This window comes from Gossypium hirsutum, chromosome A06 (assembly GCF_007990345.1).
Source record: "Gossypium hirsutum isolate 1008001.06 chromosome A06, Gossypium_hirsutum_v2.1, whole genome shotgun sequence".
In the NCBI taxonomy this organism is placed as follows: domain Eukaryota; kingdom Viridiplantae; phylum Streptophyta; class Magnoliopsida; order Malvales; family Malvaceae; genus Gossypium; species Gossypium hirsutum.
This window is the reverse complement of record NC_053429.1, coordinates 5,211,577-5,283,665: the sequence shown is the minus strand read 5'-3', so window position 1 is coordinate 5,283,665 and position 72,089 is coordinate 5,211,577. Positions and strand designations below refer to the sequence as shown.

At 33.5% G+C, this 72,089-nt stretch overlaps 2 protein-coding genes and 1 long non-coding RNA gene across 6 annotated transcripts; 2 read left to right on the top strand and 1 right to left on the bottom strand.

Moving 5' to 3' along the window:
• Nucleotides 1-13,156: 13,156 nt before the first annotated feature.
• On the top strand, nt 13,157-16,562 carry LOC107962433 (2,3-bisphosphoglycerate-dependent phosphoglycerate mutase 1). 2 transcript variants are annotated; one of them, XM_016898827.2, is made up of 9 exons: nt 13,157-13,346; nt 13,836-14,101; nt 14,322-14,545; nt 14,720-14,838; nt 14,980-15,136; nt 15,228-15,329; nt 15,430-15,549; nt 16,134-16,201; nt 16,281-16,562. In XM_016898827.2, the coding sequence occupies exons 2-8, from the start codon at nt 13,837-13,839 to the stop codon at nt 16,176-16,178; spliced, it is 1,032 nt and encodes a 343-aa protein (XP_016754316.1). In that variant the 5' UTR covers nt 13,157-13,346; nt 13,836; the 3' UTR covers nt 16,179-16,201; nt 16,281-16,562. The 2 variants fall into 2 exon arrangements, with proteins under 2 accessions (XP_016754316.1, XP_016754317.1); XM_016898828.2 differs by having other exon boundaries at nt 16,273-16,562.
• LOC107962435 (phosphatidylinositol transfer protein 3) lies at nt 15,698-20,323 on the bottom strand. Of its 3 annotated transcripts, none has more exons than XM_016898830.2 (7): nt 20,006-20,204; nt 19,164-19,256; nt 18,908-19,084; nt 18,378-18,476; nt 17,747-17,989; nt 16,901-17,355; nt 15,698-16,413 (listed from the first exon to the last, which is right to left on the bottom strand). In XM_016898830.2, exons 2-6 carry the CDS (start codon nt 19,236-19,238, stop codon nt 16,945-16,947), a joined length of 1,005 nt encoding a protein of 334 aa, XP_016754319.2. In that variant the 5' UTR covers nt 19,239-19,256; nt 20,006-20,204; the 3' UTR covers nt 15,698-16,413; nt 16,901-16,944. The 3 variants fall into 3 exon arrangements, with proteins under 3 accessions (XP_016754319.2, XP_016754320.2, XP_016754318.2); XM_016898831.2 differs by lacking the exon at nt 15,698-16,413 and adding an exon at nt 19,420-19,501 and having other exon boundaries at nt 16,672-17,355; nt 20,006-20,205; XM_016898829.2 differs by lacking the exon at nt 15,698-16,413 and having other exon boundaries at nt 16,672-17,355; nt 20,006-20,323.
• Nucleotides 20,324-49,392: 29,069 nt separating this feature from the next.
• On the top strand, nt 49,393-50,215 carry LOC107963512 (uncharacterized). The gene is made up of 2 exons (XR_001701953.2): nt 49,393-49,560; nt 49,824-50,215. It is a non-coding gene; the product is annotated as an uncharacterized lncRNA (long non-coding RNA).
• Nucleotides 50,216-72,089: the final 21,874 nt, after the last annotated feature.

The window sequence follows — 72,089 nt, the reverse complement described above, 5'->3', positions numbered from 1 at the left end:
AAGCAAATAGCATGTAAATGGCTATTTAAAGCCAAATCTAAAACCTTTGTACATTCGGCACAAAAGAGAAATGAAAAAGGAAACATTTTGATTTTAAAACAAAAAATCAGTGATTCAAAAAACACAAAGCAGCCAATCGAAGAAAAAAACTAAATCGGGAAACAAATACCAAGAATCGGATACCTAAAGAACTAAGGTGATTACATCCCATACATTTTTGATTCGTTTCTTTTTTCTTTTCCATTTTTCAAATTTTCTATTTGCATATACATATACCTATATTATATACACTTAAAACAAAGAAAAAATAACATAAAAAAGGGGGAGAAATTTTTACCATTTTCAAAATTCTGGCCACCGTGCACGGTGGCCGGCGACGGTGGCGCACGGCGTTCCGGCGACCGGCCGGTGATCGGCCCCCTGGCCGGGAATCGCCCCTCTCCCCTCTCTCTCTTTTTTTTCTCTCCTCAGCAGCTGAAATGAAGTTTTTTAGGAATTTTCAGGCTTTTATAGCCTACCAAAACGGCACCGTTTTGGTGCCCAGTTTAAAACGCAGAAACGACGCCATTTTAGGCAATGACCTGAGGACCCGACCCGCCTATGCCCAAGGTCCGCGTGTTTTTGGACTGAGGGGTTATTTGCGCCCTCAGTCCTTCCGCTTTTCCAAGGCTTCACAATTGAGTCTTATTTAATTTTAATTTGGCTTTTAAATTTTACTTCATTTTCAATTTGGTACCTTTGCGAACTGTATCGTTTTGGTAGATCGGGATATTTACTCCTTTGGTCCCTCCTGGTTGCTCGCGCGCTCAGATTAATCCCCTTCTCCTTCATTTATTTTAAATTTGCCACAAAATTCCATTTTTAATTCGATTTCGTCCTTTTTTTTTACTTTTCCTTATTATTCTAATTTAATTTTAATATTATTGTTGTATTTTTATTAACAGCTCACTATTATTATTTTATTTAATACTTGTATATATAAATATGTTATAAAATATTATTAATAGTTTCAATATTAGTATTCTTATTAACGCATATGTATGTTAATAATATATTTTGTCTATTTTTTTATATATAGGTATATATATGTATATTCCTCCCTTTTAATACTATGTATATATTACGTATGCCTTTAATATTATTAGGTATTTATTTATATATATTTATATAATATTACTAATAATTATTTTTTTATTACCATTTCTAATATATATATATCGTATATGCCTTTATATATAGTATGCATATATCGCTTGTGTTATTAGTTATACATGTATCTATTTCCAATATATGTTTATGTAATGTTTTTAGTATTATCATTATCCTTGTATTGTTACTATCGCTATTATATCTTTCGTTGTCGTTACTATTGCATTATCACTTTCATCATTATTATTATTACTAACATGTATATATACTATATATTTTATTATATTACGTATACATTTTTATATACGCCATGCATATGCATTTTTGAATGTTTATCATTATGTATATATATACTTTTTCTCATATATTTCTTATTACTTCTATTATTATGTATGTACCTTAATACATATATGTATGTACTACTGTCGTCATCATTTTCATTTTACTTTGCCATTTTTGTTACGTTTATCTATTTATTTGCTTGCGCATTCAATTACTTCATCTTCCTCACGTACGTGTTTACATTCACATATTTCTAAGCTTCAATATTATTTCGCCTTTTATACTTGCTCATATTATTATCTTCGACATAGCTACACCTATTATTCTGTTCTTATACGTGTGAATACCATATTATGCTTTTACATTTTACTATAAATCGCGTTATTTCTAGCTCAATATATTAAAACAATTCTTTCATAAAAGCAAAATCCGTTATTAGGTAATTTGAGATAATCGTGCCCTAACTTACTGGGTTTCGACTCTTCTCATTTAACCTAAATAACGGAATATTCTTTTTAAATCACGATACAAGTCTTAAAAATGCTTATTCTCGGAGATACGAAGCGTGGTGCCCTAACTTACTGGGTATGACACTTCGAAACTTCGAAACAAGATCCTTTACAAGTAAAGGCAATGTTCGGTGTTCGGGAATTCGAGGGAACGTGTGCCCTAACTTACTGGGTCTCGATCTTCCTCGTTCGCCCTAACTAACCGAATATCCTTTTAAAAGAGGTCAAAATATATTTATTTTAAATGGCAAGCTCATTCTCAAAAGTTCAAAATGCCGTATCCTAACTCACTGGATATAACATGTCGTTGCTTTGAGACGAGAATGTCTTTGACATTTCAATGTTCACTTTACAAAAAAAAGGATCGTATTTCAAAAGTTTTCCAAGTTTTCAATCTTCAACACTAAGACACTAATTAATCAACTAGGTACCAATTTTGGGCGTATCGAGGATGCTAATCCTTCCTCGTGCGTAACCGACTCCCGAACCTGTTTTCTTGATTTGCGTAGACCAAAATTGTTGTTTAAATAAATCAAGTTATTTATTAAAAACAACCACTTTAACGAGGTGACCCGATCACACCTAGTCAAAATGGATCGGTGGCGACTCCCTTTTTTTGTTCATTTTCAAAACCTAGGTCAATTCCCGTTTTTCAAAAAAATGGTTACGACAGCCATCTTCTCCATTACTCTCCACCACTCTTCATTATTATTAGAAAAAACATTCAAAAAGTAGAAAACAAAGAGAAAAAGAAGGTATTTATTCTCTGATCTCAATGGAACTCTATCAATCTTTTTCTTTTTTCTTTTTTTCCATTCTATGTTTTTGTTATTTTCCGTTTGTTTCTCGAGAAAAATGAAAAAAAAAAGTTCCATATGTTCTTTTGCCTTTTTATTTTAAATATAAGATTGCAGATCTGTTTACTTGACTGATATAATTGAAACCAACTAGAAAATCAAGTGAAAAATTGACTGTGCAATATCAAATTTTGTTTACAAAACCAGGGAGTATTACAGTTGAAAAACTGAACGATTATTTAAATTATTTTTATTTAATTACAGGTGAGAAACAAAAGTATATTGCTAACATATTTGATGCCGCTGGCATAGCGATTGTTATGTAAATTAAAGTCTTTTATCAGCATATGGAAATTGTTGGGATTTCGTTTCAAATATCTATCTTTCTATACCCTTTTTAAGTGTTGCAATGAACATTTTGTTTCATTATGTTGTACACTTATTTCATTTCACAATGCTTGGGAAACCAGCTTCATTTCTCATCTCGTGTGTGCTTTCAGTTAGAAGTCCTGATTTCGTCTCTATTAACTGTTTTGTTTGCCACTACCATGTAGTTCACATAAGAATTCTATTCGCTCAATGGCCTGAAAAATACTGAGCACTCAACAGTTCCGTTGGTGCGAAATGGAGATAATTTAAGTATAGGCTAAAGCGTCAGAACTATGTTCTAATAAAGGACAAACCACTCAAAGAAGAGATATTTAGGAAAGCTCCGAAAGGTGTTTATGAAGGTCAATGGAGACACGAAGATCAATTCAATCTTTGATTCCATGCAACGAATTAATGGAAGGAAGTATTATTTTATATAATGTTACATTTTAATTCATGCGGTTTCTGACATTCAATGTGATTACTACTATTTGATCACAGATTTTTATCTCATATGATGATCCTTTGATGAAATGCTTGGATGATATTGGAGCGTGGAGATAAGATGCGACACTTTACAACTACTATTGGTTAGTGAAGACAACATAAACTTCCTAGTATTTTTGGACATTCTTGAGTTGGAATGGAGCTAAAAAAATCACCTATTTTCTTTTTGTTGTTTTTGTTGTTATGATTCCCATTTTGTGGACATGTAATGTTAGATTTTGGTTTTCGACTTGCGTAACTCCTCTTACCCGGTTCGGTTATCAAACCCGAGTAATAAGACGCTACAAGTACATTATAATTTAAAATCTCAATTGATTATCAACAATTTATAATTAATCAAATTAGCATGTGATTCAATCAATTTTGAATTAATATTGAGCTTACGAAAGGTCAAAACTAAGCAGGAAAACTAATAGGGATTAAATTAAAACAAATTTAAAAAGGAAGGAAAAATTTGCATACAGAAGTCACACGACCATGTCTCTTGGTCGTGTGTGAAAGCTTAGCCTATGTGAGATAGGCAACATGGTCGTGTGAGCAAACCGTGTAACTCTCTATACCCGTGTGCACCAAAATCACTTAAATTTTTATAGACCACATAGTTATATCATGACCCGTGTATAAAACATGGTCGTGTGCCAAGCCGTGTGTACTAGAAAAATGTCTTTTGAGAAAAACCAAAAGAGCATTTATATATATATATATATATATCACTTCAATAGACCTTAAATGACCCTTTCACAATCATCTAATCAAATGCCAAATGATCATTCAAACAATCTCATGTTTAGTCACCAAGCTTACCAAATCGTCATTCCATAACCAAGTATCAATCAAAGCATACCATTCATCACTTTCAACTATATACCAATCAACCACATCACCTAATATATTATCAATCAATTTTTATACCATGAATCACATAAACCAAATTACTTTAGCAAGACATTAACAATATAACCTTTTTCATCACATACTTAGGTATTATATACGTAATCTTCAAATGCCACAAAGTACAAAATGATCAATATGGCCATAAGACATCCTAGGTACATGCCAACACAAAAATGAAAACATCACCAACACTTGAGTCCTGGATTTGCCATTGGAAGCTAAGTTGATGATCGAGTTGAAAAGTACCTAGCCTATGCACATGAAACAAGAATGTACGCTAAGTATAACTTAGTAATATTTCTATAATATGAACATTAAAACATAATATAATACATTTAAAATGCCTAAGTTAAAAAAATTAAATGATGTTATACAATTAACATGTCAAGTGTGCCAACTCATACACTCATTGTTTAAATTTAATACATTTTAGTGATGTTAACATATGGTAATTCTACTTCCTATATTAATTGATATCTCCATTCATATGATGGAACATTCCATCTCCATTTCTAAATCCATGATTTCAATGAACACTTCTATCAAATTCCAACTCATTTCACATTTGAATATTGCATTTCGAATTCCATTCCCATTTCTTATCCTTTTTTCATTTCAATAACAACAACTACATCTCATTTCCCATATATATTCATCAATAATTTATTTATTCATACTAATTATTGTTGAGAAATGTGCCCATTTTGTAATAAACATGTAATTGTTTTCTATTTATTTGAACAATGAATAAACAAATAAAGTTAATTTCACATTTCACTATTATGTCTTTTGTATTTCTGTCTTTTATATTTTGCATGCATAGTGAAATTGTGACAAGTAAATATTAGCATATTGATTGTCTAAGTTCAAACTAAAAATAAGTGGCATTGTAAGAACGTTTACATTGTGAGAAAGGCAACTTACTTAAGTAGATAATCTAAATGAGTCTATAATCCCATAAAAGAATCAAAGTGAGCATTTGATTCAAATACTGAGAAGGATTATTATGTCGTGTACAATTTCAATTGGGGAGATGGCTAGAGCAGTTGACTCCACGGGTAGAGACATAGGTGTATTCATTAGTAGAATGATACATTGGATTGGACACAAGATAAATTAATTCTAAGTCTATTTGTGAATTAATTCACTTGTGACATTCATGGTGTGATTTACCTAAATCATGAATTACTCACTAACCATACGTATGCAACTCATGTGTTTTGATGTAAGTGGAGGCTTAAGCTCTAAAAATGATATAGCCCATAGTTGGTATGTTGGGTACATGACTTGCATATGACATGGTTTTACTAGCCACAATAGAATTCATAGCTCAATTAAAGAGTTAATGATATCCTCTCATTGGCATTATGTGGATTGATAAATATGGAACATGATTACGGGTTGCTTGTTCTCGAATGAGCAATTTGTCATAGTCATTTGTTGACAGTTATCATATTAATCATTAAGAAGACATAATGGTGATAATGAGATAAAATATGATTGTATTGAGTGAACGAATTTAACTCAAAAGAATCAAGGATATCATATGAGGCTAACACACACATGACAAGGTCATTGGACAAAGCAGTTGAATGAATTGCTTTCGTAAAGAGTATATAATAAGGAGTTTTCAATTATAATACTTCTTGTGGACTGACTCCATGATTAAGTAATTGTGAATTATCAGAACCATACTTCTGGACATAATTGCAATTGCTAGAGCCTAATTGTATATGTACAATTGGTCCCTCCGCTAGCTCAACAAAAGCTCGATTGGACTGTATTTGAATCAGAAGAAAATTCTACGACTTTGGAAATAATTTAAATGAGTTGATTTATTTAATGTGGAATTAAATTAGGTGGTTGCAAGATTTGTTCAACTAGAGAATTTGATTAAAGAATTTTATTGAAAAATTAATTTGACTTTTGAAAAAATTATTTTGATAAAGTAAAATTAAATTAATCAAATTAATTAAAATTAATATGATATTTTTGGAAATTAATTTTCAAGTCAGACAATTGGCCCAATGTGTAATTGAACTTAAAAATTGGACTTGAGATTGTAAATTGGGCACGGGAGCCCGAATCGAAATCAAGACCCAAAAACTGATCGAACCAGACCTGGTATGTGAAACCGAGTTGACGGTCCAACCAGTGGCTAAAGCAAACTGATCGGGTTGTCATTGACTCGAATCGAACCAATGGCAACCGAATTGGCTCGGGGTGCCGTTAGGGTGTTGCACCTGCATAACTATACATGGCGGTGCCAACAACTGCGACGATAGTGTCCGGATGGCCAACGGCGGTTGGTATTTGGTGGTTAAGTAGTGAAAGAGTTACACTCCTATTAGGACTTTACTAGAGAATTTGATTTCAGATTAACTATTCCAAAAATAATAATATTTTAATAGTTTAATATTAAAATTTAATTTAATACTTATCTTAATAGTATTTTATTAATTTGATATTAAAGTGATTATCTTAATATTAAATTTAATTTAATTTAATTTAATTTAATATTAACTTAATATTTATATTATATTAATTTAATATTAAAGTGATTAAATTTAATCATAGTTGAACTCTCTAAACTCTCCCTATATAAAGAAAGTCTTAGGTCATTATTCGACACACACTTGAATTCAAGAGAAAGTTGTAAAGAGAAAATTTTTTGAAGAGATTATTTCGAAAAATTTTAGGAACAATGGTTTTCTCAATTTCTTCCTTTTCGGTTTTGATGGTAGAAGCAAAATGATGAACAACCTTTCTTTTCATATTCTTTTTTTTGTTTTTATCATTTTATACTTTCTAATTTTAATTAATGAAAATTTTATTCTTCTTTTATTTTAATATAATTAACAATCAAAAGCCCCACCACCCGTCGACTATGTCTTCTAATGGTTCAATTGCCATTTAAGTCTTTTAATAATTAAAATATTTAGTAATTCATTTTTTACGTCTTTTATGATTTTGTCTTTTTTCCTTAATTAACCATCTAATCATCATAATTTCTAGACCAAACTTCAATATACTTATATTAAAACTCCACAATTATTTAATAAATTTTTTTTACTAGCTCGGTTTATGAAAAAGAGGTCCCGATACTTTATTTTCTAAAACCAATAACTTTTGATACAAACCACTTATACTTTGACTAACTAACCAATTAACAAAATTTATAAAATTAAAATTCAGAGTAACACTACATTTATCTTGTAAATATTGTTAAATAATATTTACAAACTTAACCATCGAAGAACGGGGTTCCTAAAACCACCGTTTTCGGCACCATTAGAAACCGAGATGTTACAACTTGTAAGCAAGCTACATTTGGAAACTTGATATATCAAGATAATTTAATTATCTGGTTAGTATTTTTTTAGTGATTTATTTCTATTATTAATAATTGATTAGTAATATGGACTCAGGCCCCACCGAACATTGTACTAGAGGCAATAGAAATGCAAACCACGTCTCTCTGCACATTGTGCTATAGAGCCGCACTATGTCTCACTGACTAGAGGTAGAGACACTATAACACCACGAAAGTTGCTACAGTAAAAAAGTGAGATATTATTTTTGAAACAATAAAATAAGGAAATAAAGTGAAAAAAAGGAAAAAGTTTGAGTTATGTCAACAAAATCTATTTAGGAAGTATATTATGATGTATTAATTAAAGAAATGACTAAATCGCAAAACTAAAAAAAGCTTTGCGGTCCAAGAGTAAATACTCAAAATTTAAGGGGTTAAAGTGTAAATATAAAAAAGTTGAAGGACCAATAGTGAAAATATTTTAAGGGTGGAAGGATCTAGAAACAAAAGATAATGGATGAATTAGGACCAAATTGAATAAATAAAAAAGAACGAGGGATTAAATTACAATTTTACTAAAATAAGAGATGATTCAATGGAAGAATTTTGAAAGATCATAACGGACAAAATGGTTATCTAGCAAGAAAGATATTTTGTAGAGTAATGATGATGTTTGTGATATTTTAGATTAAATAAATAAATAAATATTAGTTTATTAATATTTTGATTTGACATTTAATTATATTTTTTATTATTTTATTTAGTATATAAGGAAAGAAAGATGATGAATTCTCTTCATCTTTCCATGCTACTAACGGGAGAAAAAGAAAAGAAAGAAATTTTTTTTCTTTACAATTTGGTACTTTTATCAAAAATCCATCATTTTTACTTTGAAATTAAAAGAATTTACATAGCCACTAAGAGAAAGAAATAATAAGGAGACTATGGGGAGCTAGAATATCAAGTTAGATTCAAGAAAATAGAAGTTGGAGGAGAGAGAAAGTCAAGTTAAAGTTTGGTTTAAAGTGAATAAGGTATGGATGTTAAGGTTTTATGTTATTTTTTAAGTTTAATAGTGATAGAAATTATAAAAATGGTGTTAAAGTAAAGATTTCTCATGAGGAAATATTGTGTTTTTGACATGTTGATGAAGAGAGAAGTTGAGTAAGTGGTAGGAAAAGGGCAAAATAAGAGATTTTGATAGAAAAGAGGTAAGTGTCCATGAACTTCCTTGTTATTTAAGGATTAAAATGTGATCTTTGTAAACTAAGTGGTAACTAAGTAATATATATATATATATATATATAGTGTGTGTGTGTGTGTGTGTGTGAAATAATTTCTTAAGTGAAGGAGGAAATTATAATAAAAGTATAATAGTTGGGTTATGTGTTAGCGAAAAATATACAAAGTATTAGATAAGTGAAATTATGGAAAATGTGGAATTTTATGGAAACAATGGCTAAATTGAAAGACTTGAAAAATACATGTGGTGGAAATAATACAATTGAAATACATAGAAATTTGATGTGGAAAATGAGATAGTGGAATTAATTATATAAATTAAGTAAGATGTCAAAGAAAAATTGTGTAATAATGAATAGAGAACTTTTATGGAAAAAGGTGATTAAATTGGAAAGTTATAAAAGTTTACAATGAAATATTGATAATGAAGCACATAGTGAAAAATGAAAGAATATATGAATTTGTAATCCAAACTACAATTATTTCCTAAGTTGTGAAAATTAAGGGTTAAATCATAAATTTGAGAAAATTTACATTAGAAATAGAAAAGTGAAGTGCTTAATACTTAAAATGAGAAAAATTGATGTTGTAGTAAATTTTGGAATATTAATAAGTATTGAATTAAATTATATGTGTTATTAAAAGTAAAATATATTCCTACACGAAATATTGTGCTAATGATTAAATTACAAAATATATAAAAGTGATATGTGAAATACATGATAAGGATTATTAGTGAATTATAGATGAATATTGAATTTAGAGATATATTACATGTATTAAAGATAGTGAAGATATAAGTATATAGATTATTGTTACAAGGATTAAATTGTAAAGTATGTAAAAGCATTATGCGAAAAGTGTAAAAGTGATATGTGTGCATGATATAATTTGCCCAAGTAGACGAGATTAGAACTACTAGGATATTAGTGGAATGCCATTAAGGGACCCTAGTCCGCTCTTAGATTATTAGTATATTAGTGCTCTCTGTTTAGCACATTTGTGCTCTCTGTATAGCACTTTAGTGCTCTCTGTTTAATAGTGCATAATAATGTACCTCTATATCAATTTTATATATCCTAAGTGTTCTGTTTAGTCTACTGGGCCTCTGCTAAAAAAGTAAATAATTTTCATTACAAGGTAAAGGTTTATCTTCGATTCATGTTTAAAATGTTGAATTAGTAAAGTGAAAACGTAAGTAATTTGAATGTATTTGAGGAAGTATAAGAAAGACAATGACTAGTAAGTTAAATATGTAAAAATAAATTGTGAAAGAAATAGTGAGGAAATCAAGAAAAATTACACTAAATGGTGAAATTCGATACATGTATAAAAAGAGTAGTAATTTTTATAGGTTGATTTGAGGACTTAAGGATTAAATTGTGAAATAAGTAAAAAGTTACAAATGAATATGATAAATAAACAAAGAAATGATATATTGGGAATTAAGAAATTTAATAGAATTTGAATATCATCGGTACTTACTAAGTTTTCACCGACTTAACGTGTTTATTTTCAACGCGTAGGTATAGTGATTTTGAAGAATTGTTGTTGAGGTTGTGAGCATCCATCTCATCACATCTCCAAGTGCCAAGAGGGTATGTTTCAATATTTTAAATAGAATGGCATGTACTTAGGAAGATCAACTGTGTACCAAGTAGTAGGGACTAAAATATAAGTTAATTTAGTGAAAACTTTTTTTTAATGTTCAAATATATTAGTGATTAGCCAAAATCACTTTGGCACAAAATGTAATATTCCTATATCAGGTTCCTTGGGTGAAACCGGGTATAGGGGTGTTACAAACACAAAGTATGCGTCTTCTCTAAAAAGGTTATAGAGACACAAACAATGCAACACAAATATGTGTCTTCGCTGACCAGAAGTAGAGACACGAATAATATGTCTCCTTTAACAATGCTATCAAGACGCAGACAATACGTCTCTACAAACTGAGCTATAGTGTCGCACACATGTGTCCCCACTAACTAAAGGTAGAGACACAATGGATACATCTCAATTGATATGCTTATAAAGATGCATGTCTCGCGTCACCATAGACTGGGCTATAGCGTCGCATACATGCGTCTTAACTAACTAAAGGTAGAGACACAGTGGATGCTTCTCTACTGACACAGTGAAGATGCATGTCTCGCATCACCATAGATTGAGCTATAGAGTCACGTAAATGCGTCTCCACTAACTAGATGTAGAGACACAATGGATGCATCTTCATTGGCTGAGCTATGTAGACGTGTGAGTTTTTGCATCGCCAACCCTAAGAAGACATACCCAGTGGTGACGCATGCGAATGCGTCGCCAAACTCTATAACAACGCCATTTCGTGTCTCATTAGAGTTCTCGAGTGTCACTATTAACCTATCTTGTTGTAATGTTACCAGTGTCTTTGACCGAGATTCGCTTGATATCGACTCACCAACCCTATTGTGAAACAAATATCTGAACGTGTACATAACATAGCGTACATGAAACTTCTTGCTACCGAAGCATAATGAACTTTTCTCATGTACTCTCTTTCTTTTACTATCTTAAGACAGTCCTCCAAAGAAAGATGAAGCCATACTACAAAGGGTTGAGTTCCCTTCTTTGAATCTGTATTTGCATAACTTTCTAATATTTTGTCCATGTATGAAGCTTGTGATAATGTTATCATTTTGGTTTTTTTTTTATCCCTTAGTACTTGAATACCTAGAACAAAGTTAGGATTTCTCAAGTCCTTTATGTTATATTGTTGAGTTAATCACAATTTAATCGATAACAATGTCCCTATACAATTTCCAATGAGTAAAATGTTATCAACATTAAAATGAGAAAGATCACCTTTCCATCCCTAATATGTTTATAAACACAAGGTTCATTTAAGTTTTACTCAAATCTAAAAATTTTGATTGCTTGATCAAATTTTTAATTTGATGAGCAGAATACTTACTTAAATCCACATATAGATCTAAGCAATTTGCAAACGTTGATTTTGTTTATATAAATGCTCTTTCCAATATTTCATAATATTGAAATAATTTACATCCAGCAGGAATTTACTTCCAATTTATTTTCCAATCCCCAAAACAATTTATTATATAAGTTTTGGATTTGTTGAAACCATAGAGGTCTTTTGCACTTGGGTTATACCTTAATTTAGTTTTTATATGATTTGGATAACTTTAAGGCAAAAGGCCAGGATTCCTAACAGCCCATGGCAAAAGAACAATGCTAGAGCATATTCTTTAGGATGCCAGCAAAGAAGTATTAGGCCCCCATAAACATGAAGTGTCCCCTTTTTTACCTTGGAAAAAAAACAAAGCAAAATATAAATTGGTCAAAGACCTCAGATTTTGGGGTAGGTTTTGGTAGGTGTGACAAAAAAAAAGGCCCTTGAATGATACATTAAGCACGTGTAAGATAAAAACCCACCAAAAGATGGGGGGTTGGAGAATTGGAAAATGGAGTTAGGTGCTTTAACCTTGAGGCTTTGAAGGGTTGCTTCTTTTTCTTTATTCATTTGTTGGAGTTGAAGTAGCGTATGGTCCTTACAATCTCATCAAGGGTTGTCAAACATAGTATTTACCTTTCAAGTTTTCCAAATTTAATTTTGATTATCATTTGAATCATATATTTTATAATTCTACTTGTAATTTTAAATATGTTTTAAATTTGGAAATTAATAATGGTGACGCATTGTGTTCCTTTTTATTATAATAAAGTTTTAATTATAAAAAGATTAATATTTGATATATCAATAATACTTTTTCACTTTTTAAGTAGTCTTAAAAAATTATCTTATGCCTCTTTTAGTATCAAGAGACTGACAAATGTCTATAATAAAAAAAATATTTTAGAAAAGAAACGCATTATAAATTTTAAAAGTCACTCGAATACATTACAATTTTTTAGCTTGCTATTTTTAAAATACTCATAAAAAAATCATGCCATTTTGGATAATAAATTTAGATGTAATTAGGATTAAAATCTTAACTTTAAAAAGATAATGATTAAAAATGATTAAATTCAAAATTTATGTATATTTCAATAACTAATAACAGAATTTGAAAAAGAAGACAGAAAACGTGGGAAAACAAAATCAAGAAAACACCCAAGAAAATCCCAGCTTTTTCAAGGTTACTGAAGAAACAACAAAAACTGCAACTATAGTTTTCTTATATAAACCCCACCCCAAAGTCAGTTTTTCCAGGTACCCATCAACGCTAAATACCATCTTTCTCTTTCAGCATTGCGTTTCTTGCTTCTCACTTGTTGTCTTTCAAGGTTTGCTTTCTTCTTTCTTCTTCATTTTTTCTGTATTGAAACTTTTACTGTGTATTTGATTGATGGAACAAAACCCCATATGGGAAATGTTAACTTTGAGCTTTTGATCGGAGTTCCCTTTTTTATTTCTTGGATCTGTCATATTTTATAAAATATAGGGTGTTTGCTAAATTCTTGTTTCTATGATCGTCTTCTTGGCGGCCAAGATATTTGCCCTTTCTTCACTTTAAATGAATGGCTTTGCAAGTTTTTTATTTTTCTTGAGTTTGTTGCCTCTCTTTTAATGATGATTTGAGCTTTGTTAAATTTGCCTTTAACCCTAATTTAACTACTTATTTAGAATGAATAAAATCCCTTAGTGGCATAATCATTGGTGTTTTGTTTGTCTATAATGATGACTTTCTTTTTTCCTATTTGTGCTTCATTTTTGTCTAGTTATTGAAGGTGTTCTTAGATTTGCACTTTGCTTTGCTTATTTTGGATTTTCAGAATGGCCAATGCTATGTTGCAACAAACAGTTGGAGGAACTCTTCAGCTTCTCAGCAATTCCAGAACTCACTGCAATGTCGGGAACCGTTCGGTACGGTTGCTTCCCAAGGGGTTTAAGTTGGAAGTTGAGTTCTCAAAGAGAGGGATTTATAGTTCGGGAAAGAGGAAATTCAACGTTATTCAAGCATCAACGTCTCAAACCTCTGTTGTTGGTCCTCTTTTAGCTCCCTCAAGTAGTGACACCGTTGATTCTCACATGAAATCAAGTAAGCCAGATTGTCCTAGACATAGTTTCTAATTCAGTTAGCAAATAATATACCAAATGACAATGCTCCATCTTCCTTCATGATTATAAGCCATCGAACTGCACTATTGATTCCAACTAATGCAAGTGATTTGGTATTTCCTCATAACTTGGGGAACAAGAATTAGGTTCTTTTTTGGGGGGAATATTCTGATCTTTAATTTTCGGGATATTCATTGCAGATGAGGTAGCTTTGATACTGATTCGCCATGGTGAGTCTTTATGGAATGAGAAGAACCTTTTTACAGGTTGTGCTGATGTGCCATTAACCAATAAGGGAGTAGAAGAGGCAATTGAAGCTGGTCATAGAATCAGCAACATACCTGTTGACATGATATACACATCGTCACTAATTCGTGCACAGATGACTGCTATGCTAGCCATGACTCGACATCGCCGCAAGAAGGTGACTTGATGATACTTGGCAGTTGATGCTGCCATTGATAAAACCACTGACTTGGTTAGATGGTTTCGAAGTTATTTAAAACCTCATATCTACTTACTAGAAGTCCAAGAGCAGTTATTTTGTCATTCTTTGATTGATTAGACTGATAACCTATTAATATTGACCTGATGATAGGTGCCAATTATCCTTCATAATGAGGATGAGCGAGCAAGAGCGTGGAGTAAAATATACAGTGAAGACACCATAGAACAATCGATTCCTGTTATAACATCTTGGAAATTGAATGAAAGAATGTAATCTTTTTTTTCTTTTTCTCCATATCATGACTAATCAAGTCATATTGCCAATGCCTTTCTGACGTCCTCTTATTGGCTGCCTCAGATTTTTTTCATTTTTCTTGCATGAATCAGTCATTTACTATCTTCTTCGTGCAGGTATGGAGAATTACAAGGTCTGAATAAACAGGAAACTGCGGATAAATTTGGTCATGAAAAAGTTCACGAGTGGCGCAGAAGTTATGATATACCCCCACCCAATGGCGAGAGTTTGGAAATGTGTGCTGAAAGAGCTGTTGCATATTTCAGAGATAATGTAACTTCTATATCCGGTTTTATCTATCATCAAATGATTGAAGTCCTTTAATACGACATAGTAGCGCCTCATAGCAAATCTTAATTTGCAGATTGAACCCCAACTTTTATCTGGAAAGAATATCTTGATTTCTGCCCATGGGAATTCATTAAGATCCATTATCATGTATCTTGACAAACTAACCTCCCAGGAGGTATGGATCCTTCTTTCGGTTCCATTCGGGATGTTTTCAATTTTTCCTAGTACTCTTTTTCTTATTATGCTGTATTCATTTTGTATTCTTCACGGGACAGGTTATTACTTTAGAACTATCCACTGGGATACCCATGCTTTACATTTTTAAAGAGGGAAAGTTCATTAGGAGGGGAAGTCCAGTAGCACCAACAGAGGCTGGAGTCTACGCTTACACTAGGGTATGCAACTTCCTCTCAGCATTATTATTGATATGTCATGGACCTGTGTAAAATTAGTTTGTTCTACTGCTTTTATATATGTGATTTTGCTTCATGAAGCAAGAAATTTATAAAAGAGCTTTGGAAATAACAAAGGACCAAGTAGTTGCTTTTTCAGTACTTTTTGAGAAGGAAAGGAGGTAGGGAATCAAGAAATGTTTGGGTTTTCAAACTTTTCCTTGGTCCATGCTTAAAGTCTTAGAGCTTGAGGAATGGCCTCGGAACTTCTGTGCAGAAAGGAAGGTGTTATCTATATATCCACATATGGCCATAGCTTTCTATCATAAAAGTAGCTTTACTTGGAAATAACTTGATTATGAAAGAAGCTTTTCTTGCTGAATTCATCATGTTGACACTATGCTTTGTTTTCTATCTTACCATTGATACCATAGAGATCTCGACCTCAAGAGGAAAAACAAGAAACTTTGCATTAGGATATACTTATCTCTTTATCCTCTTGTTTTTGATGACTCTTTCAACCCTTTTACCTAGGATTATTAAGCTCAATTTAAGAGGACTAATACTTCTACCAATAACTTTTGCAGAGGTTGGCTCAATACAGGCAGAAGTTAGATGACATGTTGACTTGATATATGTCCTTTTAAGTATAGAGGTAACATCGGATCCTGTATGCTAGCCCTCTTTCCGACTCTCGATAAATGTTAAATTTTTTTTTCTATTAAGTTTTCCAGGGCCGTCTTTTTGCATCACTACTGACATCACCATCTACGATTGTTCTGGTTACAATGTTGGACCAATAGCTCCGAAGGTTAGCTGTCGTCCAGTTGATTTTTCATATGGGTGCAGCAAAGTAGCTGCAAGTCCCTGCAGATGATTAGGTTAGGTAGGTGTGCTATAGATATACAATACTCATTTCCAGTTTTTACCGTCTTCAGTTTGTTGTGAAAATATGGACAGACGGGTTTGTCTTTGTATTAAGTTCGATTTTTTTTTTTTTGGTGCAATAAGAAAAAGTTTATCTGTTACTTTCTCTCTCTGTCTGTATGGAATGTTAACTAAGATACTATTACTTAAATGCCAAGGAAACCTTAATAAAAAAAGAAATAGAAAGAGAAAACTGCATGGTTAACCTATGTTGCATAAACTTTTAATCAAAGAGTGAGAAATGATAAAACAAGACAAGCTGTTATCAAAAGGATACATCAAATTAACCGAGCGAAAAAACAATGAGATCCATTCAAAACGGAAGTTGTAATAGGCTAATGATGCAATTGAGGGGCGCTCTCTACGTTGGCTTCATATTTCTAACTAGAACAGTTAAACAGTGCCGCTTACAGTCAGATCATCGTACCTTATTAGCCTCAGCCAAGACATGGTTCAAGTTTTGAGTCTCCTCTATCTGTAAAGCAATTCCTTGGAGCCATTACAATTATCACTGCCCTTAGTAACCAAGACACTTTTATCGGAAATGAGGCCTTCTGAATCTGAAACATGACTCGTGGAACCATCTACCTTGCCACTATCAGAGGCATCAGAATCAAAAGAATTCAAATCAACAGAAGATGTCGGCATGGGCTCTGGTGGAGCTTCTGATTTTGTCCAAAATGCGGGTATCCTCTTATCCTCTTCCCTCATCCTCTCAGCATACTTGTTGATGTCGAAACCTGAGTCATCGTTTCCACCAAAGGCAGACTCCAGTTTCTCCATTTCAAAAAGATCCTCCATTACTTTCTTGGTATTGGGATCATCAGTGTATACAAATTTTACTTTGTTTTGAGTCTTGGGCTCCAGAAATGGTTTGGCCACCTTCCAAGGAACAAACTTCCAATATTAAATCAATCACCCATATAAAGCATAAATGAATATGATTGCAGCAAAAGCAGATGCCCTTACACTAACAACTGATAGAAAAACAACCATAGTGCTGAAAACCGAAGCAAAAAGCGTAGTATAAAGAATCATAAAAGTTGGAAGCTACTTTAATCTGAATCTCTTCAGATCTACAAAATCTCTGACTTGGAACCCTATATCCAAATTCCATCTTAAGATGCTAGCAATTTCATACGCTTAAATAGATCTTTGTGTACTGTGCATAAATAATCATCTGAGCAATTTTCAGGGACATCCTTAAGAATCTCAGGGATAATTTTATTTCCTGGAAGAAAAGAACATAGAAGACAAAAATCAAAATGGTTACCGTCCAGAATGGTTCAAAGAACTTGGGTGGATTGTATAGTATTGCTACACCTAGACGCTCTGGATAATGTTCCTGTAAAACATGTGCTGTTTCCCGTGTCACTTTCAGCGATATATGTGACAAATTGAAGCCATTGAAGTCAATCAACCAGACCATCTGTTCTTGGTCTTCTGGAAGATTTAAAATTGCATTTTCCATGCAATAAACCAAATACCTAATCTGTCCTTTTGTTGATTTCGAGTTCTGCAATCAACACAAAACTGAGTTGTCAAGGCAAGCCAATGCACAGCTAAGTAGTTTGCCCTAGAAACTTGCACGATAATACAAACTTACTAATCTATAAGACTATAAAACATGTCATTAGACTTGAGTTCACAAAAGACACTGATGCTTTGAGCTGTTATTCGGACTAACTAATGGCTTAAGAGATAAAAGGAAAATCCTACTGTTGCCATGACCAAAAATCTTAAACCATTAGATTGGGATCTATATGTCATTTGTTTCTTTAGTTTCTGTTAGCATAGGATAATATTCAGACATGAAATCTAATACTATAGGCTCAAAATTGCGTCTACTTTTATGTAGTACCAGATATATGAATTATAGAGATATAGAGGAAGTCAGATGAAACCTGGCAACTAGGTCTCATAACAAGAACTGTTCTTCCATGCTTATCTATATAATTTGATCTGTAGATCTTTCCCGTCTCAGCTTCATGAGCAACCTCTTCCTACATCATAAATAATAAAGAAATAAAAAATTAAAAAATTTCATTAAAATACCATATGTCAAAGGAAAAATTTTGACCTGAACCAGCTATTGTTCACATGAAAGAGGATAAAGCCTCTGACCTGCCTAATCACTAGAATTCTGCCTTAATAACTAGATTGAACATGGGTTTCTCTCTAAGGGTTAAATTCAGTGGACTTAAATTCCTACTTCAATGAACCATACCGAGTGCATGAAAACAATGCAAAAGAATGCAATTGCTAAGGAAGATCTAAGGCAACAGATTGTCAATTCCTAGACCATAGTACCCTCAAGTTTCTAAATAAAATAGAGAACTTGTTACGAGCATACTAAAACGGCCAAATCCAGCATGCATTTGGCACTTCCTATTGGAAACTACAGATAAATCATAGGAGGACGCATGTGGCATACCCAACGAATCTCTTCTGGTTTGTATTCTGCTCTCCATTTCAAGGTTTCTTTCAGCATTTTAGTAGCCTTCTTGACATTCCAGTTTCGTGCCCTTAAATATCTTGCTATGGCTGCATCAGAACAATAAATGGCCAACTTCTCAGGCAATGGTCCTATCAACCTTCTTATCTCACTAATCTGCGAACACCAAAATCTACGGTAGGTCAAAATGACCTATGAGAAACAAAGGATAAGGGATCATATAAACAGAACATACCTTTGCCTGCTGCTCTTCATTTATTAGGGACTTCTCAGAGCCATTTGAAGAGGATTTCTTTAAATCCGCACTCATAGTTTAACAAATGTTTCCCTGAATGTTGGCAGTTAAACTTAAATCCTTAGCAATTGTAGTATCATTAATCTCCGTGTCACTACATCTAATACATTTTGTGTTGCAAAAGCAAGCATTATATGAAATGCAATACAAATTCAAAATTAGAACTCCTTCATTACAACTATTCATAACAACTAACATCAGATTGCTCTTTATTGGAACTTCTTTGTCAGTTTCTTGTTTCCTTTCCCCCCTCTTTACAGCCTTTAAGAAAACCATCTCTGTAAGAGACAAAAAGGAACCATTTTTAGTTCATTTGCTTCCTTTTATTCCTGTCCAGTTGAAACCAGGAATTCTTCTGCAAAGTTCCCTTTTTTGGATCATAGCATGATCATCCATCATAGGAAACAAGATTATTGATCTACCACTAACACAATTGACTTTAAAGTAGACCAGATTGAAACAATTTAAACCCAAACCCCCTTTTCTTTTGTTGGTCAAAACAAGGATCTAACCAAAGAATAAACCAATTGATGTGACAGAGAATTCTGTATCTGGGATTGAAAACTTCTAACCAAACATAGCCATAGGATCCAAATCACATTAAGTTCACTTGATTACAAATTTAACCCATAGCTTAAAAATTTTAGATAAAAAACAGTCCAAAAATATAAATGAGAAAAATGATAGACATAATATATGCAGTCAAAGGTTAAAATGAAAGATGTGAAGATCCAAAGACAAAAAGTAAGTTGTGTATTTATGGTGAAAAATGGGCAACTAACCTGAAAAGTGAAGAGAAAACTTCAGGGGGATTGCAGGGTCAGAGATGATAAATACCAAAAAAGAAAGGGTCAACCCCAGAAAAGTAGGAATGCTGAAAGTTGGATTATTTTGATGGATTATAACGTTGAATTTCCGAAACTTGGGTTTTCCCTTTAACCCCCATTTTTATTTTTTATTATTTGGGTTTGGATCTGTTTTACCTTTGTGTTCTCACAATTTTTGTGACAGACAGGGACCACATGAGATGACCTTTCCAAGCGGGAAAATGTTAGAGAAACCAGACAAAATTCAGAGGATACGATCATTGATATTATATATATCCAAGATTATAATAGTGGATTAGGAGTTTCCTTTTGAAGATTTTTTTAGATTCCATCACACCCTGTTTTTAATAAAAAAGAAAGGATTGAACTGTGTCAATTAAAGATTTGGCTTCATAATTTGTCAATTAAAGAGTAGCTAAATAAGTTTCAAATCTCCGCCGGGTTATTATTTTTTGACAGCAGAGCTTAGAACAATAAGACAGATTAGTGGTACCCACCGGCTTTACTATACTGTCTAACTACAGAACAAGACATGTTCCTGAGGAGTAAAATAACAAAAAATGTCTAGCAGGAAGGAGTATATTTTTAGTTTTTTCTCTTTGTCCAGAATTGAAGTATGTGACATGTTCATTGTTTACATAAATTCTGGATATTCTTTCCTCCATTACAACTGCATGATGTGTTCATTACAGCATCCCAGATGGAAAAAAATCGAGGCTGAATGGCCCTTAGTCTATGTTTAAAAGTATTTAAGTCTAAGTAATGCTAATTAGATAGATTTTGAGATCGAAGTGTTTTTCATAGTCGGTAGGAGGAGCCAAGGGGCAACCCCTAAGCCAAAGTTATTATTTTGAAAAACAAGGACTCCTCACTTCAGAAAAAGAGAGTGGTTAGGGAGGAAGTGTGATGGGCGGCGGCAACGAATGACGGGGAGGGGAAATAAAAGATGCGGATCTACGCTTTTCTCTTCACTATAAGCTTGGGCAACTCCTCTTAACTTTTTTTCTAACTGTGTTGTCACGTTCATCTAATTTGTACCTAAACACCCACTTGGTTTCTATAGTGGGGTGGTCACTATATCTATCAACTAAATTTGGGTATCTCTCAAATTGGTTCAATTCCTTTAGCAAGTATTTTTACTTGAGGATCTAGCAATTACCCTTTACATGGATCACTTATGATGTGTCTATCTTTGACATAGACAAGCTCTCTTGCATAACTAGCTTCCTTCTCCACTTGAGTTGGTTCATGAAGATCATTTTGCATCTTGAACATGCATCATTTTGATTTTCCTGATAAATTTCTATATTACTAATGTCAAGAGAATCCTTTTTAGAAAGAGAGTTAGATTCATAAAAAATAATATGTATAGATTTTTCTATCACTAAGGCTCTTTTGTTAAAAATTTTATAAACTTTGGATGAAATAGAATAATCAAGAAAACTAAATTACGATTAACACTATTTGGATTTTAATTGTTTAAGATGTCATTCTTTCATTCCTTGTTTAAACAACACTTATGACAACAAGTTAGGAAAACACTTGAGACAACAAGTTGGAAAATTTAAAGTGCAGTAAGTTTGTTGGTATTTTTAACTTGGATAATTTTGGTTAACTTTCTATCAGTAAATGATTTTTTGTTTTTGTTTAGATTAATTTTAATATTGTTGGGAGCTTCATTTTTGAATGGAAGAAGAAAAAGAAGAGGTTATTCAAAACAAACATTATCCTTATCAACTATAAAGTGGTAATTTTTCAAGAAAATGTGTGTAGGAGCAAATCTAGGTCATTGGACTTTAAATATCATTTGCAATCTTAGCCATTGATTTTAGAAAGATTTGGACCATTTTTAATAGTGATATCTAGCCATTTAGACCATTTGACTCAAGACTAACACTAGCTATTGGATTTAAGGGTAGAACCCCTCTTTTTTGAGAAAACAATAGTAGCAATTTTTCATGATCTTTTATTATAAATTGATGTGAATAATGTTGAATTTGAGTGGAATGAACGGATGATGAGTTGAATGAATTTGTAGATTTTATGAGAATTGTGATTAACCTTAGTAATTTGGTAGTACTTAGTTTAGATGTAATTGGCATGTCAATAAAAATAGAATAATGTGTGAGTTACAAGATTGGAGGTTATAGGGGACATGATGAATTCATATGTTTATGGAACTTTGATTGTAACACCTCTAACCCGTATCCGTTGCCGGAGTAAGGTTTCGGGTCATTAATAGGATAACATGTCATTTAACAAAAATTTCAATTTAATACTCTCCGACTCAATGCATCATATAAATAAACATATTACCGTTCAATCAATAGTTTGGCACTTGTCTAAGTATCAACAACAACATTGTTAATACACTTGTACATATTTCATATAATTTCAACATTGATATATCTATTTTCTCGACATATCACACTTGAGTTTAATAATAGTCTCAACTTACATAATTTCCTTGTATCAACATATCAAAGATAATCATATATGTACATGTCACGAAACATATTATTCTCTTACTGTTTCTTCATAAACATATATCAATCATTTCGTTATATCAATATTTCATGCACCATCATTTCCTTAGATCTTATGTATATTTCTTTCAGTAATAGTTCATATTAAACTTAACATAAATTAAATTCCATGTACCCATACTTATTTCATTTATCTATCTTCTTAATTATTTCATACAATTATTTTGTACATATGACCAATTCTTGTAAACATTGCACACAACCATTTTGTATAACCAATTCATATAACCATTTGTCATCTGGTACATATTACCTGAATATTAGTTGTTCAACAGATGTCTAGGCGTCTCTCATCCACGATCTTATTTATCTTCGACATGATGTCATAGTGTCTTTCAACTATGGTCTTACTCATTTTCTGTCATGTTGCCATGGTATCTTTCAACCATGGTCTTATTAATTTCCCCGTCATGTTGCCATGGTATCTTTCAACCATGGTCTTATTCATTTCATGTCATGTTGCCATGGTATCTTTCAACCATGGTCTTACACATTTCGTATCATGTTGTCGTGGTATCTTTCAACCATGATCTTACACATTTCATTTCAGAAAGCACACTCTCGCGAACCTCATCCTTACAATGAGATTACCAGTCCAGGCTAAATCCCCTGTAATATAAACTCATAGAGTATTGTTGGGATTACCAGTCCAGGCTAAATTCAGACCCTAATTCAGATTACCCGTCCGGGCAAAATCCATTTTACACATATTCTTTGGGAGGGCTATATCAGGATAGGATCACCCGTCCGGGCTAGATCATTTTTACTGTCAATTCCTTTTCAGAGATCCATCGAATTTTCCTTTCATTCAATCGGGATTTCTTCCCCTTTTTATCAAATATATTAATGTTTCATTAATTTTCATACAAGGGATATTTAAATCATATTCACATCAATAACATACATTTCAAGTATTTAAGTATATAATCCAAGTTATACGAACTTGCCTGGCGAAATTTCAGAAATATCAAGATCCAAGGGCATTTTGGTAAATTTTTCATTTTCCCCGATTTTCACCCAGTCTTGATCCAAATTAATAATTTCATTCAATATATTAATTTAATCAATAAAACAACTTATTCCCTTCATTTTTGTCATTTTTGGCATTTTTACTAATTGCCCCTACAGTTCCTCTTTGATTCAATTTAGTCCCTAAGTCTAAAACATACAAATTATCCATTTTAAATGTAACCCTATTAAGGGTGGCAACAAATAGCAGTATGTATGTTACCCGGACGAAATACTTTTCTAAATTTTTCATCCCTTTTGCTTCTGTTCGTTTGGTTGCAACGCCCAAATCCTTGAATCTCAAACTTACTTCATACTTCATCCGGAATTATTACTTTGTTGCTGTAGCTTCAACAAGAGCTTCATATTTCATTCGGATAACTTGGTTATGTTTTTTTTCACGTGTGAAAAGTCTAACAAAACCCTTGCTAGCTGAAAATTCATATATTTATTTCCCTCCTCCTCATGTCCATTCCACATCCTTAATTTATATAACATGCTACAAGTAACATTATCAATAATTTCACTATTTACTTATATGTATATTCAAAACTGTCCATTTGTGTCATAGTCACTAAATTATTTATACCTTGCGCTACAGAACTCGAAATTAAGATCCACTAATTTTTTATGAAACTAGACTCACATATCTTCTTACCATAAAATTTTCAGAATTTTTAATTCAACCAATAAGTACAGTTTATTCTTTAAAGTCACACATGTTCTGCTGTCTAACAGTTCTGAACCTTCTTCACTAAAAGTTAATTATATCCTCATACAAGATTCAAATGATGTTTTCGTTTATTTCTTTTGAAAATAAACTCATTTAGAATTCTACGCATATAAATTTAAGCCCTAATTATTTTTCTCCAATTTTTGATGATTTTCCAAAGTCAAAATAGGGGAACCCGAAATCATTCTAACCTTGTCTAACTAAATTTGTTATATCTCACCATTTACAATTTCATTGCTTACACCGTTTCTTTTATGAAAAACTAGACCCAAAAAAATTTAATTTCATATTTTATTCAACTTCTAATTCGATTTCCACAATTTTTGGTGATTTTTCAAATTTAGACCATTGCTGCTGTCCAAAACTGTTTTAATGTAAGATATTAATTACCATGTTTATAACACCCTTATTTTCTTTCTCTACACTATTTCTCATCACTTGCTCTTGTTTTCTCTTCACTAACATATCAAGAACATAGGACCATATGTAAGGAAACTCTACATTAACATCAATCCCATGCTTTTTCAATAATATCAAACTTAAAAATATATTGAAATCATGATGTTCTTACCTTGTTCTATTGATTTCAATCTTCATATTGATTTTTTCTCTCCTTCAGCTTCCATTTCTTGAATCCAACTTGATATTTTAACTTCCTATAGTCTCTTTTCTCTCTTGGTAGCTATAGAAATTCTTTCGATTTTTAGGTGAAATTGGTGAATTTTTTGTAGAAGGACCAAATTGTAAAGAAAGCAAAACTTTCTTTCTTTCTCTCACGTTAGTGCATGGGAAAGATGATGATAATTCTTCATCTTTCCTTCCTTTTATACTAAATAAATAATAATAAAATAATAAAATATCTCATTAAAATAATATTTATATAATTAAATAATTATAAAATATCATTAACATCATCATTACTTTCTAGATTTCTCTCTCTTCCAATTGACCATTTTTTCCTTTATTATCTTTTAATATTCCATCCTTGAGCCATCATTTAATTTGGTAAAATTGCACTTTAGTCCCTCATAGTTCTTCACCTATTTAATTTGGTCCTAATTCATCCATTTTCTTTAGTTTCTAGACCATTCCACCCTTAAAATATTTACACTATTGGTCCTTCAAATTTTTCATATTTACCTTTAACCCCTCAAATTTTGAGTATTTACTCTTGTGCAACAAAACTTTTCTTACTTTTATAATTTAGTCCTTTCTTGAATTAATATATCATAATATACTTCCCAATATTGACATAACTCAAAATTTCCCATTTTGTCACTTTATTTCCTTATTTTACTATATCAAGGATAGTATCTTCCTATAAAATTTTTCGAGGTATTACATTTCTCTCCCCTTTAAAATAAATTTCGTCCTCGAAATTTCCTTGTTTTCTTTTGATCATGAATTTCATTTTTTCTATAATTCTATAGTTTCATTATTTCCTTTCTTTTCACAATTTATTTTCACTTCAATATTTCACATTTGCCTTTCAGAGCTTCTACCAACAGAAATAGAAAATAATATCATATAAATCTTATTATCAAGTGTTCTATCACATATATTGGCTTGGAAAACAAAAGAAAGATAGAGTAGTACCACTTGCGAATCAATCAGACTTGCGATAATTTCTGTCTATTAGCATATTTATTCAACCTTTCCATATAATGATTATAGCATCCAAACATGAACAATTGCATATACCTCTAAAAATATCAGTACATATAAGATACCTGTATAAAATCCCTAAAACAAATTTACTATAATATACCCAATTATAGCAGCTATATTCAAATATTTTTGTAATTTTTTTCACCAATCTATTGACTAGTATAGTCATCAATAATTTCACATCATTTAGTTCACTCAAGAAACTAATTCGGAAGAAAGTTTTAGTTAACTATTCTGTAAATACCATATTTGAATAAATCGATTTTCCCATAAATAACTGCTTTCTTTAATGGTGGTACTGTATATCTTAACTGGTTAAAAAAAATCTGATATCTCTATTCAGAATCCATCTTTATTTATTAACTCATTCTCAGTTCCGACTGTATTATCAATTGTTCAACCATTGAACTTTTCACTTTCCACTTCTGAACTTAATCAATATAAATCTCATGAATTTCATTGCATATAATTGTACTAGTAAAGGGGTATAGATCGTAAAGCCTCATAATTTAATTTTCATGTATTTACTCATATAACATTTATCATTCTCAAGTACTATAAAACATTTATTCGTACTTTTAAGAGTTTGATAAACCGTAATTTATACATATTTTTATCTCATGCTTAGCACATTTATGGATGATTTCTCCTTAGATTTGGTGAATTCGATGCTCCTAATTCTTTAATTTCATGTTTTATACTTAGGTGAGCATAGAAGAGTAAAAAGAGCGAGAAACGGGCAGAAAACGGAGAAAAATGACCCACATAGGAAATCAACACGGCCTGGACTTCCTCACACGGGTGTGTCACACGACCGTGTCCATTTGGCAGGATCGAAGTACGACTTACACGGGTAGACTACATGCCGTGCCTATTCAACAGCCTTGACCACGGGCTGGAGTAATCTCACATGGGCGTGTCCCTACCGAGCCCTAATATAGTCCTATTCGGAAAAGGGCAATTTTGAGGGCTCTTAGGCATTCTAAAGCCTATTTAAACACCTGAGGAGGAACTTAGAAGAGGAGGAACTTAGAAGAGACACACAAAGTAGGAGGCAAGGAATTACTCAAGGGAAGCCGATTGATCCATTTCAGAAGTCAGATTCATCATCAAGACTGAAGATCTCCCTTCAATTTCCATTCAGGGGTTTTGGGTTTTCTTTATGTTTTGTATTCATTATTCTTCTAAGATGTTTTCTGTTATAATTATGAACTAAACCCCCTAAATACCTAAGGGGAATGAAACCTAAGACGGATTTTGTTATTATTATCTGAATTGTACGATAAATATTTGACTTGTTCTTAATTATGTGTTCTTAGTTCTTGTTCTAATATTCCAGGATATTGATTCAAGTTAATGCTCTTATTCAAAAGAGGAAGAGACCCTGTCTAAGAGTAAATTTGTCATAATTAAGCGGAGTTGATTGCACGCCTAGAGATAGGGTAATAAGATTTTGCCGGATTAGGGTGAAATCTAATAAGGGGATCCATAGATCAAGTTAATGCAACACTAGGGTGTTAATTAGAAAGAGATTTCAATTAATCAACCTAGGGTTAGACGTTATTAGTCTCGGGAGAGATAATAATATAACCTAGGAATTTCTACGGATCAAGTCAAATGAATAAATCGTCTAGTTCAGAGTCAAATAACAAGTGAAGTCTAAGTAGATTTTACCTTGGGTATTGTCTTAATCAATCGAGTTTTCCCAAAAGCTATTTCCCAATTTCCTCTCTGTGCACCCTTAGTTTTGTAATACCTCAAAAAATTCTATAGTAAGATATTATCTTTGATATAGTAAAATAAGGAAATAAAGTGACAAAAAGGAAAATTTTGAGTTATGACAACATTGAGAAGTAAATTATGATATCTTGATTCAAGAAAGGACTAAATTATAAAAGTGAGAAAAGTTTTGTGGCCTAATAGTAAATACTCAAAATTTAAGGGATTAAAGTGTAAATATGAAAATTTTGAAGGACTAATAGTGCAAATATTTTAAGGGTGAAATAATCTAGAAACCAAGAAAAATTGATGAATTAGGACCAAATTGAGTATGTGAAGAATTATGACGGACTAAATTACAATTTTACCAAATTTAAATGATGACTTAAGGATGGAATTTTAAAAGATCATAAAGGGAAAAATGGTCAATTGGAAAGAGAGATAATTCCAGAAGGTAATAATGATGCTAGAGATATTTTGATATTTTATAATTATTTAATTAGATAAATATTATTTTATTAATATTTTAATAAGATATTTTATTATTTTTTATTATTTTATTAGTATAAAAAGAAGGAAAGATAAAGAATTTTCATCATCTTTCCCATGCAATAGCAACATGAGAAGAAGAAGAAGAAGAAGAAAAGAAGTTTTCATTTCTTTACAATTTGGTCCTTTTACCAAAAATTCACCATTTTCACCCAAAAATCAAAAGAATTTCCATAGCTACCAAGAGAGAAAGATGACAAGGAGAATATGAGGAGCTAGAATATCAAGTTCGATTCAAGAAATAGAAGCTGGAGGAGAGAGAAAATCAAGTTAAATATTAAAATCAATGAGTCAAGGTAAGAACATCAAGATTTCAATATATTTTTAAGTTTGATATTATTGAAAAAGCATGGGATTGATGTTAATGTAGAGCTTCCTTACATATGGTCCTATGTTCTTGATATGTTAGTGTAGCGACGTAAAAATTTGGTGGATTCGGGGTCGCTAATTGTGGCAATCTAGTGAAAAAGTTTGAAAACTGAAGTTTGATTTTAAAATAAAGAGGGAGTCGCCACCGATCCTTTTCCTAGGTGTGATCGGACACCTACAAAATTCTCCTTTTTTAGAAAACTTTATTTTTAAGCTTTTCTAAAAAGAGGTAATTTTAGGTCTGCGTGAAAATCCAGAGAAAATTAGGGTTCGGGAGTCAGTTACGCGCGAGGAAGGTATTAGCACCCTCGCGACGCCCAAAATTGGTATCTCGTTAAACACATGTTGTCTTAATTTTCAAAAATGCGAACTCAATGTAAAGTTTAGTTATGATCCGAAAAAAAACGAGAAATTTTAGTTTATTCTGGTTTTTGAGAAGGGTATGCCTTTTTAACACGAGTCAATTGACGTTCACCCAACATAGCGATGAACTCGATGACTTAATGTCAAATCGGTACATTTCCTTGATTATTGAAATTGATTTAAATCATGAATAAGAATATTTTCGAAATAATGCAAAGTAAAATAATATGAAATAAAAATCAATAAATGAAAGAGCTAGGAATATATTGAAACAGATAATCGAGGTGACAATAATATTAGAAAAGATGAAGGTATAATGTAATAATGGAATTGAACACGAAATGAAAATAATGAATGTATACACGTAATAATAATATTAAGAATGCGTGCGTACGATGATATATGTATATATAGCAATATTAAAAATCCATACAACACGCATAGAACATATACAGTATATGCATACCTTAGAAATGATAAGAATAATAATAAAACTATTTTGTACACTACATAAATACATACATACATACATATATATATATAAACAATAGTATATACAATATAATATTAGAAATATGTGTATAATAGTGTAAAAGAAAAATATAACTAATAATATTAAAATATATACAATGATAATATATATAAAAGATATATGTATATATAATTATATAATATAATATTAAAATATAATAATACAACATAAAAAAACATGACACAAATAAAGTATAGTATTAAGAACACATATATATAATACATGAAGAATATACATAATACTAAAATATTTAGGTAATATATGCGTATATTAAAAACTAGTAATAATATTACCGAGGTATATACAAATATATCAAGTATATATACGTATTATAAATATATAAATATATAACAAAGCATAAACTAATAAAAATAATAATAATAATAATAATGATAACATTGGAATATAAAAGAAACAAACATAACATTAATAAAATATTAAAATAAAGTGAAATAAAAATATTAAATATGAAAATATATATATGTATACACGTACATAATAAAAATATATACTAATACATAATAATAATAATGGTAATACTAATAATACTAATAATATAAAAGTAACAAGGATATTTAATAAAGATATAAAAATCATCGAAAAAAAAAAGGACTAAAATTGAATTAAAAACAAAGTTGTGGGGCCAATTTGAAATGAAAACAAAGAAAAGGGACTTAATTGTACGCGCGTGAAACGTTGGGAGACCGAAACAACAATTATTCCTTTCCATTAAAACGCAGCACATTGGCGGGGACTAAATCGAAAAGCGCGAGAAATTATGGGGCCAAATTAGAAACAAGAAAAATGACTTAATTGCAAAACCCTGAAAAAGCGGAAGGACTGCGCGCATAAATATCCCATTCAAACAAAAACACGCGGATCCTCTAGCGGGTCGGGTCCGATGGGTCGGGCATGGCCAAAACGACGTCGTTTTGGGGCTTAAGTGTAGCCCCCAAAACGACGTCGTTTTGGAGGGCTATATAAGGCCTAAAATAACCAAAAAAAATCATTTGGGGAGAGGGAAAGAAAAAAAGAAGAGAGAGGGAAGAGAAAAGGGAGAGAGAAGAGAGGGGAATCCGGCCAGGGGCCGGTCACCGGACGGCCACCGGAGGCTCGCCGGCGCCGGCGCCGGCCACCGCGTAAAAAAATATTTTTTTTATTTTTTTTATTTTTTTCTATTTTTTTATGTTTATATTATATTGTTATTTTTATATTTTTTAGTATATATATATATGGGAAAATAGAACAAAAGACAAAACAAGAATAGATTCACAACCACCTTAGGTTTCCGGTTCTGATTTTTGACTTGTTGATTTACTGATTTTTGGGTGTTCGAATCTCTGCCTTTTGATGTTAAGATCGTAGTATTTCGGATATCAATTGTTTGCTTTTGGTTAAGAAATCGAAAGAGAGAAGAGGAAAAAAAAGGGTCCCCCAAAATACAACCGATTCTTCCCTTTGAAATCTCCAAAAAAAAACATAAAAATCCCCCCTCCCTTCTATTACATTCAGATCTGGCATTTATAGCCATTTCAATACAATATTTTAAATTTCTTGCCATTGCTTCCTGCCGTCTGCCTCTGTCTTAGTGTTTGCTTTCTTTTTGTCTTATTCTGCAGGTGACGGAAATCAACAGGTGCGCACATGGAGGAGTTGGTGGGAGTGTCAGACGCGTGGGGCGTGGTGGCCAAGGCTGAGGGGCATGGTGGCAGACATGGTGGCATGGAGAGCTGGGGTTTGCTGCTGAAATTTTGCTGAAAAATGTTTTAGATTTTGGGCCTTTTGGGCTTTAGGGTTTTGATTTGTTTGGGTTTAAATTTTGGGTCAGATTTTGGGTTTGTAAATGGGCTGTTACTTTTGGGTTTATTATTTGAGTTATTTTGTTGGTATGGGCCCGGGCAAAATGGGCTCGTACAGCTGCCCTTCCTTGCTCGTTGTCGTGTAACGAGAACAGAGCAAAGACTAAGAAGGCCAATTTTGCCCGGTCTCACCGAGTCTTGACTTTATGGTGCTTATCTTCTTCAAGTAACCTCATTTCTGTCCACTGCGTCTTCTTGCTTTGATCCACTTCACGGCAACTTCAAAAAGAGATATGCTTGTGGCTTTAATCCACTCTGCTACAACTCCATGGGGATGAGATTGGTTTTTTTTCGTCTGCTCCACTGATGCTTAGGGAGATAAGACTGGATGTGATTTGCTCCACTACTGCTTAGGGAGATAAGATCCGTGGTTTTGTCCGCTCCGCTACTACTTAGGGAGATAAGACTTGATGCGATCTGCTCCACTACTGCTTAGGGAGATAAGATCTGTGGTTTTTTCCACTCCGCTACTGCTTAGGGAGATAAGACTTGATGCGATCTGCTCCATTATTGCTTAGGGAGATAAGATCTGTGGTTCTGTCTGCTCCACTATTGCTTAGGGAGATAAGACTTGCAACTTTTGACCAGTTCCACTATAGCTTCAGGGAGACCAAGTCTGGTGTCTTTCATCAACTTCAATCTTTATTCTTACTCGGCATGTGATCTTGAGCCCAACTCATTTCTCGCAATATGAGTTGAATTTTGAAAAGCAGAAATTGAAAATACCTCAACGTGTCTTGAGGCTCAACTCATTTCTCGCAATATGAGTTGAATTTTGAAAAGCAGAAATTGAAAATACCTCAACGTATCTTGAGGCTCAACTCATTTCTCGCAATATGAGTTGAATTTTGAAAACAGAAATTGAAAATACCTCAACGTGTCTTGAGGCTCAACTCATTTCTCGCAATATAAGTTGAATTTTGAAAACAGAAATTGAAAATACCTCAACGTGTCTTGAGGCTCAACTCATTTCTCGCAATATGAGTTGATTCTTTCAAAAAACATAATAATGAAAACAGAAATGGAAAATACCTCGGTGTGACCTGAGGCTCAACTCACCTCTCGCAATATTAGTTGATTTTTTTTAAAAACAGAAATCAAAAGGCTTAATTGAAAATACCTCGGCGTGTGTCCTGAGGCTCAACTCACCTCTCGCAATATGAGTTGATATTAAAACACAAAAATTGAAAATACCTCAGCGTGCCCGGAGGCTCAACTCACCTCTTGCAATATGAGCTGATTTCGAAAAAGTAGAAATTAAAAGGTTCAACCCACCTCTCGCAATATGAGTTGATTCTTGACAAACAGAAACTGAAAATACCTCAACGTGTCTTGAGGCTCAACTCATTTCTCACAATATGAGTTAAATTTTTTTTTGAGAATCAGAAATTGGAAAAAACATCTATTGAAAATACCTCGGCGTATGACCTGAGGCTCCATTCACCTCTAGCAATATGAATTGATTTTTGAAACATAAATTGAAAAACAGAAATGGAAAATACCTCAGCATGTCCTGAGGCTCAACTCACCTCTCGCAATATGAGTTGAAATTAAAATACCACAGTGTGTAATCTGAAGCTCAACTCACCTCTCGCAATATGAGTTGATTTTTTTAAAATAGAAATTGAAAATACCTCAGCATGTGAACCGAGGCTCAACTCACCTCTCGCAATATAAGTTGATTTTTGAAAACAGAAATTGAAATTACCTCAGCGTGTCCTGAGGCTCAACTCATTTTTCGCAATATGAGTTGATTTTTTTGTTTTAACAACAGAAATTGAAATTACCTCAGCGTGTCCTGAGGCTCAACTCACCTCTAGCAATATGAGTTGATTTAGAAAACGTAGAAATTAAAAGGTTCAACCCACCTCTCGCAATATGAGTTGATTTTGAAAAACAAAAATTAAAAGGCTTAACTCACTTCTCGCAATATGAGTCAATTTAAAACATAAACTAAAAATACCTAGGCGTTCCCCGAGGCTCAACTCACCCCTCGCAATATGAGCTGGTTTTTGAAACAAAAGGAATTAAAATACCTCATCGTGACATGAGGCTTGACTCACCTCTCGCAATATGAGTCAATTTTTGAAACATAAACTAAAAATACCTCGGCGTGCCCCGAGGCTCAACTCACCCCTCGCAATATGAGCTGATTTTTGAAATAAAAGGAATTAAAATACCTCAGCGTGACATGAGGCTTGACTCACCTCTCGCAATATGAGTCAATTTTTGAAACATAAACTAAAAATACCTCAGCGTGTGACCTGAGGCTCAACTCATTTCTCACAATATGAGTTGAGTTTTTGAAAACATGAATTAAAATACCTCAGCGTGACCTGAGGCTTGACTCACCTCTCGCAATATGAGTCAATTTTTGAAACATAAACTAAAAATACCTCAGCATGTGACCTGAGGCTCAACTCACCTCTCGCAATATGAGTTGATTTTTGAAAAACAGAAATTGAAATTACCTCAGCGTGTCCTGAGGCTCAACTCACCTCTCGCAATATGAATTGATTTTTGAAAAGCAAAAAATTGAAAATACCTCAATGTGTCTTGAGGCTCAACTCATTTCTCGTAATATGAGTTGAATTTTGAAAACAGAAATTGAAAATACCTCAACGTGTCTTGAGGCTCAACTCATTTCTCGCAATATGAGTTGAATTTTGAAAAGCAGAAATTGAAAATACCTCAACGTGTCTTGAGGCTCAACTCATTTCTCGCAATATGAGTTGAATTTTGAAAACAGAAATTGAAATTACCTCAACGTGTCTTGAGGCTCAACTCATTTCTCGCAATATGAGTTGAATTTTGAAAACAAAAATTGAAATTACCTCAACGTGTCTTGAGGCTCAACTCATTTCTCGCAATATGAGTTGAATTTTGAAAAGTAGAAATTGAAATTACCTCAACGTGTCTTGAGGCTCAACTCATTTCTCGCAATATGAGTTGAATTTTTGAAACAGAAATAAAAGCATCAGAATACCAAAACATGTTATCTGGTGGAACTCAGATGTCTTTTCCTTTAATTCAATACAACTATCATCACATCTTTTTATTCTACTGGAGTACCTGTACATGTCATGCGTGATGTTATCATGATATGCACATGTTTGTCTTAAATGCCTTTATGCCTACATGATTATGCTATGCGCCTTAGGCATGTTTGTCGTATGTCCCTTTCCGTCATGATTTTTGATGATCTGTGTTCATTGCTTTGACTCTTGACTTTCTCTTCAGGCCCTGTACCCCTCCTCTGGCTTCACGAGTAATCTGCGTTTCTCAGTTATCGCTCTCTTGCCCCTGGTTGAACTTTGTCCTTGCGTTGAGGCTCTTGTACTTATCAAATTCTCATCCGGGTAATGCTCAAAATTTCTTTTGTTTGGAGCATGTCATTTCAAAATACTCTAGATCTTCAACGCATGAACTCTTCCACATTTCTTAATCAAGAATCTTTTGAGTATGTCTTCTTGCGTATAAATTTTCGAGCTGCTAAAAATCTTTCAAATACTGTAGTCTTGCTGCTTGACTCACTTCTTGAATCTTTTACTTATTGGGCCCAAACCTGCTTCATTAGGACGCCCTTTCGGGTTTTCATCCTAATTTTTGTTTATCAAGACACCCTTTTCAGGTTTTCATCTTGATCTTCTTCTTTTCTTAAGGCGTCATCACTCATTGCCCATCAGGGCTCTATTACGGACGTAGTGCACTGCCCTAATGCTCGGTTGGTATTTTGACCCAAAATCCTGAAGAAATAATCGCGTTTTGCTCAGCCCCACCGTAATTTTAGGGTCCATTCCACTGTAATTTGGGATACAAGGTTGGCACTATCCTTAAACCATTCCACTGCAATTCATGGCTATAGGATATGTATCCTACTGTAACTCAAGGGTGTATGATCTGTAATTTGTTCCATCGACTGATATTTTTGACAGAAAATCTGAGGAGATAAACTCAATTTGAGCTCAAATATTTCCAACCCTTACACTTGGTAAGCTCTTGAACAACCGACTGGTTTCAGGTTCCTGTACTATTTAGAAGCTTTCAGAGTAATATGCAAAATTCCTTTTGTAAAAGTATGATTAGTCCATTAATCATTATTTCAATGCGAAATGCCCCTGAGGTATTTTAATTTGGATCAAGATTGGGTGAAAATTGGGGAAAATGAAAAATTTACCAAAATGCCCCTGAATCTTGACATTTCTAAAATTTCGCTAGGTAAATTCGTGTAACTTGAATTATATTCTTAATTTCTTGAAATGTGTGCTATTGATGTGAATACGATTTGAATGATCATTGTATGAAAATTGATGAAACATTGATATATTTGATAAAAAGGGGAAGAAATCTCGGTTGAATGAAAAGAAAATTCGATGGATCTCTGAAAAGGAATTGACGGTAAAAAGGATCTAGCCTAGACGGGTGATCCTATTCTGATATAGCCCTCCCAAAGAATATGTGGAAAATGGATTTAGCCCGGATGGGTAATCCGAATTAGGGTCTGAATTTAGCCTGAACTGATAATTCAGATCCGAGCTCATTATAGTAATTGTCGTTGCAGGGGATTTAGCCTGGACTGGTAATCCTGCTGTAAGGATGAGGTTCGCAGGAGTGTGCTTTCTGAAATGAAATGAGTAAGACCATAGTTGAAAAATATCATGGCAACATGATATGAAATATGTAAGACCATGGTTGAAAGATACCATGGCAACATGATATGAAATGTGTAAGACCATGGTTGAAAGATACCATGGAAATGTGACATGAAATGAATAAGACCATGGTTGAAAGATACCATGGCAACATGACAAAATGAGTAAGACCATAGTTGAAAGACACTATGGCATCATGTCGAAGATAAATAAGATCGTGGATGAGAGACGCCAAGACATCTGTTGAACAACTAATATTCAGGCAATATGTACTAGATGACAAATGGTTATATGAATTGGTTATACAAAATGGTAGTGTGAAATATTTACAGGAATTGGTCATATGGAAATATATGTACAAAATAGTTGTATGAAATAATTAAGAAGATAGATAAATGAAATAAGTATGGGTACATGGAATTTAATTTATGTTAAGTTTAATATGAACTATTACTGAAATAAATATACATAAGATATAAGGAAATGATGGTGCATGAAATATTGATATAACGAAATGATTGATATATGCTTATGAAGAAACGGTAAGAGAATAATATGTTTCATGACGTGTACATATATGATTAACTTTGATATGTTGATTCAAGGAAATTATGTAAGTTGAGACTATTATTAAACTCAAGTGTGATATGTCGAGAAAATAGGTATATCAATGTTAAAATTATATTAAATATGTACAAGTGTATTAACAATGTTGTTGTTGATACTTAGACAAGTGTCAAACTATTGATTGAACGGTAATATGTTTATTTATATGATGTATTGAATCGGTAAGTATTTAATTGAAATTTTTGTTAAATGACATGTGAATCCTATTAATGCCCATAAACCCTACTCCGACAACAGATACGGGTTAGGGGTGTTACAATCAAAGTTCCATAAACATATGAATTCATCATGTCCCCTATAACCTCCAATCTTGTAACTCACACATTATTCTATTTTTATTGACATGCCAATTACATCTAAACTAGAGGTGTGCATGGGCTGGGTCGGGGTACGCCCGAAATTTGAGAGGGTTTGGGCAAAATTATAGGCCCGAAAAATGGGCTTTGGCAAAAAAATTAGGCCCGTTTAAAAAACGGGCTGGGCCTCGGGTAAAGCATTTTTGGCCCGACCCAGGCCTGGCCCGAATTCACTACATGACAAAAAATCTAATATTATTTTCTTATTGTTTTCTCCCTATTTTGCTACTATTTTACTATTATGTTGCTACTATTTTGTTGTTATTGTTTGGATATTATATAAAATTTATTTTATTGTTAATTTTTTTTATTATTTTAAACACATTTGTTAATTTTGTTATTATTTTAGAAGCATTTGCTTGTTAAGTTGCATCTATTTTAGTGTTATTTAAGTATACATATTTTTTAAAATTTATTTTCAATATGTGAAGAAATATTTATTTTGATGCTTTTAGTATTTTTGATAGTTTATATATATTTTAAAATTATATAAAAAATAATATGGGCAGGCCGGGTCGGCCCGAGTTTTAACATTTTTATTCGAGTCGGGCTTGGGTAAAATTTTAGGCCTAATTTTCGGGCTGGAACGGGCCCGGGCCTAGCAAACGGGCCTAAATTTTTAGTTGGGCCCGACCCGAACCCGACCCGGCCCGGCCCATGCACACCTCTAATCTAAACTAAATACTACCAAATTACTAGGGTTAATCACAATTCTCATAAAATATACAAATTCATTCAACTCATCATCTGTTCTTTCCACTCAAATTCAACATTATTCACATCAATTTATAATAAAAGAACATGAAAAATTGCTACTATTGTTTTCTCAAAAAAGAGGGGTTCTACCCTTAAATCCAATAGCTAGTGTTAGTCTTGAGTCAAATGGTCTAAATTACTAAAATAAATATACATAAAAAATAAGGAAGTGATGGTGCATGAAATATTAATATAACGAAATGAATGATATATGCTTATGAAGAAATGGTAAGAGAATCATATGTTTCGTGACATGTACATATATGATTATCTTTGATATGTTGATACAAGGAAATTATGTAAGTTGAGACTATTATTAAACTCAAGTGTGATATGTCGAGAAAATAGGTATATCAATGTTGAAATTATATGAAATATGTACAAGTATATTAACAATATTGTTGTTTGATACTTAGACAAGTGTCAAGCTATTGATTGAACGGTAATATGTTTATTTACATGATGCATTGAATCGGTAAGTATTTAATTGAAATATTTGTTAAATGATATGTAAATTCTTTTAATGCCCCAAAACCCTGTTCCGGCAACGGATACGGGTTAGGGGTGTTACAAGTTTATTTAAATAGTTTAGATAAACAAATCCCTTAATTTTTAGGCTAGGTAATAAAAAGGAAGTAATTACTAGTACTTTTGGTTCCTTTGGGATCGACAATTCGGTCTTGCTAAAGCTATAATACTGTTCGATAGGTACACTTGCCTTCATCGTGATAATAGTTAGTTTCAAGAACGATTAATTATAAAATTATTTAAAACCTGTCGCGAATATCACGTATCAGAGTTCTGCTTCATCATAACTAACTTTTTTCCTCAGAGATAATCCTTTACCTCATAAAAAAAATTGTTTACTTTTTACTTAGTAGAGGCCCAGTAGACTAGATAGAACACTTCATATATACGAGACTTATACAGAGGTGCATTATTATGCACTATTAAACAGAGAACACCTGCTATACAGAGAGTACGAATGTGCTGAATGTGCTAATAATCAGATAGCACTAACGTGCTAGTAATCAGAGAGCATGTTGGGGTCCCTTAATATCCTAGTAGTTTTAATCTTATCTACTTGGGAAAATTATTTCATGCACGCATATCACTTTTACACCTTTCGCATAATACTTTTACACTCTTTACAATTTAATCATTGTACCAATAATTCATATACTTATATCTTCTATATCTTCAATACATGTAATATATTTCAAAATTCACTATTCATCCATAATTCCTTAATAATCTTTATCATGCACTACATATATTACTTTTTATATTTTGTAATTTAGCCATCAGCACAATATTTTTGTGTAGCAATGTAATTTTCTTTATATAACATAATATTCATCGTCGACATGCTTTATAAAACATTTATTCATACCTTTATGAGTTCTGATTCATCACTTTCAACATTATTAATTCGGTTGACAAGCATCTCTGTCTATAAGTAAAACAAATCTCATGAGAATCGAAAAATATCACACCATTACAGGTTATATAATGACATGTAATTCTAGACTTTCACATATGCTACATTTGGTTCGAGAATCGATTAAATCGTAACTCTGATACCACTAAATGTAACTCCCCTAACCCGTATCCATTGTCAGAACAGGGTTTCAGGGCATTGATAGGATTTACATATCATTTAATAAAAATTTCAATTAAATACTTACCGATTCAATGCATCATATAAATAAACATAATACCGTTCGATCAATAGTTTGGCACTTATCTAAGTATCAACAACAACATTGTTAATACACTTGTACATATTTCATATAATTTCAACATTGATATACCTATTTTCTCGACATATCACACTTGAGTTTAATAATAGTCTCAACTTACATAATTTCCTTGTATCAACATATCAAAGATAATCATATATGTACATGTCACGAAACATATTATTCTCTTACCGTTTCTTCATAACTATATATCATTCATTTCGTTATATCAATATTTCATGCACCATCATTTCCTTATATCTTATGTATATTTATTTCAGTAATAGTTCATATTAAACTTAACATAAATTAAATTTCATGTACCCATACTTATTTCATTTATCTATCTTCTTAATTATTTCATACAACTATTTTGTACATATATTTCCATATGACCAATTCCCGTAAACATTTCGCACAACCATTTTGTATAACCAATTCATATAACCATTTGTCATCTGGTACATATTACCTGAATATTAGTCGTTCAACAGATGTCTTGGCATCTTTCGTCCACGATCTTATTTATCTTAGACATGATGCCATAGTGTCTTTAAACTATGGTCTTACTCATTTTCTGTCATGTTGCCATGGTATCTTTCAACCATGATCTTATTCATTTCCCCGTCATGTTGCCGTGGTATCTTTCAACCATGGTCTTACACATTTCGTATCATGTTGCCATAATATCTTTCAACCATGGTCTTACACATTTCATATCATGTTTCCATGGTATCTTTCAACCATAGTCTTACACATTTTGTATCATGTTGCCATGGTATCTTTCAACCATGGTTTTACACATTTCATTTTAGAAAGCACACTCCCGTGAACCTCATCCTTACAGCGGGATTACCAGTCCAGGCTAAATCCCCTGTAATATAAACTCATAGAGTATTGTCGGGATTACCAGTCCAGGCTAAATCCCCTACAACGACAATTACTCTAATGAGTTTGGATCTGAATTACCAGTCTAGGCTAAATTCAGACCCTAATTCGGATTACCCGTCTAGGCTAAATCCATTTTATACATATTCTTCGGGAGGGCTATATCAGGATATGATCACCTGTCCGGGTTAGATCCTTTTTACTGTCAATTCCTTTCCAGAGATCCATCGAATTTTCCTTTCATTCAATCAGGATTTCTTCCCCTTTTTATCAAATATATTAATGTTTCATTAATTTTCATACAAGGGATATTTAAATCATATTCACATCAATAACATACATTTTAAGTATTTAAGTATATAATCCAAGTTATACGAACTTACCTGGCGAAATTTCAGAAATATCAAGATTCAGGGGCATTTTGGTATTTTTTTCATATTCCCCGATTTTTACCCAGTCTTGGTCCAAATTAATAATTTCATTCAATATATTAATTTAATCAATAAAACAATCCATTCCCTTCATTTTGGTTATTTTTGGCATTTTTTCTAAATTGCCCCTACAGTTTCTTTTTTATTCAATTTAGTTCATGACTCTAAAACATACAAATTACCCATTTTAAATGTAACCCCATTAAGGGTGGCAACAAACAGTAGTATGTATATTAGCCGGATGAAATACTTCTCTCAATTTTTATCCCTTTTGCTTTTGTTCGTTTAGTTGCAACTCTCAAGTCCTTGAATCTCAAACCTACTTCATACTTCATCCGGAATTATTACTTTGTTGCTCTAGCTTCAACAAGAGCTTCATATTTCATATGGATAACTTGGTTCTGTTTTTCTTCCTATGTGAAAAACCCAACAAAACCCTTCCTAGCTGAAAATTCATATATTTATTTCCCTCATTCTCCTCTCCATTCCACATCTTTAATTTATATAACATGCTACAAGTAACATTATCAATAATTTCGGGTTTGTAACAGCGTCACTCATGCCATTGATATCTAGAGACCTATTGTAGGCATGAAAGAATGTCCAACAAACAAATGAACCTAAGTATAGCTTTATTTGTATGGTATGATTATAAACGAAACGCAAAAAAAGAAAATTTGCTCAAGATAAAAGAATATTTGCTCAGAATAAGAAATGAAAGTGCATTTATATTGAAATAAACGTTTTGAACATGAACCTATTTCGCAAAAGATTCTTATTGCTTTTAGGCTTTTAAAACAACAAGTGTGTTTTGAACATTACTCTGTATTAGCACTAAAAACTATAGGAATTTCCTCCGCAGTCCAGTTGTTCAGAACACTTCCAGGCTTATAAGGGCGAATGCTTGCTAAGTCATGTTTCATCACTTTCTCTTCAGATATGACATTGATATTCAAATTTTCCATTGCGTCTTCAGCTGTTCCCTCTCTTGTCATCTTTAATTCAGGATAAATAACTCCACCCGACATAAATGTATAGGATATATGGGGAAAATTCATTGATTTCCACTCGACTTCTGTCCCATTCAGTCGTGCTTTTCGTCTCTTCTGCATTTATCGTTATCAAGCGGCCCTCTATCACCAGCTTTAACTTTTGGTGCAATGATGATGGTACTGCCCCTCCTAGTGAATCCAAGGCCTCCCTAACAAGCAATTATAAGAAGGCGTAATATCCATCACAAGGAAATCTACCTCGTATGTGTTTGGTCCGATCAGCAGAGGTACCTCAATCTTTCTCATCACTTTCCTCTCAGTGCCATCAAATGCCCTCACTATGTTCTGGCATGTCTTCATATGAGAGCTGTCTATTGGTAACCTATTTAATGTGGACAAGGGCAAAACATTCAGCGCTGACCAATTATCAATTAATACCCCGGTAGTGTATACCCTTTGCAGCGAGTGGTGATGTGCAAAGCCTTGATGGATCCCATCCCCCCTGGTGGTATTTCATCGTCACTGAAGAGATGAAGTTATCGGCGCTTATGTTACTGATAAGGCGGTCTAGCTTGTTCACTGAAATATCTTCAGCGACATAGGTCTCGTTCAACACCTTCATCAACGCATTTCGGAACTTGTGCAACTGTTTCACAACACTATACTCACTGTGTTTTAGGAACTTCACAAATTCTTTAGCTTCATCTTCAGTTACTGGTTCATTGACCAGTGGTTTCATCCTCTCTTTCCTTTGTTCAATCATCACAGACTTCCATTTTCCAAGCTAGACCTTTGTACTTGGCATGCTGACCAGAATCTCCTCCCCTGGATATGTCACATTACAGTTGTAATTTCAAGGCACCCTTTTGTTATTCTTATACGAAAAAGCCGCAGGTCTCTGGATTACAACTCTCAGTGTAATTTTTCCTCCAAATTCATTAATTTTCGGTCGCGAAATAATCACCACTGGGTGATTGACCTCAGAAACCTTCTCTATCAACCCCTCCTCCAAGGTGCATACATCTTCCTTCTCAGTAAACTCAAAGAACTCCAGTTTTTTGCTGTCCATTAGAGCCTGTACCAGGGCCTTAAATTCATTACATTTTTCTATTTCATTGTCCTCCTCTCCATGGAACTCATAATAATTCCCTGCTTCTCGGGATTTGCTCCCAAAGTTTTATATGATTAGACCTCTCTCTACCATCTTCTTCAAAACCTTTCTCATCGAGGTTCTCACTTCTGCCACATCCGACTTAATTCTCCTCCCCATATTCTCGACTACAGCATTTACCCCTTTATCAGTATGGTTGGGTAGGGAATTACACCAGGTGTATCATCGAATTTCACAATACCCATATTGATAAGCCTTTCAACTACTCTCTTAAAAGAGGAGCAGTTCTCTATAAAGTGTCCCGCGATTTCCAGCATGCTATTCACATTGAGCACTTGCATCATACCACTTGGGGTATGGGGGTTGCAGTGGTTTTAAATAAAAAGGATACACGACGTGTGCATTAAACAAACTTTTGTACAGCTCCCGATACGTTACTGGAATGGGAGTAAACTGGGGCTTCTCCGTGTTCTGCTTTGTATTGGGCTCCTGCCTTGGCGAAGCTTGCTGGCCCTTGGCTACCACTTTCGGTTGATTTACCATGATTGGTTTCGCATAACCCATATTCACATTGCTGACTTCATTTTCTTTCTTTTTCGGGGTTGACCTCCTGGTGTTTTCCCCTGCCTCTATCTTTCCGCACCTTATTGCATTCTCAATCATTCCACCAGACATAACTATATCCGCAAAACTCTTAGTTGCGCTTCCCAACATGTGATTAATAAAAGGTGCCTTCAAGGTATTAATGAAAAGCATGGTTGTTGCTTTCTCCAACAATGGCGGTTGGACTTGTGTAGCAACTTCTCTTCATCTCTGAGCATATTGCCTGAAACTTTCATTTAACTTCTTCTCCTTGTTCTGTAATGTGATCCTATCAGGCGCTATGTCAGTCACATGGCCATATTGTTTCATAAAGGCCTGTGCTAAGTCTTTCCATGATTTAACTTGGCTATGATTCAACTGATTGTACCATTTAGCTGCAACCCCAGTCAAACTGTCTTGGAAACAGTGGATCAATAACTGATCATTATTGATATGCCCAGTCATTCTCCGACAAAACATCGTGATATGAGCCTCAGGACAACTGGTTTCGTTGTATTTTTCAAATTCTGGCATTTTGAACTTCGGAGGGAGTACCAGATCTGGGACCAGGCTCAACTCCTTGGCATCTATTCCGCAATGAAAATCAATGCTTTCCAACGCCCTGAATTTTTCCTCTAACCAGTTGTATCGGTCTTCTAGTCGCTTTGGAAATTCTGCTCCTGCCTTTCCTACTTCCACGACCTCATCGAAGTCAGGGACTGTAGGATTTGCACGATTGTCTTCGGGGCATTTATCGGTGCCGAAGTATCAGTCTGATATTGGGGTTTGATACTGACAGACACCCTTTGCGGAGGCACTGGGGTATTTGTTAGGGTGAAACCCGAAGGGTAAGCAAGAATCCCGCTATGATCTTCAACATTGGCCATAGGACTATTCCCCTTTTCCAACTTTCCAACTAGTAGCTGGGTCAATTCGCTCATCATACTCCTCTGAGATTCCAGTATTTGATCTTTCATATCTTGTTGGATCTTAGCTAATTGCTCTTGCATTTGCACTTGCATCTGTTCCTGCATTTCTTTCTGCATTTGCTCCAATTTTTCCAGCCTTTGATCTATAGCTTTGGTCTTTTTTCGTGTGTAATATTGATGTTCCACGGTAACTATAATATAATTTTTTAATCAGGATTCTTTTGTGAAATTTAATGCACATGATGCGATGAAATACAAATGCATGAAATAAATGAAAAACTAAAGAGACGTCGATTCTAATTCAATTCCATTTAAAAAACTTTATTAAAAAGAAAAATCCTTTACATAAAATAAATCACATATACGGATTAGCGCTAATGCTCAAAGCTTTAACTTTCTTAAGAAGGCAAGCTAGCTCACGACCCCAGTCCGACTCTTACTCATACTTCACACTTAGCACATCAGCCTAAACCACTAAGGTATGTAAATAATCAGCCACTTCTCGAATCTGAGCCACGGCTTCACCCATAATGTGATCTCTATCCTTCACCTGGTCCTGCGATCGGCAGAACTGTTCCTTCCACTGTTCATTGTTCGACTCAAGTAATTCAATTCGAAGATCACAGTTTTGTAATGCAGTCTCTAGCTCTTCTACCTTCCCTTTCAAATCTTCAATCTTACTCAGGTTGGCTCTTAATTTAATATCAGAGTTACGACCACGGTACTGATGCAGGGCCTTTTCCAGCTCCGCTACCCAAGCTACCAACATTTCTTTCTCACCTTGGCCTTCAACCAAGCTCTTCTTTAAGGCACTTTTACGTGCTCGAGCATCATGAAACCTCTTCTTCCACTAATCAGCTCTAGCCTTTTCCTCTTAAATTTCCTGTCGCCACTGCTCTGATGTCTTCCCCAACCTGGCAGTTCTCATCGACGTACATAGCTTCTTGTAATCAGTTTTCAAACTGTTCAGGTCTTCCTCAACCTTTCTTTTCCCTTTTCTCAACTTCTCGGCCTCGAGTTGCTGAACATCAGCGTTCAATCTCAAATGTATCTTTTCCTCCTCCAATTGTTCTATCCTTTTCCCTAACTCCACATTTCTCTCTTCGAAGTCCCATTTTACGATCTCAAGCTCGGAGGGGATTACTTGCAAATATTCTTTCATCGTACGAACATCCTCCAAACTCGGCTCGGGAATATTATCATTAACTCTTTTACTCAACCATCCCCTTGTATTCAGGAGTCATCATTGATCCAACAGTCAATCTCTTCAACCGGCGCGTCTGTTTCCAAGCATCAGAAACCTCTTGAACCTTCTTCTTATAATTCTTCTCCTTATACGCGAACTAACTCTGGGCTAATCCATGTGTCATCGGTACAAACTGCCTCGACCTGTATTGTCTTAATTAGGGGTACCCAATCAAAACTCCTACACCGATAGAGGATCTCATCAGGAACAAACCAAGGAGCTCTCCATTCAACATCCTCTTCCTGAAGATTTTGGAGGAGTGGGATCCAATTTTCTTCTAATATGTCATCTCTCCTAGAATGGCTGCTATCTCCTTTAACAGGGAGTAACTCTCGGAAAAAACCCGATAGGAAACCTTATCCACCTTCCAGAAATGGCTGTGGAACCAAGCCAACAATAACTGTGCACACTCTATAAATCTACCTTCACTTGCCCTCCGACACGCACTCAAGGATCTGAACGTCTCAGCAAGAATTGTCGGCACCGGTGTGACCCCTTTATCGTGAAGACGTCAACTTTCCTCTTTTTATCTGGATGTGCTACGATCAGGTCCCTCAAACTTACCCAAGGAATGCACCTACCATCACCATTTTGCTGAATTCGAGCTGTAACCCATTATTCACTCATCCCAGTGATACTCATTAACTTCTTTACAAAAGCTGGGGCACTAGCAGCCTTGGAATAAACTTTGTCAACTTGAACCTTTGGACAACAGAGCAAGGCTGTATACTCCTCCACAGTAGGCACCAAGTCCACCTTCCCGAAGGTGAAATAACTATACGCCGGGTTCCAAAATTGAGCCATAACCCGAAACAAGTACTTGTCCACCTTGATATTGAGCAGGTAGGCTAAGTCACCATAACTTTGATAGAATAGCTGCTTGGTCTCATCATCCCAACGAGCCCATATATCCCTTAATTCCTAGAACTAGTTTTGGGTCACATTGATGCGAGTGAAGCCCGACAACCCCGATGTATACCCCTCAGCTAGGCTATCCCCTTTCTCAAGTTGCATCTTCTCTCACCACATGCGGACAGCCGTATTATCCTCTACTTTATCAAGGAATTCGCTCTCCATAACAAGCTTTCTAATTTAGCAATCGAACAGAAATCGACACCTCTTTAATATGAAATGACTTGCAAAACATAATCACAACAAAACACAACAAGTTAGTATCAAAAAATAAAAAAATCAAAGAAAAATAGAAAATAATCAAACACCTAACTAGGTAATCACTAGGGTTCAACATAGCTCTACCTAGGGCAACTCCTAGAGTTCACTATATATAGCTCGGTTCTAAGAGGGTACCTGAGCCAGCAGATTCCTCAACCCTCACCCATTATAGGCTCATGTAGATCGAGTTCAGTTCAGGGGAATACATTTCCCTATGGTCATGCAGAGGTGAAAACCTCATGAAGACATAGGTACGGATGTATCTCGGAAGTAGTCCACTAGCCCATGCGGAGGTGAAAACCTCACGAAGGCGTAGTTTCTCACTCCCACTTAAAAAGGTGCGACCACAACGGTCATGCAAGATGATGCAAAGGAATATAAAAAAAAACTCAAAATGCAAAACACAAATAAAATGACAAAAACCATAAAACCTATGAAATGCAATAAAAGGATCGTATGTTAAAATCTAAATTTTAAATTTTCGACAAAAGGACAGAAAATAATTTATTTTACGGCTTGACTCTCTTATTGGTCCCCAGCGGAGTCGCCAAGCTATCGAAACCATTTTTAAAGAGTTTTAAAAAAAGAGAATCGACTTTAAAAACGAAAGTTTGGAGTCGCCACCGACCTTTTTTGAGGTGGAATTGGATCAACTTGAGGTTGATCATTTTAATAAAACATTTGATTTATTAAAATAATAATTTTAGGTCTACAAAAATTAAAAAAAATGATTCGAGAGCCGGTTACGCACAAGGAATGGTTAGCACCCCCGTAACGTCCAAAATTGGTACCAATTGATTATTGAATGTCCCATCGTTGAAAATTTGGAAAAAAAAATTCAAAATACGATCTCTTTAAAAAATGTATGAACAATTCGAATTGGATTTTAAGGTTCTCCCACTCCAAAGAAATAAAATACCACATCCAGCACGTTAGGACGCGATACTTTAAGCCTCCAAAAACTGAGATCACCTTAAAATTTCCAAAACACGCAACGAACTCTTAAAAGGGTACTCCGTTATTTAACAAAACGGAAAAAAAGAAACCCAACACGTTAGGGCACGATTTCCGAACTTCCCAAACACGAAACATTGCCTTGTTTTGAAAAGTTTCACAAATAAGCAATTATAAAATCGGCTTAAAATATATTCGTTCGGTTTACTTTAGAGTAAAAAGCAATCGATATTGGGAGAAAATACGGGATTTTTTGGAAAAAGGAAAAAAAAAATGATGCAACAAGAAACTAAAACATAAGTATAAGCATGAAACAATAATAAGTGGATATGAATCGGAAAAGAAAAAAGAAAAAAAAGTGATACATAGAACTACATGGAAACTAGGAACCAATGTAATGCAAAACAAATTTAAAAACCATATGAACAATATACAAAGGGATAACATATATTAGAATTCAAAATAGCTCATACGTATAGAAAACGGATAATATATAAGTGATTATTAAAGTATGTATTGGAATGAATAATATGTAACATAATTTTAAATGAACAAATTGACTTAACAAATGGCATACGTATCTATATGAAGATAATAAATGAAAATAATATATATACAAAGATACCAAAGCAACTAAAATAAACAATATAAAATAGGATCCATAAAACAACCAAATTATATACGAATAATTTTAAAGAAAATATATATAAAAATAAATTAAAAGAAAATATACATTAAAGATTTTAAAGAAACTATATAAATAAAATACTATAGAATTAAAAATATAAAAACATTTGAAATAAACACCAACACATCATAAAATAACCTTAAATGACATTGATTATATATAGATTTAAAAGGAAACATGCAATCATAAACAGATTCAAAAGAAAATACATAAAATAATAATAATAAATAATATATACAAAAAAATAGAATACAACAATTCAAAACTAATGATACAAAAAAATATATATTTACATATATATATATAAGTGTAAAAAAAACAAAACAATATAGATAATATACCAAACCATATATATATATATATATATATACACGCATAAATAAATAATATTGTAAAATACAAATAACTTAATATAAATAATATATGCATAAAGGAAGGAGACTAAGCAGAAAAAATAATTGAAATGAATAGTATATAGAAAGATTTGAAATAAACAGTAATAAAACAGAAAAGAAATAAAGAAATCAAAGTTGGGACAAATTTGAGATTAAAGTAAAATTTGAGATCTAAAAACTAAACATCACATTAACAAATGGAACCAAATTGAACGCGCATGAGAAAGAGAGGGACTGACTTGAAAATTATCCCCGAACCCTCAAGCGTGACACCTTAATGCGGACTCAAATGAATCACGGGAAAAATCATGTGGCAAAATTGAAACATAAAAATGAATAAATTTGAAATAACAAAGAAGGAAGAAGGACCAAACGCGTGAATAAACCGTTTAAAGAAATTAGGCGTGTAGACCAAGTCAAAAAGGCTGTCAGTTCCTTCTCCTAATGTTGTTTCCTTTATTACTTAAAATTGAAACCTGCTTTAAAAAATCATTTTTTTAGAAAACATTTCAACTTTTTCCTTAAAAAAAAACCTAAAGTTTTGAAACTCTTCTCCTTCACTTTCTCATCTTTTCCTCTTCTTCGACAGACCACCATTTTGAGCCAAACTTCGACTTCAAAGGTTTCTCTTGCGCCGCGTCGGTAAGTTCCCTTCCCTTTTCTTTTTATATTTTCGTATATGGATCCGAATGGAAATGAAAAAATATGGAAAAAGAAGAAACAACACAAAAAAAATTGCAGTAAATATTCACCTTTAAAAATATTTTTGGTCCTTTTCTACTTATTTTTTTGTGTGTTTTATATTACAACTTGTATTCTCTTTTTCTCCAAAAAAAAACCCTTACAAATGAAAATTCGTGACCTTTTTATAGCCAACTTTACAATGGTTTCTTTGTTTCTACTAGTTGCAGGTATGGTGAACGTGGGGCGTGGGTCGTGGGTCGTGCTACACGCGAGATGGCCAGACGTGCAAGGTGCGCTGACGTGCGTGGTGGAGGGGAGCAGCAGCTATTCTCTTTTTTGCTGAAAAGTTAGTTTATTTTTGGGCTGTTTGGGCCATAGGGTTAGGTTTATTTTGGACTTATAATTGGGTTTATTGTTTTTGTAATTTTGGACTCTTTTTAGATTTTTTTTTTTAGGTTTTATTTATTGGGCTGGAATTAAGTAGCCCGGGCTAAAATTGGGTCTTATAGCTGTCCCTTTTTACCCATTGTCGTGTAACGAGAACAGAGCAAAGACTTCAAAAGGGCCAGTTTTTCCCGGTCTTATTAAGTCTTGACTTCTTGATTTTTTTTTCCTTACGTAGCCTCGTTTTAATCCACCGCATATTCAAAGGTATGGAAATTGTTGTTTCAATCTGCTCCTTTGCTACCTCAGAGAGATAAGGATGGTGGCTAAAATCTGCTCCATAGCCGATACATGGAAATAAAACTCGCCATCTTTGATCTGTTTCATAGCCGATACATGGAGATAAGACTCGCCATTTTCGATCTGCTCCATAGCAGATACATGGAGATAAGATCTGTAATTTTCAGTCTGCTTACTGCAACTTCAGGAAGATAAGACTTGTATCTTCAATCTGCTCCTCTGCAACTTTAGAGAGATAAGGATGGTGGCTAAAATCTACTCCATAGCCGATACATGAAGATAAGACTCGCCATTTTTTATCTGCTCCATAGCCGATACATGGAGATAAGATCTGTAATTTTTAGTCTGCTTCCTATAACTTTAGGAAGATAAGACTTGTATCTTCAACCTGCTCCACTGCAACTTCAGAGAGATAAGGCTGGTGGCTAAAATCTACTCCATAGCCAATACGTGGAGATAAGACTTGCCATTTTCGATCTACTCCATAGCCGATACATGGAGATAAGATCTGTAATTTTTAGTCTACTTCCTGCAACTTCAGGAAGATAAGACTTGTATCTTCAACCTGCTCCACTGCAACTTCAGAGAGATAAGGCTGGTGGCTAAAATATACTCCATAGCTGATACATGGAGATAAGACTCATCGTTTCTGATCTGCTCCATAGTCGATACATGGAGATAAGATCTGTAATTTTCACCAATGTCGCCACATTGTCCTCTAGGGAACATGCCCTGCAGACTCGGTTTTATGTTTATGTTTATGCCAAATGATTAGAACGCTAAGACCGAAACGAATCAGATGCTCCTAACCAAATGTGTTATGAATGATATGACTGTAGAAATGAAAATGATTTCTTTTTTCTTTTTCTTTCTTTTTAAAAACTTTAAGTGTCATCACTTGTTATTTATCAGAGCTTTATCATCATCGTGTTATGCTGCCTTCTTGCTCGACTAGCATTTCTCAACAAAACCTGTAAAAATAACTCATTTTGCTCAACAGGCTTGCCCCACTGTAGTTTCAAAGTCTCTTCCACTATAAGGTTTGTACCATCTTCAAACCCCCCTTGTCACCTAGAAACTTTCATCAACTTGGTCTATTACACCACTCCTCGAGTGTCATGACCAGATGTGTTCGCCCAACATTTGTATTAATGAGAAATATCATGATTATCTTTAATGCTTTGGTTGACATAATATCCTGTTTTCTTATCCAATCAATATCTTTGATTGAAAATCTGAAGAGATAATCCCAATTTGAACACAAATATTCCACCCCTAAACTGGGTAAGTTCTAAACGATAGTCCTGTTTCAAGTTCTAATATAATTTAGAAACTTTCAGAGTAATATGCAAAACCTCATTTGCAAAAGTATTATTAGTCCCTTAATCGTTATTTCAATACAAGCACGTGATCATAAAGATAAATATGGACAAAACTAAAGTTTATTAGGGACAAGTTTCAAGAAAAATGGATTAATTATAGGAAGCAAATATTGTCAGAGTACAAAAATAGGTAAGGGGAACAAAAATGAACGCCCCAGATATTGCAGCCTAAGCTCCTCTGTATGAACTCCACGAGGACAATTTTGAGCTTATCATGTGTCTAGAAGATCTAACGTATTTTGTCGATGCCCCAAGACATACTTACTTTCTCTTCATTATTTCCAACATAGCAAGACTACCACCTGGCCCATCCTTGGTCAAAATTTGAATTGCCCTTTTCGGGTTTTCAATTCAAAAACCCATTTGGTCTCAAGGTGCCCTTTGCAGGTTTTCACCTCGGCCTCACATTTTTTTTAGGTGCCCTTTGCGGGTTTTCACCTCTTAAGCGAAGTACTTCTTGACTGAATCCGAATTTACTGGGTTAGACAGGCTCCTACCATCCATCTCAATTAATATCAGTGCTCCTCCAGAAAAAGCCTTCTTTACCATGTAAGGTCCTTCCCAGTTTGGCATCCATTTCCCTCTGAAATTTTTTTGCATAGGGAGAATTTGTCTTAATGCCAAGTCCCCCTCATAGAATACTCTGGGGCAAACCTTTTTATTGTAAGCTTGCATCATTCGCCTCTGGTACATTTGACCATGACGAATAGCCTTCAGTCTCTTTTTTTCAACTAAGTTCAGCTGATCATACCGGGACTGAATCTATTCTGCTTCGTCTAGCTTCAACTCTGATAAAACCCGGAGAGAAGGAATTTCGACTTCAATGGGCAAAACTGCCTCCATCCTATAAACCAATGAGTAAGGCGTTGCTCCGGTAGAAGTTCTAACAGATGTTCGATAAGCATAAAGAGCAAATGGTAACCTTTCATGCCAATCCTTGTAGGTCTCAGTCATTTTTCCCACGATCCTTTTGATATTCTTATTGGCTGCCTCAACCGCACCATTCATTTTTGGGCGATAAGGTGACGAGTTGTAGTGCTTAATCTTGAACTGGCTGTAAACCTCCACTATCACACTGTTATTCAAATTCAACGCGTTGTCAGATATGATTCTTTCTGGCATGCCATATCTACATATGATTTCTTTTTTCAAGAACTTGCTACTGCCGACTTTGTGACATTGGCATATGAAGTAGCCTCTACCCACTTGGTGAAGTAATCAATGACCATAAAGATGAATCGATGCCCATTAGAAGCCTTCGGTGAAATCGGCCCAATGACGTCCATGCCTCATATTGAAACAGGCCACAGAGAAGTCATGACATGAAGGGGTGAAGGAGGCACGTGGATTTTGTCACCATAAATTTGGCATTATGGCATTTCTTGGCATAGCTGATGCAATCTCCTTCCATTGTGGACCAGTAGTACCCGAATCTCATGATTTGCCTGGCCATTATTAATTAATACCCCCGGCAGTGTATACCCTTTGTAGCGAATGGTGATGTGCAAAGCCTTGGTGAATCACATGCCCCCTAGTGATATTTCATCGTCACTGAAGGAGATGAAGTTATTGGTGCTTATGTTACTGATAAGGCGGTCTAGCTTGTTCACTGAAATATCTTCAGCGACATAGGTCTCGTTCAACACCTTCATCAACGTATTTCGGTGAACCTCCGAGTTTTGGAGCAGAGCTAGTATCGATGTACATGCCGACTACTTTTACAACTATTCCACAACACTATACTCACTGTGTTTTAGGAACTTCAAAAATTCTTTAGCTTCACCTTCAGTTACTGGTTCATTGACCAGTGGTTTCGTCCTCTCTTTCCTTTGTTCAATCATCACAAACTTCCCTTTTCCAGGCTCGATCTTTGTACTTGGCGTGCTGACCAGACTCTCCTCCCCTGGATATGTCACATTACAGTTGTAATTCCAAGGCACCTTTTTGTTATCCTTATACGGAAAAGTCGTGGGTCTCTAGATTACAACTCTCGGTGTAATTTTTGCTCCAACTTCATTAATTTTCGGTCGCAAAATGATCACCACTGGGTGATTGACCTCAGAAACCTTCTCTATCAACCCCTCCTCCGAAGTGCATACATCTTCCTTCTCAGTAAACTCAAAGAACTCCAGTTCTTTGTTGTCCGTTAAAGCCTATACCAGGGCCCTAAATTCATTACATTTTTCTATTTCATGGTCCCCCTCTCCATGGAACTCACAATAATTACCTGCTTCTCGGGATTTGCTCTCAAAGTCTTGTATGATTAGACCTCTTTCTACCATCTTCTTCAAAACCTCCCTCATCGGGGTTCTCACTTCTGTCACATCCAACTTAATTCTCCTCTCCAAATTCTCGACTACAGCATTTACCCCTTTATCAGTATGGTTGGGTAACGGATTCCCTACACCAGGTGCATCATCGAATTTCACAATACCCATGTTGATGAGCCTTTCGGCTACTCTCTTAAAAGAGGTGCAGTTCTCTATCTAGTGTCTCGCGATTCCAGCATGATATTCACATTGAGCACTTGCATCATACCACTTGGGGTACAGGGGTTGCAGTGGTTTTAAATAAAAAAGGAGATACGACGTGTGCATCAAACAAACTTTTGTACAGCTCTCGATACGTTACTGGAATGGGAGTAAAATGGGGCTTCTCCGTGTTCTGCTTTATATTAGGCTCCTGCCTTGGCAAAGCTTGTTGGCCCGTGGCTACCGCTTTCGGTTGATTTACCATGATTGGTTTCGCATAACCCATATTCACATTGCTGACTTCATTTTCTTTCTTTTTCGGGGTTGACCTCCTAGTGTTTTCCCCTGCCTCTATCTTTCCGCACCTTATTGCATTCTCAATCATTCCACCAGACATAACTATATCCGCAAAACTCTTAGTTGCACTTCCCAACATGTGATTAATAAAAGGTGCCTTCAAGGTATTAATGAAAAGCATGGTTGTTTCTTTCTCCAATAATGGCGGTTGGACTTGTGTAGCAACTTCTCTCCATCTCTGATCATATTTCCTGAAACCTTCATTTGACTTCTTCTCCATGTTCTGTAATGTGATCCTATCAGGCGCTATGTCAGTCACATGGCCATATTGTTTCATAAAGGCTTGTGCTAAGTCTTTCCATGATTTAACTTGGCTACGATTCAATTGATTGTACCATTCAGCTGCAGCCCCAGTCAAACTGTCATGGAAACAGTGGATCAATAACTGATCATTATTGACATGCCCAGTCATTCTCTGACAAAACATCGTGATATGAGCCTCAGGGCAACTGGTTCCATTGTATTTTTCAAATTCTGACATTTTAAACTTCAGAGAGAGTACCAGATCTGGGACCAGGCTTAACTCCGTGCATTCATTCCTCAATGATAATCAGCGCTTTCCAACGCCCTGAATTTTTCCTCCAACCACCTGAATCGGTGTTCTAGTCGCTTTGGAAATTTTACTCCTGCCTTTCCTACTTCCGTCACCTCATCGAAGTCAGGGACTGTAGGATTTGCAAGATTGTCTTCGGGGTTGGAACACGAGCCTGTCGAGGCATTTATCGGTGCCGAAGTACCAGTCTAATATTGGGGTTTGATACTGATAGACACCCTTTGTGGAGGCACTGGGGTATTTGTTGGGGTGAAACCCGGAGGGTAAGCAAGAATCCCGCTATCATCCTCAGCATTGGCCATAGGACTCTTCCCTTTTTCCGGCTTTCCAACTAGTAGCTGGGTCAATTCGCTCATCATACTCCTCTGAGATTCTAGCATTTGATCTTTCATATCTTGTTGGACCTTAGCTAATTGCTCTTGCATTTTTACTTGCATCTGTTCCTGCATTTCTTTCTGCATTTGCTCTAATTTTTCCAACCTTTGATCCATAGCTTTGGTCTTTTTTCGTGTGTAATATTGATGTTCTAGGGTAACTATAATACAATTTTTTAATCAGGATTCTTTTGTGAAATTTAATGCACATAATGCGATGAAATGAAAATGCATGAAATGAACGCAAAACTAAAGAGACGTCGATTCTGATTCAATTCTATTTAAAAAATTTTATTAAAAAGCAAAATCCTTTACATAAAATAGATCACATATATGGCTTAGCGCTAATGCTCAAAGCTTTAACTTTCTTAAGAAGGCAAGCTAGTTCACGACCTCGATCCGACTCTAACTCATAGTTCACATTTAGGACATCAGCCTGAACAGCTAAGGTCTGTAAATATCAACCACTTCTCGAATCTGAGCCACGGCTTCACCCATGATGTGATCTCTATCCATGACCTGGTCCTGCAATCGGCGGAGTTGTTCCTTCCACTGCTCATTGTTCGACTCAAGTAATTCAATTCGAAGCTCACAGTTTTATAGTACAGTCTCGAGCTCTTCTACCTTCCCTATCAAATCTTCAATCTTACTCAGGCTGGCTCTTAATTCAATATCAGAGTTACGACCACGATGCTGATGCAGGGCCTTTTCCAACTCTGCTACATGAGCTACCAACATTTCTTTCTCACATTGGCCTTCAACCAAACTCTTCTTTAAGGCGCGTTCACGTGCTCGACCATCATGAAACCTCTTCTCCCACTGATCAGCTCTAGCCTTTTCCTCTTGAATTTCTTATCGCCACTGCTCTGACGCCTTCCCTAACCCGGCAGTTCTCATCGACATACGTAGCTTCTTGTAATCAGTTTTCAAACTGTCCAGGTCTTCCTCAACCTTTCTTTTCCCTTTTCTCAACTTCTCGGCCTCGAGTTGCTGAACGTCAGCGTCCAATCTCAAATATATCTTTTCCTCCTCCAATTATTCTATCCTTTTCCCTAACTCCACATTTCTCTCTTCGAAGTCTCGTTTTACGATCTCAAGCTCAAAGGGGATTACTTGTAAATATTCTTCCATCGTATGAACATACTCCAAACTCAGCTCAGGGATATTTCATTCACTCTTTTACTCAACCACCCCTTGTATTCAGAAGTCGTCATTGATCCAACAGCCAATCTCTTCATCCGGTGTGTCTGTTTCCAAGCATCAGAAACCTCTTGAACCTTCTTCTTATAATTCTTCTCCTTATACGCGAACTCACTCTGGGCTAATCCATGTGTCATCGGTATAAACTGCCTTAACGTGTATTGTCTTAAAACGAGCAAAGGGCTATATCCAACAGCTCCCTAAATTCCAAGTAGGGGTACCCAATCAAAACTCCCACACCGATAGAGGATCTCATCAGGAACAAACTAAGGAGCTCTCCATTCAACATTCTCTTCCTGAAGATTTCGGAGGAGCGCGATCCAATTTTCTTCTGATATGTCATCTCTCCTAGACATGGCTGCTATCTCCTTTAACGGGGAGTAACTCTCGGAAAAAACCTGATAGGAAACCTTATCCACCTTCCAGAAATGGCTGTGGAACCAAGCCAACAATAACTGCGCACACCCTATAAATCTACCTTCACTTGCCCTTCGACATGCACTCAAGGATCTGAACGTCTCAGCAAGAATTTTCGGCACCGGCGTGACCCCTTTATCAAGTCGATCAAAGAAATCGACAACTACTTCATCTATATACCTTAAAGTCTTGGAGAAAATCACCAAACCATAAATACTCAAGGCGAAGACGTCAACTTTCCTCTTTGTATCTGGATGTGCTACAATCAAGTCCCTCAAACTTACCCAAGGAATGCACCTACCATCACCTTATTACTGAATTCGAGCTGTAACCCATTGTTCATTCATCTCAGTGATACTCATTAACTTCTTTACGAAAGTTGGGGCATTAACAGCTTTGGAATAAACTTTGTCGACTTGAACCTTTGGACCAACGGAGCAAGGCTGTATACTCCTCTACAGTAGGCACCAAGTCCACCTTTCCGAAGGTGAAACAACTATACGCCGGGTTCCAAAACTGAGCCATAGCCCGAAACAAGTACTTGTCTACCTTGATATGAGCAGGTAGGGTAACTCACCATAACTTTGATAGAATAGCTGCTTGGTTTCATCATCCCAACGAGCTCATATATCCCTCAATTCCTGGAACTCGTTTTGGTTCACATTGATGCGAGTGAAACCCAACAACCTCGATGTATACCTCTCAGCTAGGCTATCCCCTTTCTCAAGTTGTATCTTCTCTGACCACATGTAGACAGCCGTATTATCCTCTACTTTATCAAGGAATTCGCTCTCCATAACAAGCTTTCTAATTTAGCAACCGAACAGAAATTGATACTTCTTTAATATGAAATGACATGCAAAACATAATCACAACAAAACACAACAAGTTAGTATCGAAAAATAAAAAAATCAAAGCAAAATAGAAAATAATCAAACACTTAACTGAGTAATCGCTAGGGTTCAACATAGCTCTACCTAGGGCAGCTCCTAGAGTTCACTATATGTAGCTCGGTTTTAAGAAAAGGGTACCTGAACCAACAGATTCCTTAACCCTCACCCATTATAGGCTCATGTTGATCGAGTTCAGTTCAGGGGAATACATTTCCCTATGGCCATGCGGAGGTGAAAACCTCACGAAGACATAGGTACGGATGTATCCCGAAAGCAGTCCACTAGCCCATGCGGAGGTGAAAACCTCACGAAGGCGTAGTTTTTCACTCCCACTTAAAAAGGTGCAACCACAACGGTCATGCAAGATGATGCGAAGGGATATAAAAAAAAACTCAAAATGCAAAACACGAATCAAATGACAAAAACCATAAAACCCATGAAATGCAATAAAAGGATCGTATGTTAAAATCTAAATTTTAAAATTTCGACAAAAGGACAGAAAATAATCAATTTTACGGCTTGACTCTCTTATTGGTCCCCAGCGGAGTCGCCAAGCTGTCAAAACCATTTTTAAAGAGTTTTGAAAAAAACGAGAATCGACTTTAAAAACGAAAGTTTGGAGTCGCCACCAACCTTTTTTGAGGTGGAATCGGATCACCTTGAGGTTGATCATTTTAATAAAATATTTAATTTATTAAATAATAATTTTAGGTCTACGAAAGTTAAGAAAAATGATTCGGGAGCCGATTACGCACGAGGAAGGGTTAGCACCCCCGTGACGCCCAAAATTGGTACCAATTGATTATTGAATGTCCCATCGTTGAAAATTTGGAAAAAAATTCAAAATACGATTTCTTTAAAAATTGTATGAACAATTTGAATTGGATTTTAAGGTTCTCCCACTCCAAAGAAATAAAATACCACATCCAGCACGTTAGGACACGATACTTTAAGCTTCCAAAAACTGAGATCACCTTTAAATTTCCAAAACACGCAACAAACTCTTAAAAGGGTACTCCGTTATTTGACAAAACGGAAAAAACGAAACCCAACACGTTAGGGCACGATTTCCGAACTTCCCAAACACGAAACATTGTCTTGTTTTGAAAAGTTTCCCAAATAAGCAATTATAAAATCGGCTTAAAATATATTCGTTCGGTTTACTTTAGAGTAAAAAGCAATCAATATTGGGCAAAATACGAGATTTTTTGGAAAAAGGAAAAAAAATGATGCAACAAGAAACTAAAACATAATTATAAGCATGAAACAATAACAAGTGGATACGAATCAAAAAAAAAAGAAAAAAAAGAGAAAAAAAAAAACGTAATACATAGAACTACATGGAAACTAGGAACCAATGTAATGCAAAACAAATTTAAAAACCATATGAACAATATACAAAAGGATAACATATATTAGAATTCAAAATAGCTCATACGTATAGAAAATGGATAATATATAAGTGATTATTAAAATATGTATTGGAATGAATAATATGTAACATAATTTTAAATTAACAAATTGACTTAACAAATGGCATACATATCTATATGAAAATAATAAATGAAAATAATATATATACAAAGAAACCAAAGCAACTAAAATAAACAATATAAAACAGGATCCATAAAAGAACCAAATTATATACGAATAATTTTAAAGAAAATATATATAAAAATAAATTAGAAGAAAATATTTACACAACAGATTTGAAAAGAAAATATACATTAAAGATTTTAAAGAAACTATATAAATAAAATATCATAGAATTAAAAATATAAAAACATTTGAAATAAACACCAACACATCATAAAATAACCTTAAACGACATTGATTATATATAGATTTAAAAGGAAACATGCAATCATAAACAGATTCAAAAGAAAATACATAAAATAATAATAAAAAACATTATATACAAAAACATAGAATACAACAATTCAAAACTAATGATACAAAAAAAAATATTTACATATAAATAAGTGTAAAAAAAACAAGACAATATAGATAATATACCAAACCATATATATACGCATAAATAAATAATATTGTAAAATACAAATAACTTAATATAAATAATATATGCATAAAGGAAGGAGATTAAGCAGAAAAAATAATTGAAATGAATAGTATATAGAAAGATTTGAAATAAAAAATAATAAAACAGAAAAGAAATAAAGAAATCAAAGCAAGGACAAATTTGAGATTAAATTAAAATTTGAGATCTAAAAACTAAACATCACATTAACAAATGGAACCAAATTGAACGTGCATGAGAAAGAGAGGGACTGACTGGAAAATTATCCCCGAACCCTCAAGCGTGACACCTTAATGCGGACTCAAATGAATCACGAGAAAAATCATGTGGCAAAATTGAAACATAAAAATGAATAAATTTGAAAGAACAAAGAAGGAAGAAGGACTAAACGCGTAAATAAACTGTTTAAAGAAATTAGGCGTGTAGACCAAGTCAAAAAGGCTGTCAGTTCCTTCTCCTAATGTTGTTCCCTTTATTACCTAAAATTGAAACCTGCTTTAAAAAATCATTTTTTTAGAAAACATTTAAACTTTTTCCTTAAAAAAAAAACATTAATACCCCTCTAATCAGTGGGTCCCACTTAATACCCCTTTAATACTTTGTTTGGTTGAGGGTATTCTTATTACAGGTCTAATCCAATACTGACCTAATCCTCAAAATTCACGGATTTGCAATCCCACCCTTTTGCTCAGTTTAGCTGCTGTTTCAGATTACCCTCCCTGTTTTACCCCCGATTGGCTTCCCCTTTTCTTTTGTGTCTTCCTTCTGTTTCAGTTTAGCTACTTCACAACTTAGCCGTTCCTTCTATTTCTTCTTTCTGTTTTAGTTTAGCTGTTCCTTCTGTTTCTTCCTTCTGTTTCAGTTTAGCTGCTTCACAACATTTTCTTTTCTTTTTCTTTACAACACAATTTACAACGGTGGTAAAGAGTGCGTTGCAGGCGATCCGTGAGAGGGGTCTCCGCAGTTTCTTAAGGGAGCTCAAGGATGATGGCTTCACGTTCGTAGTTCCACTCTCTTCCTTTCTTTTGTTATTTCGATTTCTTATAATTTCTATTGTTTCTTCGATTCAAAAAATGGATAACCCACCTTATTTACTGATTTTTTTCCCTTTCCTTTCCTTCAGGAAATGCTTCTTCGATGGAAACCTTCTGTAAGTCTAATTCTGTCTCTTATTAATAATTTCCAGCTCCTTTTTTCTTAATTGGAAATTTATCATTTCTTTACAAAATGGAATTAGGAGGTTACTGAATTTGAAATTTTAATAAATTTTAATTAGAATCAATAGAATCCGACTGGAATATCTATTGGATTTAGCAGTATGATTATTTTTATTTTACTTTATTTTCATGAGATTTGGATAAATAGAAAAAGAGAAACTTTAACTATCCTTTAAATTTAAGCTTACCAAGAAGAATTAGAGACTTGAATGTAAATCTGCTTGATTTGGGGAGAAATAATGGAAGCTAGGAAGATTATCCAGCTTCAGTGAGATGTTTCTGATTTAAAGATTCTAAATTACAGCTTGCATAGATGCAGTGGCTGCTGGGAAAGGAAAAGGGGGAACTGATTTTATAATTAGAAACTGATTCACCGATAAACCATGTGAATACTTTAGCTCCTAAACCATGTGAATACTTTAGCAATGCCTTTTTGCTTCTAGCTCTAACAGCTCCTTCACTCTTCATTTTCACATCATTTACAAATTTTGAACACCACCACAACTTTGCAGCACCTGCAATATACATTACGGCCATGACCACATTGTCGTCGTCTTAGTTAGTGTACACAACCTTGAAATATCGCTCCATACTGAACAAGAAAATTTTGAGTTCTTTGTCATCCCTTGCTCCTTTATAGTTTCACAGTTCTGGCACCTTGGCGCGCTTACCTTTGTCTATTGTGCAATAACTCGTTCGTCTCACAGCCATTTGAAGCACATTCACTTGAGCCTCAAGCTCCTCAAGTCCCTATTTAGTGACGCTTGTAACATCCTTTGCCTCATCACATAGGTTGCTTATCACTTCCTCAGTCCTATGTTTAATGATGCCAATGCCATTCCTTTTCTCATCACCCAAGCTATTCACAGCATTAGATAGCTATTTTTAGGCTATCTCAATTTCCCTCATCTAGTCAGTCATGACCATATGTGCTTTTAAAGCAACCACTGCAGCCTCAAGCTCTTCAATTCTAGTGTGGTCCTCTGACTCACCACCTTAAGTAGCAACCATCACTGTCAACCTTTTATTGTCCTTTCCCACAACTCCCATAATATCTCCTCTCTCTCTCTCGCTGTTCTATATATTATTCATTTTCTAATGTAGAGTAATTAATGCTACTGCTAATATTCTTGAAATTATGGCAAAGTCAAGGGGTGAAAAATGGTTAGATATAAACAGTAGTGTGATTGAGGAAGACTAGTAGAGGATTTGAAGAGTGAGTGGTCATTTAAGGTATAATCTATATTTGTAGCATGTAGAGTTCAATAAAAAGTAGAGCCCTGTCTTTATTAGACATATTAAATAATGTGAGAAAATTTAAAAGAAAAAGTCACTGACTATAATACATTATACAGTATAAGCTCCCTTATAAATTCCTTATCAGTAATCTAATCTGTTCTATTTTTTACTGAATTTTGCAGTTTTTTTCCTTCCATTTTCTTTAAATTATTTATTCTATTTTCAGAATTTGCTGCTTTTGTAAGTTTAATTTTTTTATCTTCGTTTCCATGGGTAGGTTGGGGGGGTTAGTGGAATAATTATATACTGAACCTCAATCCATACAAAATCAAACATTAGAACACAATGTAACATAGTTTACCAAATGAAATGTAAAGCTAACAAGCTTTTAATCCAATTTTGCAATTAAAATTAGCATCTAACAGGGCTCTGTTTGTAAAATAATAATAATAATGAAATTTGGTGGCTGGTTGTTGAAGTAGTAATGAATACTTCTCTAACCATTTCAGGACCTTTTCTCACCAAACTTTTTACCATAAATCCTTCATTATTTGCTACTTTCAACTAATTTCTGAATATTTTTTTTGTTTATAATAAAGGCTATGTTTTCTGAACTTAGGAGTGATTTCGAATGTGTTTGATACGAATTTATTCAATATTTTCTTTTATGTTTTTCCATAACTTCTTTTGCTGAAGATTACCATTTTTTTGATAGGGAGCTTTATAGTAATAACATATCTGGTATAATCCCAAAGGATCTTGGAATACTTTAACCGGGCACATTCCATCTACTCTAGGCAAGCTTCAAAAGCTTCGATTCCTGTAAGAGTACATTTTTTGAGGTTAATTTACTTAATTTCTTTGCCCTCTTGCTTTCTAGTCATGTGTATATTGCTAGCTGAACTGGATAAGTAAATTGTGTCTAAGAACATAAGAACAATTAATATCCCGAAATGCTTGGCTAAAATTAAAAGGAAAAAAATAAAAGGGGTTCATTACTTTTAAGATAATGGGTTAGTTCCTCGATGCTTATATAATTGTTATTAAATTAATAATATTCAAATTCTTTATTTAATTCAAATTGATTATAATATTATTTTAAATAAATTATCAAATTATAAAATGACACTCAATTGACATAATTATTCATAAAGAGTTTGTTCCTTTTTCAAATGCGCTTAATGTTAATTACTCATGTTTTTGTTGCATCAACGGGGAAAATGTTCTAAAAATTAAAATTGATAAAATCTTACTGAAGATTAACAACATCTCAACAAAAATTTAATGAATTATCTATTTTATTAATTGAAAAAGATATCTTATACGATATTTATTTTAAAAAATTTGCTACTCTAAAGTGTGAGGGGATTGATACTGAGTTCTAATTTTAATATGGTGCAGTAATGGCCCGTCTGCCTTTAATTGCACTACGTGAGAGGCGTAGAAGAATTGGTATTGCATTGACACTATGGTTGGAAATCTGTAGAATTGCGATTTGGTTCTTATTTAGAATGGGTGCCAGCCTTAGCCTATAGACTTATAGACCAAGGATTAGGTCTTATACCTTAGATTTTTATGCAAAACGGGATTATGTGAAAAGGCTTGTATATGCTAGTGATGAGACTTGTATTGAACAAGTTAGGATGAATAGAACTGCCTTTTTAAACTATGTGAGATGTTAGAATCGATAGGGGGATTGAAGTCGTCAAGAAACATGCTTGTTGATGAGCAAGTAGCAATGTTTTTACATATCATATCCCATCACCTGAAAAATCGAGTTATCAAGCATCACTTTAGAAGGTCCGGGGAAACTGTAAGCAGAGCTTTTCATAGTGTTTTAAATGCTATCATACGCTTACAAGATGTCTTATTTAAAAAGCCGGAGCCAATTACAGCCGATTCTTCTGACACAAGGTGGAAATGGTTTAAGGTATTAGACTGAGTTTTATATATAGCTTGTACGATATTTAGTTGACTAAAAATGACATAATTATTCTAACTCAAGGTTTTATATCATGTGATATAGAATTGCTTAGGTGCTCTTGATGGAACCCACATCAAGATTAGGGTGCCAACAGTTGATAAACCTAGATATCGAACCCGAAAAGGTGACATAGCAACAAATATGCTAGGTGTTTGTACACCTGAGATGCAATTTGTTTATGTTCTTCCTGGTTGGGAAGGTTCAGTTGCCGATGGACGGGTGCTTCGAGATGCCATTAGTAGAAGATATGGACTAAAAGTTCCTCGTGGTACAGTGTATAGTTAGAGGAATTTGAATTATTCATTGAGATCAAACTTTGTTTGCTGAATTAATCATTTTTTAAAAAAATTATTTTATAGGTTGTTATTATCTAGTTGATGCTGGATACATAAATTGTGAGGGATTTCTTGCACCATTTAGAGGACAGCGATATCATTTGAACGAGTGGCGTCAGGGTTATCAGCCAAGTTCTCCGCAAGAGTTTTTTAATATGAAACATGCCTCAGCACGTAATGTCATTGAAAGATGCTTTGGCTTATTAAAACTTAGATGGGGAATACTTAGGAGTCCATCGTTTTATCCTGTAAGGGTGCACAATAGAATTATTATTGCATGTTGTTTGCTCCATAATTTTATTCGAACCCATATGAGTATTGATCCCATTGAAGCGGAGGTGGGAGAAGGATTACCTACTAATGTGGTGGATGACGATGAACCGAATATCACAAATATTCATCCATCGGATGCTTGGGCAACTTGGAGGATGGAACTAGCCAACCAAATGTTCGATGAATGGCAAACATCTAGAAATTAGTTAGGTTTAGGGACAAATTGAGTTTGAACTGATTTGTTGATGTTATTTTATGTATCTAGTTTATGAAACTTTAGTGGTCTTTGATTAAAATTCTGTATTGTACTAAACTTTGTTGAATTATAATTTAATTATCTTTTCATTCAGCATGTGTTATAAATTTAAAATTAGTATTGAACTACCGATATAATATTATAAATTGTTCACCTTTTGATTCATGATATTCAAAATAGTAAATAATGTTAATTTGTTTTTTTTTCTTAAGAACAATATGTCAGGTGTTCCACCAACGGGTGCTTCTTCTCAAGCTTCTCGAGGAAGCAAGAGAAAATGGGTTCCAGAAGAGGATGCAGCCTTGGTTTCTTGCATGGTGGATTTGCACAATGTAGGAACATTTAATGCTGATATCGGATTCAAAGCCGGTTATTTGAACGAGCTAGAGAAAATGCTAGAAAAGGCTTTACCAGGAGCAATGTTGAAGGCGAGACCAAATATTGAATCTCGGATTAGGTGCTTAAAAAGGGAATGGTCAGTCGTCTACGACATGCTTAATGGTCAAAACAACAGCGGTTTTGGTTGGGACGAGCATAGGCAGCTCGTTGTTGCTGAAGATGCAGTTTGGGAATCCTATGTTAAGGTAAAATGTATTTCAAGTATTTATTTGCTTTTTTACAAAACTTATAACTAATATGATTTCCTCGTTTTTTTCAGAGTCACAAAGAAGCCTCTTAGTTCAGACATCGTTCTTTCCCTTACTACAACCAGCTTACTGCCATATACGCAAGAGATCGGGCGACTGGGAAAGACGCTCAAACAGCTGCTGATGTTCTTGAAGAAATACATGCTGAGGATGATCGTACTACAGATATGAATGAAGAGAGAAACACATTCTATGACTGCGAAGCTGACGTCTCTTTAGACGACATGGATGTTTCCGGTATGGATCCGCGAGGAGATAGAGATCAAGGGGGTTCCTCATCTTCAAACAAGAGAAAAAAGAAATATGATGCTCGTGATAATGTGTATGCTTCATTTGAGGAGGCTGCCACCTTGTTGGGGGAAAAAATCCAGGCCGTTGGCGATAGAATCAGTATGAGTATTGCCTCCGAGGTGGTAGTTCAGCAGAAGTCTGAAGAAAAGATGGAAGAGAAAGCTTCAAATTTATATTCAGCCTTATGGTCAATTGAAGGTTTAACCGACGATCAGCGGTATGATGCTTTGAGTAAAATTCCCGATCATCCAACTCAAATGATCGTTTTCTTCAGTTTACCTTCTGTTGCCCGATTGGAATGGGTCAGAAGATTTCTTTCTCACCATTAAATATCAATGTTCAAACTTTTTGATGTTGTAAAACTTTTGAACATATTGATTATGATGTACAATTTCATTTTCATCTAACTTTTTCTTAGTATAAGTTAATTATGTTTATGCAGAATATAATTTTCAAGTTATATATTTAATAATAATTATGTTAATTTATATTTTACAGTATCATATATTATGATTTGAGTAAATTAATATAAGAATATTAATTATTAAGAATTTTATTAAATTATATAGTTTAATCAAAATATATTTAATAATAATTATGTTAATTTATATTTTACAGTATCATATATTATGATTTGAGTAAATTAATATAAGAATATTAATTATTAAGAATTTTATTAAATTATATAGTTTAATTAAAATATATTTAATAATAATTATGTTAATTTATATTTTACAGTATCATATATTATGATTTGAGTAAATTAATATAAGAATATTAATTATTAAGAATTTCATTAAATTATATATTTTAATTAAAATATATTTAATAATAATTATGTTAATTTATATTTTACAGTATCATATATTATGATTTCAGTAAATTAATATAAGAATATTAATTATTAAGAATTTATTAAATTATATAGTTTAATTAAAATATATTTAATAATAATTATGTTAATTTATATTTTACAGTATCATATATTATGATTTGAGTAAATTAATATAAGAATATTAATTATTAAGAATTTCATTAAATTATATATTTTAATTAAAATATATTTAATAATAATTATGTTAATTTATATTTTACAGTATCATATATTATGATTTCAGTAAATTAATATAAGAATATTAATTATTAAGAATTTATTAAATTATATAGTTTAATTAAAATATATTTAATAATAATTATGTTAATTTATATTTTACAGTATCATATATTATGATTTGAGTAAATTAATATAAGAATATTAATTATTAAGAATTTCATTAAATTATATATTTTAATTAAAATATATTTAATAATAATTATGTTAATTTATATTTTACAGTATCATATATTATGATTTCAGTAAATTAATATAAGAATATTAATTATTAAGAATTTATTAAATTATATATTTTAATTAAAATATATTTAATAATAATTATGTTAATTTATATTTTACAGTATCATATATTATGATTTCAGTAAATTAATATAAGAATATTAATTATTAAGAATTTTATTAAATTATATATTTTAATTAAAATATATTTAATAATAATTATGTTTAAATATGATTAAATTATTTATTATTGATAATAATAATCTTATTATAATTTAAATAACAATAACAATAATCATTTACCAAAATAAATTTATGCTAAGGGTATTCTAGTCATTTTAGTTTTTTCCATTATGCTATTACACCTCTATTCCATTCAACCAAACACAAGATTACTATTACGCCTCTATTCCATTACATTCAACCAAACAGTGGATTAGCTATTACACCTCTAATCCAATATACCTCTAATCCCAATACACCTCTAATCCAATACGCCTCTAATCCAATACAGCGAACCAAACGTGCCCTTAAAGTTTTGAAACTTTTCTCCTTCACTTTCTCCTCTTTTCCTCTTCTTCGACAGACCACCATTTTGAGCCAAAATTCGACTTCAAAGGTTTCTCTTGTGCCACGTCGGTAAGTTCCCCTCCTCTTTCTTTTTATATTTTTGTATATGGATCCGAATGGAAATGAAAAAATATGGAAAAAGAAGAAACAACACAAAAAAAACTGCAGTAAATATTCACCTTTGAAAATATTCTTTGGTCCCTTTCTACTGATTTTTGTGTGTATTTTATATTACAACTTGTATTCTCTTTTTTTCCAAAAAAAAAACACTTACAAATGAAAATTCGTGACCTTTTTATAGCCAACTTTACAACGGTTTCTTTGCTTCTACTAGTTGCAGGTATGGTGAACGTGGGGCGTGGGTCGTGCTACAAGCGAGATGGCCGACGTGCGTGGTGGAGGGGTGCAGCAGCTATTCTCTTTTTTGCTGAAAAGTTAGTTTAGTTTTGAGCTGTTTGGGCTCTAAGGTTAGGTTTATTTTGGGCTTATAATTGGATTTGTTGTTTTTGTAATTTTAGACTCTCTTTAGATTTTTTTTTGGGTTTTATTTATTGGGCTGGAATTAAGTAGCCCGAGCTAAAATTGGGTCTTACAATTTAAGAATAAGTTTCAAAACTTGAAGATCACGTCTTGAGAACTTGTTCTTCTAGAACAAAACTTTGGTAACTTTGCTTGTTTTGAGACTTGACTAAATGTTTTGAGACTTTCATGGAAGTCTTAGACCATTACCCCTCCCAACCAATAATATATTAACTTCCTAAATATTTATTCTTTAAAAAATTAATTGTTGAGAATTTTTTTAATGTAATAAAAGTTTATTGCGAATATAAAAGGTTATACATCAACTTAAATAAATTTTTTTACATAATTTAATAATTATTTTATAAATTTTTAAAATTTAATAATTAAAATATAAATTTACTAATAATTTCATTACTTCAAATGAAGTTTATCCTAATAGTTTTCTTTTTCCCTTATAACACGCACTCGTGTACGCATAAACAATAAAGATTCGCTGTAAGGAAAAGAAAAGGTTCAATACTCGCTAATTTACTGCGCGTGAGAACATGCTCCTCTCTTTTATGGACGAAGGTTGTTTTTTCTATTGCTAAATGCTAAAGAGTAATAAATTTGTTGGTTACGTTCTTGCTAGCGTATTCAGAAGACAGTTTTTCATTCAATTGCTTGTAATATTTCACATTCCCCAAAGTATCCTAAGTAACTTCGTTGTTTTCGTTTATACGTATAAATCTTAGCATTATTATTTTGGTAATTCCGGCCAATTGCCATTTGGTCCATGCATGCATGTATAGCTGATAACAGATAGCACATATCCTACCCATGCATATATATTGTTCCGAGTGACATCCTTCGCGCCTCATGTATTGTTCACTTATTGTTATTGTCAAAGATCATGTACTGACAAGATAATTATCATTTATCGCCATCTTACGATATCACGCTGTCACTTTCACCATGAGACAATAAAATAATCCATCTTCGAATAAAATGCTTCCGTGTGACACCATAGCCCCTCATACAAAAGCCCATTGGGGAACAATATGACATTCAATTAAAACAAGTATGAATACTGTTAATTGGGCTGCTATTTGTCGTGATGGGCTTTAGTGTATGAGCTCATGCAAATATTTGTAAGCCTAAGAAAATGATAGTCAAGAGAACTTCATGAAACATATAAAACAAACAATTAACCTATATGTAGCACACTTAACTTTATATCCCTATTAGTTACATATAAATTTTTTTTAACAACTCTATTATTCTTTCTAACCTATAAATAGGAGGATAATATATTTCAACGCACTTAAACCCACGGCTTCCTACATTAACAATAATGTACATACCAGTTGAACTACATATTATTTTTATATATCTTAAAATGATAAAACTCATCTCCTTCCAAATGAAAAAAAAAGAGCTTGTAGTTTTAGGTTATTAACATTTTCCATTTTGCATTTAAGGATGGCATGATATTGTCCATCCAATCTATAACATAACCATAAACAACTTCTTTGAAATAAAATCTTAATTAACATTAAATCTTAACTCAATCTTAAACACCTTTCATCTCTTAGATAATTATATATAAATATGTCATGATGATATTGCCCCACAAATAGAAGCCAAAAACCAAATTAATCTCTTGGCACAAAAATATATTGTATGATGCAATATTTTTCTAAATTTTTATAGATGCTATAATTTGTAAACTTATCCTTATAAAATACTAGTCACTACAAGCAAACATATATATGGTCATAATTTAACTTATCCTAATGTTCACCTACTTCACTAATTTCCTACTTATTTAATGTACAGTAAAATGTCGGTCATTAAAAATTACAAAAAAAAGAAAAATATTAATGTGTTAGTTGATCGTCAAACACATTGTTGATCTGCTTTTAATGGTAATTAAACTAAAAACTAAGGGTAATCCTGAGGATTTTGATGGTCCACTAAATAATTTATTTGGTTTGAAAAACCTTCTGGATTTCAAACTTTGAAACCCTAAATTTTCAAACCCTGTTTAAAGCTAAATTCATCAATTCCCATTACGACTTTTCAGTATACATATATTATATTCACTTATGAAGATATTTCTAATTTAATTTTAACCAATTTCTTCTTAATTAGAAGATAGTTTTGGGTAATGAAAAGGATATATTTGGAATAGTAGTTTCACCGTTATCCTAAATGAGGTACAACCATTTTAATTTCTTGATTGTGACTCCACACTGTTGCTCTCATTTATTAACTCTTCTTTAAGTTTTTGATACAATTACCAGTATTTATAATTAATATAAATTATCAATTATTATAATGTTGAATGGAAATGAAAATTAAAATATATTCAGTTATAGTGAAACTTAAATTAATATAAATTTAGAGTTTACAAACTTGATTTATGCAAAAGTAAAATTCAAACATGATAACCTAATCTTACAATTAAACCATGCCTTAAAATTGTGATTTAATTATTTGTTCCAACTAGAGTTGAGGGATTTTCTATTAGGATTGTCCTGCGCATCCTCAATTATATATGTTTAATGGTTTTTTTTCCTAATATTTTATAATTTAATTCAATTCAGTACTTATTTTTTATTTTTTAAAATAAATATTATTTAATTAATTAGATTAAATAAATTAATTTCTTAACCTCATTCTAATTCCATTAAAATTAAATAAATTAATTTCTTAACCCAATTCTAATTCCATTAAAGTAATAACAACCTTATCATAATACAATCTATAAGAAAATATATTTAATTTTCTTATTCAAAAAATCTCATAATCTCTAATTAATTTAATTTCATCTTTAAACTTCAATTATTTAATTATAATTAATTAAATAATAATTTAAATAACCTTAAATTAATTCTTAAATCATTTTTGTACTTAGCAAGAAAACACATTCGTTACAGAAAGTGGTTCAGACAATCTATTTCTTCTACTTCATCAATTTTATTCATTTTAATTAATTGGTTCTACATGCAATTCATTTTTGGTTATTTCGAGCTAGCAGAGGAACCTGTTGGACATATATAATTAGGGCTCAAATAATTTATAATTAAGTTTTGGCTTTTTGCTTATTAATTATAAACATATTTAGTTAAGAAGTCATTCCACTAAACTATCATGACTGAGCTTTCCCTTATTATATATTAATACGAAAGCTACTTAATAAGTGCTCATCTAATGACTTTATTATAAGTGTGTTACCCTCATAGGATATCCTTAATTTTTTAGAGATAAATTTGTTCTCTGAATATGATCCTATTTTATCTCATGTTAACCATTGTACTTGTTTCATGAAAAGTCAATTACTATCAAATAGAAATCAAATCATTTATCACAAAGACAAATGACCTGTGACCATTTTTATTTTTTATCTATCATGTAGTGCCGATGAGAGGATATCATTTACCCTTTAATTAGGCTATGAATTCTACTA

Excerpts from the sequence above, each read along its gene's own strand:
- LOC107962435 (XM_016898829.2), bottom strand. The coding sequence starts at position 19,238 with ATGAGTGCGGATTTAAAGAAATCCTCTTCAAATGGCTCTGAGAAGTCC. Across the intron at positions 18,477-18,907 it reads AACCAGAAGAGATTCGTTGG|GAAGAGGTTGCTCATGAAGC; the intron begins GTATGCCACATG and ends TTTATGATGTAG. Across the intron at positions 17,990-18,377 it reads TTATGAGACCTAGTTGCCAG|AACTCGAAATCAACAAAAGG; the intron begins GTTTCATCTGAC and ends TGTTGATTGCAG.
- LOC107962433 (XM_016898827.2), top strand. The coding sequence starts at position 13,837 with ATGGCCAATGCTATGTTGCAACAAACAGTTGGAGGAACTCTTCAGCTT. Across the intron at positions 14,839-14,979 it reads TGGAAATTGAATGAAAGAAT|GTATGGAGAATTACAAGGTC; the intron begins GTAATCTTTTTT and ends TTCTTCGTGCAG. Across the intron at positions 15,330-15,429 it reads ACAAACTAACCTCCCAGGAG|GTTATTACTTTAGAACTATC; the intron begins GTATGGATCCTT and ends TTCACGGGACAG.